We start from the raw sequence: 60,948 nt of genomic DNA, 5'->3' as shown, positions 1-60,948 counted from the left end.
ACAGTGTTGTTTATTATGATTTTTGGTATACAGGCATTTCAAGAATGTTTAACCAGTAGGTTAAACATTCCAGATTGGAAATAATAGCGGAAACATACAAACAAACAAAAAAAGAGACAAAACATAACCATCAAACAAAAAGGAAAAAACAATAAAATAATAGCTGAGCCAAATTAGTTTGCGATGGTTTTTGAAAACCTTATGCCCATACCTAACACCTTTTACATATGGAATTTGAATTCCAAGTTTGTATGCATTAGCTCATTTTAGCCACCACACAAACACAATGCGGAAAACAATGCCTTTCTGGTTATTTGTTTTTCCTAAAATGTTAGTATGTTAGCAACCCAATAACAGAATCCTTTGAAAAATCTCTGTTATCAATTATTTTGGTTTGCATATAGGCCTACGTATCTAATGCACAGCTTTTTGAAAACCTAATTAACATACCTAACACAAATTCCAAAACTTACCAAAATTCACGAGCTTACCATTTCGTCCCCAGCTATTGTTGACGTTTTCAAAAAACACAGCTGATACTAATTACAGTACTATTACGTCTGGATGGCCGAGCGGTCTAAGGCGCTGCGTTCAGGTCGCAGTCTCCCCTGGAGGCGTGGGTTCGAATCCCACTTCAGACAAGACCATTTTTGTATTGTATAATATATGACGATTTCCTTTTTTTCGTATAAGTATATATTCATTTGTACGAAATGTTCTGATGAATAGAAAATGGAGGACCCTGATGTAAACAAGTCTTAGTACTTTAGTTTACTGGTTTCTTCCTCGGAGCAGTTTTTGGACTTGTGCTTGTTTGAAGTGTACCCAACTACTACCCATTCTACATACTGTGAATAATTTTTTTTCAATCAATCAAACAAACAAACAAACAAACAAACAAACAAACAACAACATAAAGGGAAGTAAGTTACTTCTCTTTATTTTTCATAAAATAATTCAAGGAAGAGAAAATGAAGAAGAAAAAAGAAGATAACGAAAAGAGGAAAATAGAAGAAAGGAAGCGTGCTCTCTGTCCCGGGCCCCGGGGTGACTCAACCCCTCACAAGATTGCATCAGAGATTCTGAGAACTGAAGTCAGTGTGACGTGATTCACTCGAACTAATAAGATGTAGACCTACGTAGTTGCGCGCCGGTGTCGCGCAGCGAAAACGACGATCTACAAGCTCAAAACGCGTCGCAGTGCGACAGGTTGAGATCTTGTAGATCTGCTACTATTTTCGCGTGGCGTGCCGCCGTGCCTCCGTGCCAAGCAGCCAGTCATCATGATTATAAGCAAAGCGCACCCACACACACAGCCCACAACCATCACCACCAGCAAACAGGAGTGACGTGGGGCCGGGACGCCCCCGCAGAAACACCAATGGGTTCCGTCTTCTGGTCGTAGGGATCCGCTGATTGGTCTGGACTAGCCTCGGGTATCACACGTCTCCGTTAAATGACACTTTACTCTCCTATCAAGTTCATTCAACGGTAAAAACATACACATCCTGACCTGCACTCTCTCTCAGGGATCCCGGGACGGATTACACACAATACTACTATGGCTTCCTCCTCGACACATAAACAGAGCGAACAGGCCGACTTGTTCGCAGGCTTTAGTACGGCTTTCAAGTCATTTGCTACAGAGGCGATCCACGTTGGCCAAGAACCAGAGCAGTGGAAATCCATGGCTGTAGTGCCACCAATCTCCCTTTCTACCACGTTCAAACAGTTTGGACCAGGAAAACATGCTGTAAGTACCCTGATGATGGAGCCATCCTCTCAGCCTTGGGTTGTGTCAGTGGGGATGATGATGTGACATAGCCTATCGCCTTTAGTTTATCTCACACCGATAACGCACGATGAGCATGAGGACGAAAGGAAACCGGCTGGCGACTGTCAGATTTTACACCGATTTTGGTGACTAACTGAATCCTGTTACTGCGGACTTCATGCGTGTTGTTGTGATTTGGGTACATTCGCTCACGTGGACGAGGAGGATGCTGTTCAGTGAAGTAGTGAATGGATCGCATGATGGGACCATGGGAGGAAAAGTGCTGAGAGTTGTACATGTTCATTAATGATTTATGCTGAGTAACTTTTCAACATTTCAACAAGATTTTTTGATTGATTGAATACTTTATAATTGGTCAGAAATATAAATGTAAACAGCACGAGGTACAGACATTTAGGCTAAAATGACAGAAACAGGTCCATTGTGGTCCCATGATCTCCAAGTAGATCTCTACTTAAAAAAGGAAATTAAATTGTCAAGAAACATTAGAATACATGACCAATAGTTTTGCCATCTTCTCGCCTTGACAAACACGCGTGGGTTTGCCAAACAGCGACCCTCTGTCTGGAGTCACATATTTCGATAGGCCACCAATTCAGTTCTAACAGGCACGTGCCGGTGGATCCCCGGTATGTGAAGCTTGTACCCCGTTGTTAGCCTGCCCTACCGGCTATAATATAGACGGTGAGAGAGCAGTATTTCACCGTGACAGAGCAAACGAATATGAAGCATGACATTGTTTTAATCCTCTATTGGCGTCTGTGTTTGTAAACAACATATAGCAAAGATCAGCCAGAGACTTTTGACTAAGTCCCTTCCTTCCAGCATGGCCATATGGCACTGGCTCTCAAAGTGGTGTTATGTAATCATGTACTAATGCCTTCCTGTAATCAATAGGCCTACCATGTCTGTCTTTTCTTTAGGGATTTGAATACAGTCGGAGTGGAAATCCTACAAGAAATTGTCTTGAGACAGCTGTGGCAGCCCTGGATGGAGCAAAACACTGTGGGTAATGGGGTATATATAGCCCATATATACTAAGACTAGGGGACCATTAGTGAATAGGTGGTCTCACAGGAGACCATATGTTCATTGAATTAGCCTACACCATAGCATCATAGGACTGTGTGACATGGACAAAATCAAATATCACAATACTTTTGACTCAATATCAATATTGTAACTATTGGCCAGTAATGTACCACAGGAAGTAGTAGATTCAGTCTCCCAAGAAGTTGAACAATGAAAAGAATTTATGGTCATAGTGCTTGTCATAAACTGTGAATTTCCTGCAGGCCTTGCTCTTGCCTCTGGGCTGGCGGCTACAACGACCATCACTCACTTGCTAAAGTCTGGAGATGGTATTGTGTGCATGGATGACGTGTATGGAGGTAAGAAATATCCCTCTGTGGCTTAAAAATGTAGTCTATATAACAAGATAATATAACATAACATCATAATAAGAAGCAGATTCTCACCATGCTGGTGATAACAAAACCACAATCCCCATCTCTCCAATATACACTCAGATATACCTTCAAAGTATTCTTTTAAAACATTTATGGTAAGATGACATGCTGACTTGGATATCGCTTATCTCTTCAGGCACCAATCGTTACTTCCAAAAGATTGCAGCTCCACTTGGCTTGGATGTGAGTTTTGCCGATTGCACAAAACCCGAAAAGCTCAAGGCCGCTCTCAAACCCAACACTAAGGTTAGTTGAATAACGTGGGAAATTTTATTTTTTATTTTTCACACTGTTTAGGAACATAAGGTCTGTGTTCACCAACAGGATGAGCCACCAGGTACACCCCCAGTGTCTTGTTTTAAATCACTCTTTAAAACCCACTTTTATAGACTTGCCTTCACCTCCTGATTTGTTTGGTTTTAGTTTTACAACTATTTTATAGTATTTTATTGACTTGATTTACAGCGCTTTGAGTGTTTTGTCTTTGCTTCGATTAAAAATGGTCTGCAACTCTGCATTTCTATACCCCCTCTATCCAAAGCAATTTACAGCGATGTACATTACATCCATTCACATGAATCAGGGCTTCAGTGACACTTTGACACAAAGCCCTCCTGGCTTAGTGTGAAAGTGACATCCTAGTGACATCCTAGGTCCTGAGCAAGACCTAGGATCAAACCGTAAACCTTTTAGGTTCTCATTTCTATATCCTGAGTAACTGCTACACACGGTCACAAACTATTCTTGTTTTGTTCGTTTTACGGTCTGTCAAATAGCTACGAATAGCTTATAAATGAGTTATTTGCACATGAGTGACTATGTCATTTTTAATCAGCACATTTGTGGTTCTTTTGTTTTGTTTGTTAAATGCACCTTTGGCCTTTATAATACGCTCTGAATGGCCTCCCTTAGTTGGCACAATGGAGGAAACACGACTGGATTTGACTTGTTTAAACTGAACCTACTTTGGCTATAATTTGTTTCTTTGCCAGCAGGAGCCAGGTGTGCAAACCTTTGCTTTCTACTAAATATCACATGGTGTGTGTTTCCATTTTTCATAGCTGGTGTGGATTGAGACCCCCACTAATCCCACCATGAAAGTTGTTGACATCAAGACCTGTGCTGAATTGGTTCACGAATACAAGAAGGACATTGTGGTAGTAGTAGACAACACTTTCATGTCTGCATACTTCCAGGTATGTATGTGTGTGTGTGGGCGTGTGCGTGTCCGTGTGCGTGTGTGTGACGTGTGTGTCAGAGGAATGGCATGCACACATTAGTGCAGTGGTTCCCAAACTTTTTCATTTGATTTAAATTTAACCAGTAAAAACCACATTGAGACTGAAGTCTCTTTTACAAGTGTGAACTGGCCAAGACAAGAGGCAAAATAAGTGACGCAGCTCTGCCAGTAACAAAAAATACACAACAAAAAACAGGACAGACATACAATGCTCATAAATACAGTACCCACTACCGAAGAAGCTCAAAGGGAGAACAGGAACGCGACCAATAAGGACTAATAAATAAAAACGAATCAACGGAAATTGCTAGTAGACTAAAAAGCAAGCAGACATTTGCTATACGTCAAAGCAGGAGCAATGTATGTATGAATGTATTTTCATGTCAAGGACCCCCAAATTGTCACTCATTAGCATGCAGACCCCCATTTGAAGAGAGATGCCAAGGACCCCCATACGAGAAGCTATTTACGGCTCTAGCAGATTCTCAACCAGTTTAATTTCAAGGACCCCCAATTTGGCCTGAATTAGGCTACAGACCCCATTTAATGGCATTTCTATCTCTGGGACGCCCAATGTATATTGTAAAATCAAAGTTTAACTCTGGGAGTGTACAAATGTCAGTTACAGACCCATAAGGGTCCATTTGGTTCCAAACTATCATTTAGCTAGGGACCCCCTGGAACTCCCTCAGGGACCCCTGGGGTTCCCCGGACCCCACTTTGGGAACCACTGCATTCGAGGAGTGCACGCTCTCTTGACTCTGAAACACCAATATAACTGTTTACTGTGCTTAGATTCTCATTCATGTGGAAACAAGTCATTGATTAACCTCAAATACCCTCTTGTTTCTATCTTTAACTCTATAGCGCCCACTGGCTTTGGGAGCTGACATCTGCATGTATTCAGCCACCAAGTACATGAATGGTAGGTAAATAATACACATACAGACATCCTGGAACATATACTGTACCTCAGGCCTGATTTATGTGACATGTTGCAAACAGCTTAGTTTTAATAGTAATGTATTTTATCTGAAGTATGTCTCGTGGTTCTTTTTTGACCCGGCAGGTCACAGTGATGTGGTAATGGGCCTGGTTTCGGTTATACGGGAGGATCTATATGAGAGACTTAAATTTCTACAGAATGGTGAGTAACTACTAACTGGCACTGTACAAGTTCACCCACATCGTACAGTACATGTTTTAGAAATCCACACCCTTGTCAGACACTCCCTTGAACAGGATAAAAAAAACACCTCACATTTATGTGTTGCTAAGCACAGCTGTGATTAATGTCGTTTATTTCGTTGTGTATAACAATGTTGTGGCCCGGGCAAAATGGCACCTCTCATCAGTTCTGCCCCAAAACATTGTTTGGTATAATTACTCAAATGTAATTGCTGTTTACACTGTGTGTGCATAGTATGGGACTATGGGTATAGCCAGGACGTTTTCTGTCTTCGTCAGGTGTTTTGACCCGCAGAAACAATATAATGACACAAAATACAGTTACCACATTGTGTTAACTGTTAACTTAATACATTATGCCAGTTTTCAAAGGTCAACACAGCCTTTCTACAGACACAGCCTATGTTTTGAACACTACACACACACAGCAAAAGGTATCACTACCATATGGTAACGTCAGCATCAGCCAGGTTACTCCTGGGTTAAAACACCTCAGTATAATAATATATTAGTTCTTGTTACAACACATGTATACCAAAAGTGAAATCCTTACGCTTTTGTCTGACTTCAATTTGTGGTGTAGTTAAGCTGGCTTGATACTGTAGTAACTGTACTTTCTTGAAAAAAAACAACATCTAGCTTTCTTGTGATCTCGAGAACATTATCTCATGATCTCGATCACAGTGTTTTGTTTTCTTGAAATAACGACCAATAACTCAAGATCACGAGAAAGCAATTAAACAAGCAATTAAGTCTTCATCGTGAGAAAACGGAGTAAAAACATATGGCCTTTTAGGACTGCTGTGCCGTGCCGGTGGGTTAAATTCCCAGAAAGCAGTGCATCTGGCAAATGGCTGTGGACAACCTAGTAGTTTGTCAGGCCATTTGTTCAGTGGGGGAGATGGCCTAGGGGCAGACGGCCTCTTCCTCTGCATGTGTTACCCAGTGAAACTATACTTGCTGTCAGGTGAAAGGAAGCAGCTGGAAAGTCAGAAGACATATTGTTGTCTACACACCAGGCAAATGGAAGGGGGGTTACTAGTAATGACCAGGACCACAGTACAAAGGGGAACTGGCAATAACAACCTGTCTTTCTCCAAGTCCAATAAATGTCAACATCAAGAACACATGTTTCAAAGAAACAACAATAGATAACAATGTACAGCAGGTTTTGTACAACAAAAGGGGTGCTGCAGGTGCATAATCATTTGTCATTATAGGTGGGTTTCTGAAGGTACATTTAATTTATTAATTAAATTTCTTTCAAAGCAAATATTACATACTATAAATAAAATAAAATAAGAACCTCACATTGAAATAGAGTAACAATAAAGGCATCGACTGACTGCATTTCTTAGGGACAGTAGTAAGCCATTCCAGAGAGTGACCACTGCAAAAGCTCGATCACCTTTGGTTTAAACTAAAGCCTCAGGACAGTAAGAAGGCCTTTGTCTGAAGACCTAAGTAATCTCACATTGACCTCGGGCCGCAGTAGTTAGGTTAAGTAATTTGGAGCCAGCCCTCCTCCGAGACACTTCTGGGTATAGACAAAAATGGTACCATATTATGAGCATTAGTGAGGACCAATTATATGAAGATAGGTTGGAAATGAGTGAAGTTGAGCGATTCATTCATTGATATACATTTTGATTAAAACGGGATTAATCGAAAAATTACTATCTACAGAATAATGGCTATAGGGCTATAGTGGCCGTGTTTTCATTTAACATTTTTCACAGAATCAAAGGTTTTATGGTCATGATTCACCAGGATCCTGGATGGCTTGATTCTAGACGTGAAAAATGGCCGATTTTTCAGTGGAACCAGAAAACTACACCCACTGCCATGCCCTATAAAGCTATAATCAATAGTTGACGAGAAGAGAACTTGAACCATGAAAGATCTCTTGTTTGAAAAGGAACATAACCTTCTGTCACCAGATAAAATGTTCTTTTTTTAAAAACGTATTGATTGCCACATTCAAGGACGAGGCCTGCACAAAAATGATTACATAAGCATTTCTGTGCACCTGTAACATTTGATTCCACATTTCTATCAATTGTTATACCACACACATGTATTAACTTTTATAACAATATAGTTATTATTATTGTATATAAGGCTGTTTGTTGCAAGTTCCAGGTCCTCTTTGAAAGCTGTTTGGCCCGAGGCCAACCCCTGGTGTTGTGTACAACGTGGTGATGGTGTAACCATTGTGTGTTTCTCTACATGACTCAGCCCTGGGAGCGGTGCCGTCTCCGTTCGACTGCTACCTGGTCAACCGAGGACTGAAGACGCTCCACCTGAGGATGGAGCAGCACTTCAAGAACGCCATGGGCGCCGCTAAGTATCTGGAGGCGGACCCACGGGTGGACCGTGTCATCTTCCCAGGTGACTTATCTTTTGCGGCCATCATAGACTGATCTAACACACTGTTTCTCAAGCAGTGGGTTGGATTTTTATGGGTCACAAGTAATCAGCCCTTGGCTTCAAAACATAACAAAAGAATCCCCCAAAATGGGAAGAAAGTCGGGTTTAGCATGTTCCTCATGGGAAAGTGTTAAGAAGTAGTGAAATTAGCTGATCTACAAGCTCACAACATGGCGCAAAGCGGCACGTCGTGAGCTTATAGATCTGCTATTTTCATTAGTTTGAGACCCCGGGCAAACATCTAATTTCAATTTTGGAGAGCTAAATAGTTTGGGAACTGATCTAGTATACAAAGATTGTTGCTGCTGTTTGTCTTTCTAGGGCAGATTGTATGTGTTGGTTATTGTCAGTGAAAGAGATCCAAGTCATACTAGATGAGTGACATATTTAACCAAAGCAACAGAACTAGTATCCAACAATGTGGCATTTCACATCACAATGGCATGTGTCTCCAGTTAATACCATATCTTTTTAATTCTAGCCAGCAGTTATAGGACTTTCAACTTGACCGACCTGTTCTCTCTGCCCCACCACACCCACCCCGCCCTCTCTTTGTGTAGGGTTGCCTTCACACCCTCAGCATGAGCTGATGAAACGACAGTGCACAGGCTGCCCCGGGATGATCACATTTTACATCAAAGGAAAACTAGAGCACGCCACTCTCTTCCTCAACAACCTCAAGGTGAATAACACAGCGAGAGTCGTAAATCGTTCTGACGGTTGTTTAACTGAATGTTTTGGGGTTAGCCTAGAAAACCATTCCATGTCAGAAAGGTTACTGTTGTGATTCCTGGTGAGCACGACAATAGATGCGTTAGAAGTGGGCTTTAGCTGGGCCGTGACTCAGCGGTCCAGGCACCTTGGCTGGTAATCCAGTCTGGCAGTGTGCCGTGGGTTCGACTCTCGATCCCGACGGCATGTCACCTGTCAAGTGGGCTTTAGCCAGACACTGGGATATAGCTGAGCTCATCGGTACCAGCTGTAGTTTGAGCCAATCCTGGTCTAAACTCATACAGATGCCTGCCTAGTACTGATGACAGGTTTAAATTGAATGTTCAATAATGAACCTGTGTAAACGTTAGTACTGTATATGGCTTCCTACTACTTCCTGAAATGTTATTACCAGCATAATAATGGACAAAGTAAAATGAGTCAAATGAGGCCAATCAGAGGCAGGCGGGGCGTTACCATGTCTATGCTCGGAGGTAAAAATAAATCACACGTTGCTGCCAAGCCTCCCAGTCCTACCTCTGTTCTGCTCCAAAGTGTTAGCCGTGTCGGTTTGTCACCTACAGTGACACGCCCAAAATGGGGACAAAAGGGTTGAAAGTGATTAACAAACTACCTATCCATTGAGGAACATCCAGTGTTCATTTTTATTGGCGTTGTAGTACACTTTGTATTGTGATTGCTGCTATTCAAAATATAAAGTTAGGCAGTTAGTCATAAACACTTGGATGATGACATTTTTTACATCAAAGGAAGTTCTCAAGTTAACGTGAAGAAAACATTCTTCCCAATCACTCTTTCCATGATAATTCTCTCACGCAGGCACAGAACAGCGCCATCAGCTGACTATCAGCTGTAGTCTGTGCGTTGTGTTAAAGACCAACTTTAAACACGAGACCTGTCACCTCACCCAACACATCATTTTATTATATTTTTATAGCTGCTGTGAACAATGTGACAATCAACTGAAGTCAAAGTTCTTATGGTTAAAAGAACAGTCTTGTGACCAGTTGCAAGCTGGTTGGTTAGATTTTTCTTAATGGCTGGAAGAAGCTTCCAGAAATATGTAATATATAAAATGTAATAAGTAATGCAAAAGAGAGATCAACTAGGTGCTCAAGGGAGAGCGATCCGAGCACTCTAAAAATGATGGGGGAGAGGGCTCAACGTACTTTATGATAACATTCATTAACTACGCTGTTTGATCAAAGGAACTAACCTTACCCTGGGCTGTACACAACAACGTATAAATGGGATAGACTGTAGTCGTTCAGGGATGCTCCCAGGTTAAGCTGTAAGGGGTAATGCAGAAGCATGTCATAGGAAACGGGAACAAAGTGACCAGCCATCATCAAAGATGTCAAATGAATTTGCTGCAGATGTTCCAGAGGATTTGATAGTCTGGGCGTGGGTTAGCACGGTTGCACCCGGACAAAATGCCATATGTTTTTAATGCGATGACTATAAACGTCAATCTATATGCAGCAGTATTGTGCACAGTGCAGATCTTTAGTGACACTGCCTGTAGGCCAAAGGAAGTACATCCATGGATCTTTTTCACATGTTTTATACTTTTATACTACAGATCCATTTATAACCTTGACTCTGATGTCATAGACTGGACACATGCAGTCCGAGATTCACAAGGGCTTATTAGACCCCGTCTTAAGTCACTTCAGTGAAGTACATTTTACACTTTGTCTCAAAGCCTAAAATTGGTTTGAAAGTTAACGTAAAGGTCTGATGGGTCATATAATCAGAAAGTGCTGATGAAGCACGAGTATATAGGAGTCAGTGGAAGTCATTCTATTCGCCCTGTTATTTAAGTGATTTTTGGACCTACTCTGTGTGATGGATGGCTGGCTCAGCCATTCTCTTTGACTGCTGCAGGTTATAAGAGTTTGATCTTTCAAGACGAAAATGGTACTACTGCCATGTTCTACTCGAGCAGAACTGCTGTTTCAGCTAAATGTTTCAAGTTTATATATATATATATATAGTAAACGTATTTTCCGAAAGAGCTCAAGGAAGTACTAGCCGTTACTTTTCAGTAAAACGTAAAAAGTTTTGTGTTTGTAAATCATTTGATTGCGACGGGCACGTACAGGTCTAGTTTCTATAAATGCACCAAGTCTCTGTACGTACTGTAAGTCTCTGTGTAATCCACGTAACTCGAGAGCCTCACCGACTTCAAATTCGACACGTGCGTGCCACACCACTTGGCGTGGCGCCACTTGGCGTGCTATGAGCTTGTATATCTGCTATTTTTGAAAAATCGAAGAACGACTGACATCGAAACATAGCTTTTTCAGAAAACTTTAGTAAACTAGTAAAAATCCCTAGAAGTGAAAGCCCTACGCTGTAGTGTAGAGGCCCCACGGGCACATAAGTCACCGGAGACTGGGTTTTCTGTATCGTGTTTTTGGTAATATTATGTCCAAAATGTCCAAAACACTCCAATAGGGTAAGATTGGAGTCCTGTTGTATTGTAGTGTGTAAACTCATGTTCCCGTTTGCGTTTTGCTTCCAGTTGTTTGCCGTTGCGGAGAGCCTCGGTGGTTATGAAAGTTTAGCAGAACATCCGTAAGTATTTCTTCCCATTCATTGGTTCACTGACTGCTTTGTAACAGTACTTAGTGACTTTACTGAAAAGTCTGTCACATGGTCACATAATGCTATGTACATTGTTTAGGGAGCTTTAACACAGTTATTTATTGTGATTTATTTAGATAGTGTTATCCTAGTTACTTTGTAGCATTTACTTGTTTTCTTTGCACTCTATTTCCTGGACCCTGTTTGTTGACTGCTGTTTCTCTGATCTAACATAGTGGTTCTTATAGTTCTTTGGTTCTTTTTGTGGAGGTCCCCAGATGACAAATAATTTAATTAAAATGTAAGACTTAAAGAAAAGGACCATTACTGCGTCAAAAGTAATCAGCAAACTAATATAAAAACTGGCCAAACATTGGGCAGGACCACTAACGCTGTGTGAGTCACTCTGGATAAAAGAGTGTATGCCAATATTGTCATTTATTTATTTATTGGATACATTTTTGGAAAGTGATACCTATCAGTACTGTAACACCATTTTCAAGGTGTTCCAGTACTGTAGGTATCCGCTATCAGTGTTATTCTTACAATATGAAACGTGTTTGAGCATTTTGATTTAGAGCTAATGTTTTGAGCGAGATCTTTATGTTCGACAGAGACAGACGATGCTCTCTCTCTGTTGCATAACACAGCAAGCTTTAATTCAACAGAGACCAATGTAGAAAAACAAAGCAGGAAAATCAAATGGCAGCAAACACAGGTCCGCCAGATAAAGTATATTAGAATGAATAGATCTCTTACTGTAGCTGTACTGTGTCCATCTGGACAATACACAAGGAACACCACAAGGGGGCAGCAGCGCTCAAGATAACTACTTCCACTAAACTGAGACTGGATCAAGTGTTTTCAACAGCTGATCTTTATCAAGACCATTCATTCACATAATAGCCTTTAGAGACAACCTAGCTAGGTCCTATTTTCCAGGATTTCATTCTTTTTAAGACATTAAATTGGATATTTCTGGGCAAAATTAGATGTGTCACATTGATTGCTTTTTATTTGCTGTGCAACACTAATGTCTAAATGTCTCTCGTCTCTCCTAGGGCTATTATGACCCACGCATCGGTGCCAGAGAAGGAGCGGGTCGTCTTGGGGATCAGTGACACGCTGATCCGGCTGTCTGTGGGACTGGAGGATGAGGCGGACATCATAGAAGACTTAGAACAAGCTCTGACCGCTGCTGTAAGTATACTCGCACTGGCAAAAATCGACAATAGCCGATCTGCAAGCTCACAACCTGTCGCAATGCGAGGCGTTGAGGGGGGAGACAGGTAGATCAAGGTGAAAAATAAATCAAAAATAAATCAAATGGTAGAAGAGAAACATATCAAGGATAGGCAAAGACCCGTATACACATAGGAATAATAAACATATACACGTAGGGACAAAAAGGCATACCACTAGGGTTAATGTGGGTAACTGTGAGTTAAATTAACACCTGGGATTTAACTGTGTACCAGACTTAAATAAATAAATAATCTCCCAGGTGCACAGTTTAATTTTACACCCTCAGCTTTACAGCTCAAGTTGACTATGGGCTGGTTTAGTTGTATTCCAAGTGAATTTTTTGCAGCGGTGAACATGAGAGTGACCTCATTTGGCTGTGGCACACGCCTGCCTCGCCAATTATTAATCAGAGCTTAAATACAGCGATGGTCGTGACGTGTACACAGTACCTTTTTGTGTGTATACTTTACCAGTCCAAGGTCAGTTCTTATCTCAAAGCTGCATGGGGCGGGAGTCTACGGCAACCTCCCGCCCCGGTCACTTAATCTGTCAAACATTTACTTTTGTCATCAGGCCCTCTATTACAATAAATGATAAGTGATAAAAATTAGCAAACAAGTTTGAAGATTAACTCGATTATTCCCGTTTCCAGTTGAGGGCAATGTTTGTTAAGAAGCATTTCCCTGAAAGCAGACCCACTATGAGGACTAACGAGACATTTTCTTTCTTTTTGTTTTTTGCTGATGGTTTTGTTTTTGTCTGCACAGCTGCAGCACAAGGTACATCTGTCAAATCAATACAAACGGCAGACGGGTCAGGATTGGCAATTATCTCTGGGACATTTTGTGTGGAGTGAGTCTGGCCAGGAAGGGTTGCAGACAGGGATTGAGTTAGGGTTGGCTTCACGCTATGCAGTCCCAACAGGGACAGGGACTCCACCCTCTCCACCATGCCCCGGCCTTCACTCTAAACATGGCCCTTCACCCTCTCCATGCCCCGGCCTTCACTCTAAACATGGCCCTTCACCCTCTCCATGCCACTGCCTTCACTCTAAACATGGCCCTTCACCCTCTCCATGCGCTAGCTGTGTCCCAATCCATTATACATCTTAATCACTTAAAGAAGAAAGACAATCTAATTAATGGAATTCTCGGCTGCCGAATTTGTGGATTTGTTAGTCCATTTGTGATGCCAGCTGTGTCGATGCAATCGATCGATGCATAAACGTTTTGTTTAAATAAAGTAATTCACGGCGGAGGGGATTCCGGCTACGTGGCTTCTGTGTGCCGTTAGGAACAGAGGGGTTAGTAAATGCGGCGAGTCGGAATGGGGATGCGTCGGAATTGCGGGCTTCGGAATGCCGCTGTGTATGCATACATGCATAGCATGGATGCGTACTGCGTACCATAAAAGATGGCGCATGGCCAGCAACACACTGAGCCAACATTCTCCCGGCAATGTCAGGGATTCCCATATCGTTTTAGTTTCTAGTGGGTGTTCCCAATTGACTAATGTTGATCCAGCAAATAATTATCCAGCATGCATTGTTGTCATTGTATTATAACCTCGGGAAGGCACTCAGCCCTCATCATGGCAATTACATTTTCACTAGTAAGAGAATTTGAAGAATAGTGAAAATAGCCGATCTACAAGTGCAGTACTCACACAACCCATGTTTGATCTGTCGTGGAGCAGGACAAACAACTTGGTTGAGAGATCGCAGGTGTATTTATGCTGTGGTGATTGCACCGGGGATTGGCCGGGTGATAATGAAAGGCAGGTGTGAGTTTGATAAGGAGGGAGGAGTGGTTGATAAGGAGGGAGGAGTGGTTAAGATCAAGCGGAAGGAGGTCTCCTCTCCCGAAACTATGTTGTATAAATACAACTTCCCTTAAAATGTAGACATTTAGATAGTAAACAGCATGAAGCAGTCGAGTAAATGCAAAGTAATTGTGCCAAGAAGTAATTGAAGCAAATAGGATATCAGGTACGCATCAAAACCTAGCAGTGCAGTGCTCATCACCATGAGCCTTGGACAGAGCATCTGTATCAAATATGTAACGCATGTGATCTCAGTACACTAATGCATCAGACAGACATCGCCTACGGCGGGGACAGAGTTCACATCAATTTAAACAATAATCTGTCTTTCTGGAAATGTTTATTTATGATTTCGATGTTGTCTCTTTACCAGCAGAGATATTTTAGAGCAAAGCCTTATGCTTATTGCAAAAGGGAGGGGAGGGGGGGGGGATTAGTGCCGCAAATCACAGCACTTATTTGAGCCTAATTATTCCGAAAACCACAGACAATCCACTGAATGTTCAAAGTTCAGGTTTTCTTTAGGGGTGCAGATAAAATAAATTAAAAAACCTTTTAAATTTCAGCAATAGAGATTAGAGAATTGATGCATTGTACCACATACAGCTCAAAACTCATGTTGATCTGTAGTCTCTTGGCAGGTGTACAACCATTTTATAGAATCTCTTTAGACAAAAATACAAAAAAGTTGATTAATCTGGCATACAGTATGTGCTTGATTTATACTATACTATAATTTAAAAACAATTACCGGTACTCTATGGGAACAGCACCAGAAGCACCATAATGTTCCCAGATTAAAGGCCAATCAATGCTCAGTGTCAGCTTTGCACTGTACCATGTTTCATTCCAGCTTTAATTTAATCTATAGCTTGTAAATCAGTTATTTACAATGTCATTCAATCCCTGGCTCCTCTTGGCTTTGTATCCAATTGTCCTTGATCAAGACACTGAAACCCAACTGCTCCCTGGGTGCTGTTCAATAGTTGCCCATTGCTCCAGATGGGTTGAATGCAGGTGCCAAATACAGGTATTTGCAAATGTTCTTGGCCAACACCCGGGTCCCTAATAACAACTAAATGGGGCACATTTATTTATAATTATTTATGAACATTGTCACTGAATGGCGCAGATTGATCTCTATTATGCTGATTTGTATTCATCAACCATTGCTCCTCTGGCAGTGAAAGACTGACTTGGCCAGAAACCCCTGTTTTCTGGCCAGATGCAACAGTCTACGACCTGCGGCTCCTCTCCTCAGGATGCTCATAATGCTTCTGAAGCGCTTTGCTCTGGCCATCTGTGGCAAATGGAGATGAAATGGAGATAAATGCATTCGGTAATCGTCTGTGGTCCTATGGTAAAAGGCTCCTCTGATGGTTCAAGCCTTTAATTGGATCTGACGGCAGGTCAGATCAGCGGGATTCCATTAGATTTCCGGTCAGCTTTGGGGTTAGCTTGGTCTCTGAGACTCAGGATGAGGTTAATGATTCCAAATGCCCTAAAGGTTGAGCTTCTGCCTAGGGTTTTTACTGCGGAATATTCCAGAATGTTTTATTGAGCCATTTTTTCCCGCTGTGGTAGACCTCAGCTTTCGCCTTCCTTGCCAAGCTGCCTTTTTGGTCTGGAGTTGAGTCAAAAACATTTGGCATTGATCCTCCCGTGATGATGCAAGACGGTGTGCTCACGTTCCAGGAAAACGTGTGCTGTACAATAGTGATATGTGCATTTAATCTTTCAAAACATGTTCAGAGAAAAGGAGAAAGTAAAACAAATGTCAAATGTACTGTAGATAACTTATTTTTTGCAATTATAGGAAACACTGTGTGAATATTAATTTAATTAGTCTAATCTAACCCCCTTTCCTGTTGTTTCCTTCAAACAGCATCCAAAGAAGTGAAATGTCTTCAGGGCGTCTCGACATCAACTAGTGTCTTAACCGCTCCACAGCGCCATGCAAAAGGCATCAGGTATCAGAACCATGTACAGTACCAGGTGGATCGACTGTACCTCACTTCCAACGCACATAATGAAAGTATGGATCTATTCATCAGGGAACAGCCTGTTTGAAAAAAAAAAAAAAAAACTATATATAGTTATGCTTAGATTTTTACAATAGCTTCTTTTTAATACCGAATTTATCAGAGGCGACATGTTTAAGCTCTTATTTATCTTATGACTTTTATTTAGCTTTATTATAATGTTTGCATGTATTATGTTTTATTTTTATTTTTGTTGGGAGGGCATTGATGAGGCAGAGTGTCGAGCCTAATTCGTGCGCCGTCGCATGGCGATGTCGCAGACTCGCGTCATGTGACATTCTTGTGAGATCTACAAGCTCTCAATGCGTCGGTGTCGCGACGCGCTGAGAGCTTGAAGGTCGGCTGTTTTCGTGCGCCGCCGTCACGCGACGAAGTATGCGTTGGGCTTTAGAGGGTGTAATTCAATTAAAATTGACCTAAAAGGTTCTCAAACACACTTTACATAATTTGCCACACAGTGTTTGAATGTGGCTGCGTCTGGCTCTGACACGGGGCCATGGATGAGACCGGGGGTACCAAGGAACGATATATAGGAATCCATGTTATCATGGAAAATAGGAAATAAACCGGACAGCTACAATATCAATTATTAGTAATAGCTTATTAGCTTACGACAATAAATTAATGAATCAACTCAGTTGTTACTTTTTTTCAAATGGGTTCAGAGGTGTGAAACATTGGACCATGATGCGATGCATTTTAGGGAAACGGGTCATGTTTTACGCTGTTGTGATAACCCTCAGGCCTGTCAGTTTGTGTGGGATTGAATTAATTTAATTTAAGGAAGTGTTTCTTTTCATTCTAGAAATAACCAGTGTATTTGAGTTATCACTATTGTGCCTCATCAACTGTGTATGCCCAGTAAAGGGAAGAAGGTTAAACATAGGCCCTAATTCTGAGTCTGGTTTTGCCTTTTTTGGTTTCCCCCCGAAATTAATTGCATTGGGGGAAACTAATGACTGAAACTTGTGCTGGAACTGTTTGTTTGTTTGTATGTTTGTTTAGTTTCTCACTTTCCTCTCAGTGGAATGGTTGGAAAATGGAGCCATTTGTGTTCCACAACACAACCCAAAACACAGTTCATGACAGGAACCCGTAACTCTACCCCTCAAAGACAAACGGCAGTAACTGCTTCTTGCATATTTTAATGAATGTCAAAGCTCAGCTTGGCATTAGTTCTTTAATGTCAAAGGCCATAGCTGAGTGGATAGAGATGGCGACTCTGGGAATCAGAAGGTCACCTGTTTCACCCTCAGCTCACCCAGTCATGTGTTGAAGTATCCCTGAGCAAGACACTTCACAGCTCCCTCTGTGTGCTCTGAGCCACCTGAGCAGCCAGCTGCTGGGTAGAGGCATAAAACTAAGTTCCCATGGACCAGTAAATGCCATGAACATGAATAGAGCAATAAGCATTACTAGTGAGAGAGAGAATTGTCTGTCTCTGCTACACTGACCATATATACTGTGATACATGCCATATACTTGAAAATCGCAGATGCTACCGAGACAAAATTCACAAAATATCCGTGGAATCCCATGATTCAAGAGACACAATTATTTGTGTCGTGTCTGGTGTAAATGCAACCATTAGGCAGTTACTGCCGTTTGGCTTTGCTGGGCAAAAATATACATCTCAGTACAGAGCATGCATCCAGGTACTCTTGTGTTTTATTCTGTAGTGAGATGGCTCCCCGTCTGTCTGTTTAGTCACATGTCACATCACTGCTGGAGTACACGCTTTCTTGATCAATGTCATTTGTGCTAACGGCAAATCCATTAAAATCAGTTGGCAGTACAGGTCTCCATGTCTCTCACTTCCTCCGAACCGTCGCCTGTACAAACACAAGCACTATAATTGTGAGTTCAGCATCAGTGACCATGGTAAGTCAATATGCCACATGCAATTTAGTCCAGAGAGTGCTGTGCTGCGCAAAAGGGATCTTAGCTGATAGTTTAAGATTGGTCTAATGAGCCAGTCAAGAGTCCTAATGACCAAAGCGTCAATAACATTTCCATAAGGAGATTGAGAGGTTTTAGTTCTTTGTAGAAAACTAATTATCAGACCAAATATTTTGGTTCAGTATATCTTTTAATTTCCTGTCACCTTCAACCATGAAATAGATTTTACAAGATTTGTTTGCACCGCCAATCTGTTTGGAGTTTGCAAGTGTAACCTGAATGTTTATTAGGTAATTGCCTGAAATGTGCTGGTTGCTCGCAGGCACTCAAAGTAGAAAGAAAAATCGAGCTGCATTCAGTCACAGCCCATTCAAATACAGTTTGCCAGGTGCACAGCTAAAGAAGACATAACAATTTGAAAAGAATAGCCAGCACTCCAGTACCTTTTAATTAATAACATACTCAAATGCTTGTCGGTGTCAAGCCTATCTCAACGTGTATGATACACAGGCTTGATGAGTCTATGACCAAACGTCAGTGTGTGCCCGTGTTTTATTAATTAAAAAGTACAAGGACTCCAGAGTGCTGGCTATTCTTTTTATATTATTATAGCTTGTATGTACACACTGACAATAGCAGATCTACAAGCTCTTAAGGCAAGCGTGATTGGCTATTTAATTAGTATTTTTGGTATGCGAGTCGCGACACCCGCACACAACTAGTATAACTCGGGGTTCAGTGTTCTCATGGTCTGTCATATGTCAGGTCTGGCCAAGTATAAAGTGGAAAGAATAATAATTCTGGGACTGTAACAAGTAGCATGTGGTGGAAAGTAACTAAGTACATTTACTCAAGTGCTGTACTGTACTTAGTATTTAGGAGTAATTAACCCCCAAAAATACGTATTTTCTATCAATAAGGCCTCACTCACACCTTTCGATCTAGCATACAACATTGATGCATGCTAGATGTAAGCAAGATGTAAGTGTCATGGCCGCCCCAATGCATTTCCAATGGAAGTCAAATGGTTTGAAACAACATTTTGGACTACAAGCTGTTGTATGGCTTTCGGCTGTGTTTCGACTGCCCCCCTCCCCCTCATACAACACAAATGTTGTTTTCAAACCATGTGACTCCCATTGGAAATGCATTAGGGCGAGATGTATCACACACTTTGTATACAACAAGCATACATCAGTCTGTTGTAAAGGTGTGAGTGAGGCCTTATACACACCCCATGAAACTTGAGTTCATGGAGATGTTTTGTTTTTTTGTCGCATTGATGACAGAGTGGCTGGTCAGTATAGGAGACTGCTACTTCCACCACTGCAAGTAGCCAAGAAGAAGGAAGTGATTCTGTGAAAGTTCAGACTATAGCTATACTGTGATATGAGGGAAGGGTATTTGAGGTTCAGCTTGTCTCTCTGTTTCACAGACACATCAACCCCTGACATACTGTATATCCACTGATCAAAAGTAGGTTGTCACACTGACGGAGCTTGGCAGGACATTTCCTTGGAACCATCAAATGTTTAAATATGGATTCTGGCCACCTGTCAAATGCTCATTTCTGAGAAGCCTTTTGCAGCGAGTCTGGGCAGTGACTAAGGCTATCACGCTCTCCACTTTCACCTCGCCTGTGGCCGGTTACTCTCTCCCCGCTGTGTGTGTGTGTGTGTGTGTGTGTGTGTGTGTGTGTGTGTGTGTGTATGTGTGTTGTAGTGTGATGTGTGGCCGCTTTGCAGTGTTGTGTATACTCTTGAGTATTCCCGGTGATTTAATTGTCAGTTGTTAATAGCTTTCTCATGATGTTTCCGGTTTCTACTCTCCAGTTCATGTCTGCCTGCCCATCTGCCAGCCTGGCTATTTGTGCTGCCTGTACCGCTTGCCTATACCTGCCCTGCCATCTTTCCCTGCTGGCCTCCCCACGCTGCCTGCCTGCCCTGCCTTGTCCTCTTGCCCCCTCGTACTGCCCTGCCTTGTCCTCTTGCCCCCTCGTACGCTTTTCATTCCCCCGTTATTAAAAACCTGCTCCTATTTAATAAGATAAGATGAGATCATAATGAGATGAGGTAAGATAAGATAACCTTTATTGATCCCCCTGGGGAAATGCAGCAACAGCAGTAAGCCTGAGACACAGGGTAGATACTCCTATCTTTGTGTTCCTTCCTATAGGTATAAGATGAAATAAGATTTTAATAAATAGACTTAGGGCCCTATCTTTTATCTTTTAAGATCTCTTATCTTTCTGCCTTACCCCTCATGCCTTATTAGCCATATTTTACTATTTTGGAAAAAACAAAACATTTTTAAATAGTTCAACTAGCTCATTTACATCGACACGTTGTGAGCTTGTAGATCGGCCATTTGAGCTATTTTAAAATAGTAAAAACTGACAAAAACGTTTAGGGATAAGGCTTAAGGCGCAAGATAGGGCCCGGCCCCTAACGCTACAATACTTGCACTCGTTCTAACCTAGTTTAGTTAACATACATATCATTAAATATGAATGTACAATCTACCGTGAATAGTATACATGCTTATTGCTTATACATCTATCTCCAGTGAATATATAAATGGATTATACTGTTATACAGACTATCAACAGTAATTATGAGACTGATAGTACTCTGTCAGCAGGTATGTAATATGGATAATATGCATAATGCCAGCAGCTGCTACTGTAACTAACTATCTGGATAATATGCTATTAGCAGTAAATATAGTGATAAATAAGTGGAGTAAAAATACAGTCTGTCAAGAATTGAGACTTACAACACAGTAATAATGCATGTTCTGTCTCTGTGTTCTGCACTTCAGTTCACCAGTTCAGCCCAACAAGGGCAGCAGTTCTCAACTCTGATCCTGGGGTCCCACAGCATGCAGCATGCAATTAAATGGATTCATGACTACAATGAAAACCGATAACACTCTGGGATTGTAGGACCAGAGTTGAGAACCGCTGTTAAATTTAAAATTAAATGTTGTGCCCACACACATCATCCTGGCTTTATCGAGGCTGCAGAGAGTTTAAAACAACTACACTATATCTTGGAAAGTCTTCACGGCATCCAAGTTACAATATTGGCATCATCTGTTTTTGCGATTTGTTATGAGTGAAAGGATAACCCATTTCTAATGTTCTAATGATTACAAATAGCTAAAAGAAGATCTGCAAGCGAATGGGTCAACAATAACACGTCACGATTTGATGCATTGTGACTCGTGAGCTTGTATTTTTGCCATTTTTGAGTTAAGTGGTTAAAGTCCAAATAGAAAGTGGCTTTCATGATTTCCAGAGAAATGTCTGGTTCCAATCTTATGATTATTTGAAAAGTCACCATCCATAGGAGGCCGTCTACTCTACACTACATCCTGAATAAATAAACCTATAGATAAAAGCTTTGAGTAACATTTGGATTTACAACGTAAATATGAACCCATGAAATTATTTGCAACTAAACAGGGGCTGCCCGACAAATGTTAAGTTAGTATGAGCCTATGAGGTAGCAAAACGGCTCGTTATGGGTTTAAAATGCGGTCCTTTCTGTTTGATCTTGTTTGTTGTTTGACTCTGTTGTTGTTACCATTCAAGTGCCATTATTATTATTATTATGTATGTACGTACTGTATGTTATTGTTTTGTTTTGTTTGTTTTTCATTTTAAGTAATTGTATTGTCTGTATTATGTATTGTTTTGTTGTATTGTCTGTTTGTCAAAAAAAAAAAAAATGCAATAAATATATTGTTAAAAAGAAATGCTGTCCTTTATAACGTTGCACTGCCGAGCCAACTATCTGCTGGCATGGCTTTGTATGTGTTTATATATATATATCCCCTGCTGAGCCCAGTCCAGCATGCTACTGTACACACTGTTCCTACTACTACCACCGCAGTCTTCATTGAGCCAGAGAGCAACAACATCAATCCTGAGAACAAAATGTGCCAATATTTTTTACACATTTACACTTCATGTAAACACATGTCCAACACTGAGGAGAAAAATGGATGAGGACAGACCGAAGGACATCGGTGTCATTTTAGATTTTAAGCACTTTTAACGATTATCTTATATTCTTCAAAAATAGCATTTATACAAGATCATATCACGTCACTTTGTGATGTGCTATGAGCTTGTAGATCTGCTATTTCTGAAAACTCATAGTGGACAAATTGTGTAAAAAATGTTACTGAATCTTCTGTGGGTCCATGGAACAAAATATTTTGAGATGGAGGTCAACGGCCAAAAACATATACTTTTGGGGGTACTTGGAATTCAGATAGACCCTGACGAAGACCTTTTGGTAGAAACGCGTAGGTCCTGTTATTTATTTGCCTTGCTCATCATCAAATAAACTATTTAATTTGTCACCAAAGACGGAGTGCCTTGGACTCTTTTCTTTTCAAGTCTGCAATTTACACCTTGACAAGCAGTACAACTTTTACCTTTTGTCTATATAGAAACATACAGAATTGGCCTCAGGATTAATAATATAGGATAGTAGCATAGAATGATAATTGTAGCATAGTAATAGAATATACCATTCTACTATGCTATCCTATTATCCCATCTTACCATCCTAGGTAAGATAATAGGATAGGATAGTAGGATAGGATAGGATTTGGTATAATAGGAAAGGATAAGATGGCTCTGCAGTCCTGAATGTCAACAGTGGCAGTGCCTGTGCTGAGTCATTGTAAAAAACACAATTTTACACTTCAGCAGGGAGTGAAGATGGACTCTGCAACAGCTGTCATTTCTCTTATCACTCATCTGTGGATAAAGAGCCATTCTCTTCTCAGTTCATTTACTAGACAGCATTGGACACGGCTCTGTCTCTTTGTGCGCCCTATAGTGGCCCAGATCAGATGGCAGCCCAGAGATAACGGTGTATCGACAATGAGGGTCCATCACGTATACACTCGCCATGATGTTCATACATAATGTATGAGCATATGTACAGTAGTTTTATGGCTGTGAATTGCAAAAGGGCCAGAGACTGGATTGCTATTAACACTTTTATATGGTGCCAGTCATCATCTGTATGTATGTATGCAGGCTGGAGTGTTCAGACAACACATACTCAACCTCAGTACTTGAGTGAAAGTATTATTCATGGTCAAAATAATGTTTGTGTTATATATATTATGTATGCGTTTGAAAATATTTGCTGTAGTGTTGATTTTGTTTAACATTGTGTATTTCATTGCTTCTTTGGGAAAGGGTGATGAAATTACTTTACTGAAATTACTTGAAATGGAGGCTTCACGGTCCCTTTAAATATCCTCCCCGTAGCAAGAAGCTTAGAAAAAACACGTTCTAAAGTGCACTAATGCAGGTCCCTCCTGGAAAACAGTCTGTAATAAAGGTGAATATGATTTATATGAAACATGAGTCATAGGTCTACCTGCTATTGCGAGTTAATGTTACGTCCTTAATGTTAATTAGGATGAGCGTGGAATAGAAAGCCATTAACGATCCCTTTCAGAAACGACCATTTCAACATCTGACGCATGTGTTGACGCATGTCTTGTGTTCAGATTGTACAATGAGTCTAGGTGAACTCAGTGGTTGAGTGCATGGGTTTAAATGTATTGGACACTGGGTGTCAGGATAACTGAACCCAATATGCAAGCCACAAACAGGAAGGTTCAAAATCAACGTATTTATTTAAATCCAAGGCAGAAATGGGTAACAAACAAAATGAGTAGTAGCTGTAATCTCAGGATACCCAAAGGCCAAACTTCTTTCTTTTGAAAATCTTTTCATTTTCGTTTTATAACAGTATGGGTGTCAAGTCACAGATTCATAGAAAAATAAAATATCAGTTTTTAGTATCAGTGACTGGGGTAAACAAACGTACTGTATGAATCACAGAGATCGTGGGCAGCCAGACATAATGAAAAGACTGTTATTGTGCAAAACATGGCCCTTCAAGACAAAAGAAAAACGAAAAACATTTTCTCCCCTTCAAGTCCCAATTTAGTAAAGCCAATTCCCAATTCCCCAGCCTCTCTACAAGTACTCCATCTCTGCTAACCCCCACACAATCAGTCATTGGGAGGGTGAAGAAAGCCCCAGGTCTCCTCCGATACCCGGGCCGTCAAGCCAACATCTTCCTTCCACCCGACAGTGAAAGGTCTCACTAGGGGGGCGTAACGCATGTGGAGGTACACGCTATCCCCCCCACCTCCTCCCTCCCCTGAACAGGCGCCCTAACCACTTGTGGGGATCATCAAGCGCTCGGCCAAGCCGTATGCACCATGAAGACTATAAGCTCCATGGTGGTGGGCAAGAACTTTAACCTGTCAAAGGCCAAACTTTTCAAATGTACAAATAATACTAAGAAGTCCAAAGACTCTACTCTACAGAGTACAAGGCAGTAGTAAGAGTCCAAAAAGCAAACCTTACAAGATGATTAAAACTGAGAAGCAGGAACTTCAGGGTATCGCTCCCCCATGTAGCCTACCGCTCAGGGACAATGACGAATGTTCTGACAGTGAGTGTTTGTAAAGAGTCCAGTTATAAAGGGAGCAGGTCAATTGTCAAAGCGTTCACAGGTGGGCTGACGAGGGAGTTGGACAGGTGAGTGAATGGGACTGCAGAGTGGAATGGAAAGTGGGAGTGGCCAGGGCTGACATGGTCTGTGGGGAGACAGACCTTGACAGTGACACTGGGTTCGAAATTGCATCCCCAGCATCCTGGTGGCTCAAACACTGTAGTTAGTATGCACAGTATACCATGTAGGCATACATGCTCGGCTCATGGCCTCTGTTGCATGGCATCTTCCCCACCCCCCCCTTTCCTCATCTAATAAAGGAAGGATTACCTTAGAGACCCTGAAATGTACCCAAAAGGTCACAGGTGCGATTTCCATAACAACCAGTGTCTCTATCACGTTGACCTTGTGCAAAACCCTGAACAAGCAGTGTGTTAATCTCTATCACATTGCTCTAGTGCAAAACACTAAGGGGGTACTTTGTCCTTGAATTCCATTCCTCATGCATTCCTCTACAATACTGTAGTAGACTATATAGGCCTGTGTTGGAAGACTGTTGCAGAGTTATCTGAGAGAGACAAGCCACCCTGTGAACGAGTGTAGTACAGAATGACCGTGACAAAACAAAAGAGCATGCCACATTTCTGCGCTGTGGTATACGCTGTTCAAATATATGATATAATACATAACTATGATGAAATATCAGGGGAAAATAGATAATCTTTCCTTTAGTTGGTAACTTGGTAGCATATTCCTCCTAACAATTGGTTACCCACCCACACCTCTGTGCATTCCACGACAGCTTTTGTTATGCTGAAACTGAATATGCTTATTCAAACACTGAAATAAAATAAAATAAAAATCTTGCACATGCATCGTTCCGCTTGCCACGTGTTATCATGCTAGGTTCAATATACAAGTGTGGCGGTATGACGATCTAACTTATGACTGGTCTGGGAGCAGCTGTCAAGCTGTCACTTCTCATTATCATAAATGAGATAGTTATGTGTAATGGGATATGCTCCTGCTACTGCCCGGATGCAATGAGAGGGGAGTTTCTCCTGACACAAACACGCCTGAAAGCCAAGGGCAGCTGTATACAAAAAACTACACAGTGCTGCTGTGTTTCACCGCAGAACTGATCCATTCAGAGAATTTCCTGTCAGTGTTGAGTGTTCAGCGTTACTGGATTTCAACATGATGAGAGATATGAAGTCTTTGTGTGTGTGTGTGTGTGTGTGTGTGTGTGTGTGTGTGTGTGTGTGTGTGTGTGTGTGTGTGTGTGTGTGTGTGTGTGTGTGTGTGTGTGTGTGTTTTCTTCTCCGGTGCAGACTGAAGTGTATGACCAATAGTTGACTGTGAATAAGTCATGTGCATGTATAGTTTACATTCTGTATGTTCTCTGTTCTGTTCTTGTTCGGATTCAAGCACTGTGGGACCCAAGAGATGAATGTCAACATAAACAATGGAACAAAACCAACATTCAGCCAGATCGAGTCTTATTTCTGCAAGGAAACACACCAGCACAATAATATAGTGGCTGATGAGAGGTAAATGGTGCATTTATATAGCACTTTTATCCAAAGTGCTTTACATTCACCCAATTCATACACCGCGATGGCGGAGGAAACCATGCAAGGCATCAATGCAAGGCACCGAACCTCGCGGTTCCCATCCGGCTGCTCTACCGGCCCAGAGCCATAGAGTAAGACAGAGTTACGACATTGAGGGGGAAGAAAACTGCCTGGTCACGTGGTTCATGCACGAGCCCATAGACTCCAACGTCTCATATATGGAGATCACAACACTGAATAGCCATATATGGAGAAGACTGGATCATCACCAACATCTGCATATATTGAGCCGGCCAGCAACTCTACATCAAAGTCAAAGTCGCACGATTTGTAACACAAATTTGTTCTCTGCATTTGACCCATCTCTTGGAGCGGTGAGCCGCAGCCAAGGAGTGGTGAGCTGCAGCCGTGCTGCGCTCGGGAATCATTCGATTAGTTGATTTGACCCCCCAATCCAACCCTTTTTGATGCTGAGTGCCAAGCAGGGATAGCCTGATTGTCAGACTAGAGGTTTCTTATTGAGCTCATTGATGAATTATTTTATTTTAAATTTTATTTTAGTTGGTGAAAACCGATGAAATAATCTGGATAATTTTGAGACCAATCCAATACCGACATGGTGTTTTTATGGCCGATATGGCCCATTCTGATTATGCTACCGGTTATATCGTGCCTCCCTGGACCCAAAACCCAGAAATGGTTAATGCAGTGGTTGTCTTTACCCTGGGCTACAATCAGTGGCAAGTGTCACAACATGACACATTTTCATGCAAATTATATATACAGTACATCACGAAAATAAGTCGAGCAGAAAATTGCCTGTTGTTCCACATTATTACACTCCATCTGCTCCAAGTTAATATAAGAAGCCATATCCAATCCACTCACTTCGCTCAAACTTACCAATAGCTTTTTTTTTCATAATAGAAAACACAGTCAGGGTCAATGTGTAATATTCTATTGAACGTCATTCTTATTCCTCGTGCAATGTTCCTATTTACAGAGAAGCGCTCCAGGGGTTTTGGGTAGCATTTGTATGCAGAGCAAGTATTGAGCACAGGTTCACTGCTTTAGGGATTCAACCTGCATGTGACCGTTTCTTTTTCTTATAGGAAACTTTAGACAGACAGTACAGAGACAGGAGACCGGTGGGAGAGAGGTGGAAAGACACAACACAGGTCTCCTGACTGTGTCCTGGAACATTTTAATAATGTGGTTGACATACCACCCGGTCATCTAATAATACATTCAATATAATCTTTCAAAATTAATTGTGTACAGTAGAAATCTGCTATTATATGTATGCCTGAAAGAGACGTCAGGTTGAAAGTTGTTAAATGGCCGAGGTGATCACATCAACCACTGAGGAACCCTGAATACAACACTTACTGGTGTGATGCTACAAAGCAGTGATGCTGTTGGCATCCTAAGATGAACAGAAAGATGTCCTCTCTGTCCCCGTGTCTGCGAGGCTGATGTAGTGTATCAATTATTTACGCACTGGGGTGTGATGTTGTTTATATACAAACAAACAAACCCATCACTCTCTAATGCTCACTGCAGATCCATTTCAGACTGTTCTTTCATTTTGTCCCCCAAAGACCTTGAGGTGGATTTGGAACATCAGTCACCAAGAAAAACAAAACCTCTAATGCCGTTGATATACAGTACTCCTGTCTCCAGGAGATAATACTCCCCCGCTGTCCTTCCTTCCATACAGATGAGTCTGACCCTCTCAGTCACTCCCAAACCTGGCATGACTCACTGGTCCCGGAACAGTTGGGAGATATAGCAGCGCTGTCCTTCCCATACGCAGAGATTAACGTTTTGTTGAACAAAATGACAGTTCTGAGTGTTTTCAGAATGGAAAGTTTGCACATGTCGAGAGAGTGTTTAAAAAGTGGCCATTTTCAGTGTTCAAAGAATGGAGATATATATCGCCTGAGCCAAAGGAACAGAAGGCTTTGTTTGACAAGATGTTTGTTCTGAAATTATAATTTGACTACAAGCCTGCCTTGTCATGTACTGCATCAGCCCAGTGGCATCTTTTGTACATCATGTTCAATGCATTCACACGTAACACTAGAATAACCAATACTGCATGATTCATATATCAAGTGGAGGACCATCCTTTGTGCAAATGTTCTGTGGCACTTTGTCTGTCTATTATTTAATGGACTGAGCTTCACAGCTGGGATACAGGCAAAGGGCTGTACCGTTGCCCAAAAATAAAAACATTTTGGGCGATGGGGGGACGGACGGACATAAATGATGACGTTAATATCCATCTGAGGTTGTGGCCTGTTGACAGTCTGAGAGAAAAGAGCTTTTAATATTCAGCACTGTACTGTGTTCCTGTACCTGGACTGTGTGTGACTGTCTAGTACCCACCTGCTTATCAAAAGAATTCATGACATTTCAGTGCTCCCTCGGGCTCCTGCTAGTTATTACTGGGTCAGTTCATCGTGTCACGCTGTCGTGGGGAAGGTATAAGATCACTTGCTTGCTAATGGGGTATTAAAGCAGTATTCAACAACTTCTCTCTCCATGGCCCTGTCAGGGGCTCATGTACAAATACCCCTCAAGTAACACTCCCCAGATGATTTTTGAGGACAGCAATACGTCCACCACATGTGGTACAATTCTTCGCTCAGGGAGGCAATATGTTGCTTCTGAAAAGTGCCAGCTACCAACCAAGCAATGCTCATTGAAACACTGCTACAGCAACTACTGGTTATCAATCACGGAGTTGTCGGAGTGTGTTCTACATAAACAGCGAGAGTGCTGCCTGTGCTGCTGAGAACTCGGATGATCGAGGAGGGTGTGTGGGATGAAAACTGCTCAGCTGAAACGGAGACACATTGAGGCAGATATCCCAACGGAGGGAGCATCTGGATCTGCATGTCAGAATGCATGCGTGTGATGAATCTGTGCATGCTGGGATGTTTTGATGCACCTAGACTGCTTTGTAGCCATTTGTCAAGAGCAGCTCAGCTGTCACTCATCCCAATTTCAACATATTCTACTTCCCTGTAAACCATTGGGACATTGATAGGAAATAAAATGTTAATGATCATGGCAGTATAAAGCATGTACTGTACACTATTCTATCCTGACTTATTTGACTTATTTACAGTAAAATCACATCATACATTAAAAAAGGAAGAAACCTTCAGTGTGTAATTGACGTGCTGATATTTGCAAAATCAATTGAGAACCATACAGACAAGCTTCTATATATTTTTTGATAGCACAACTTGATAATAAATTAATATAGCCTATATTCCTACACATTTGCCATTTTTGTTTCCTCTGTTCGATAACGAAGGTGTGGTTACAGCTGAGCCAAACGAATGAAAGATACTTTTATAAGATAATTTGTGAGTCGTAAACAAAAGGTACTTCATGTATTTTGTTTCAACTGATGTTCAACTGAAAGTGAGCCAATTTCATCATTATCCTCGCTTGAAGAGCAACAGTAATAGACGCAGTGACAAAACGACTATTCTCCCTGAAGTACTTTTCACTTCCAGCCATCTCCAATTTCTGCCCGTCTTTCTTACATTGATTTGTGTGGTTTATACACTCTTAAACATTGTCTGGAAACACACAACATCATGATGGAGTAGTAAGAGTGGTCTGCAGTTTGGGATAATATTAAGTTTGTTCTTTGCTTACTGAACTGATACTGCTAAACCCTCCACAGTATGACATGGAGATGCTGCAAAGTGCTGCTCCGAGCACCAAGATAACAATAATGTATTCACTACATACATACAGTATATATTCTGTACACAGCATGCATGCACACAGAGATACACATAATTATAGTACATGCACACATACCTACGTACAGCCCACCCCACACACAGATTTGGACATGTGTGACGTGACACTAACATACATAATTAAACAGTATGCACACACACACACACACACACACACACACACACACACACACACACACACACACACACACACACACACACACACACACACACACACACACATGTGGTAGTGTGTGCGCATAGAGCACATAGTGACAGTGTACACCTGCACAACACAACATGAATCATCTATAATATTATATGCTCTAGTGAATAAACATGGGGTGAGTGGAACATGACAGCATGAAATCTAATCACAAGTTGAAGTGTACTCTGTCAACATGAACCCTGAAGGCCTGACGGCAAATCTCATGATAATGATCAGACTCATCAGTCAACATAGTCTGGATTCTGGAAGAACAATAGAACATTGACTTCAATTTCACAATGGACCTATGAACAATTATTGATCATGAACCACTGACCATGCCAGGTGGAGGATAGGCACAACCATACACAATAATGACACTATAGAGAATCTTATCGATTGTGTCAGCACAGCAGTCAGCTCTATTAATAATATGTTATAACTATAGATAAAGTGGCCCTCGGGCACAGGTCTCCACCAGGGCAGGTCAGGTTGTGGCCTCCTCCTGGTGGCGCTATAATAGGCCAATGTGAAAAGGGTGCCATTTCTTTTGATTTGAGGCATTTTGTTCCAAAAATGTGTTTAGCAAAAATCCACCTGTTGGTGGCACTATAACAGGCCAATATGAAATGGGTGGGATATATTCCTCCTTACTTATTGATATACATTTATTATATATATAAAAACTCTCTATGGGAACAATTAATGGGGTCTCGATCGATGGAACCAGAAAATGGTCGCCACTCGCCAGTGCCCGCCACGGCTATGCCCTGTTATTCCATGTTTTAAGGACTTATCTACGCATCCCTACTTATTATTTTTCCCCACTGTTCTTGCCTGCTTTAAAAAGGCTGAAATTGAATGGCTGGGTATCTATAGGCTACTGTTGTAGGCCTACCTTAAGTTGTGGGGATGGACGGTTTACAATACATCATGACGTGACTTTCTGCTGTCTGGGAATATGTCTGGGAAATTGATGTGTGGACTTTGATCTGTGATTTTGTTTGATCCGGCACGCAGCCCATTAAGGTATAGATGTGCGTGTCTTTTGGTTGTTTTTCAGCCTCCTCTGCCACTTCAGGGTGGGCTGACTGAATTAAATAACTAAATTAACTAAACAGAAAAGACCTTACTTTACCAAACCTGTCTGTTAAATGATTCAGGAACTCCAAACAATACAATGAACAGAACATGGCATGGTTGCTTGCAGTATGGCTGGGAGAGGGGAGAAAACACAAGCATTGGTCCTTTTGGACCAATGCTGTGCTTGACTGTACCCTGTACTGTTTGCATCTTTTTGTCTAATAAAATTATCAATCAATCAAAAACAACTGCAGGTATTTTATATATATATATAGTCCTCCACTGGGACGCTGGAACCAATCATCTCCTGCAGGGGCACCACCTGCACACTCATTCAACACCAAGGTAATAAAAAACAAAGTATATCACCTAAAAAAGAATGTCATTTTCGCTATCCAGCCATTCCAGCTAACAGATTCGTCGCACTGGGAGGCAAACTGCAGCCGTGGAATACATTGCAGTCATTAGGGCAATGCAAGCTTATATGAACAAACAGAAATTCTAAATTGTACTTAATACTTAAAACCAAACAGTATAACTTCAAGTTGGAGAACTGGGATAAGAGTAGATAATATGGGCCCACAGCACTTTTGAGTTATACAACCCTTTACTCATTCTGACAGAACTGCTTTGGTGAGCAAACAAGTGCACGATAATATTATTGTACTTTACAACTTGTAAAAACAGTTGTACTTACACGGTGTTGTTAAATTGTTAGTCTCACCCTTGAAAGAACATAATTTATTATTAGATATTGACAATAGAATAAAAAGTATTTCAGCGAGGGATGAAATGCGATTTCAAGGGTGGTTAAACTACCGGTAGGCTAAGTCAAACTTGGTTCCCAAACTTTTTCGTGTCAAGGACCCCCAAATCAACATGTATTAGGCCACGGACCCCCCCCATTTGAAAACATGTGCCAGTGACCTCGATAAGGGAAGATTTGTACGGCTCTAGCAGCGATTTTCACACGCATTAGGCTACGGACCCCCGATTTATTGGCATTTCTACCTCTGGTACCCCAATTTATATTGTAAAACCACTGTTAATTTAACTCTGAGAGTGTACAAATGGAACCAAAAGGACCCGTTAGGGTCCATTTCGTTCCATTTGTACACTCTCAGAGTTACAGACCCATAATGGCCCATTTGAGTTCCAAACTATCATTTAGCTGGGGACCCCCTGGAACTCCCTCAGGTACCCCTGGGGGTCCCCGGACCCCACTTTGGGAACCGCTGGGCTAAGTAACCATAATTGATTTAAATTTTAAACAAGTCATTTCATGGTGATGTGTTAACCCAAACTTCCTGTTTACTCATCATAAAGGGACATTTTGTATGCTATATTGCAACAGTGCACAATTGTCACAGAAACCAGATGACATTTAATTCACACTTTGAAACAAAGTTATGTCAAAGTTATTATCTTATTCCTGACCCAAAGGAATATCTATAATACAGTTGGCATGCAGACAGACCTCCTGTAGTCCCACATTCTATGCATAATGTATATGCAAGCATCACTGACTATCTTTCAAAAGCCCTGAATCCTTAGAACTAGGAGTGAAACAAGAATATATCTTGCATAACATCCAGTCCCTTGATAGTTTGTCAGTGTCAAGAGTGAGACGACTGTTCGATGATGGTACTTAAAATAACTTGAAGGAAATGCCAACAAATGTATGATTGAACGTATACTTGAAATGTGAAGGCATCACACTTTCTTCAGAGTTCAAATGCAACCTTGCACGAAGAATCAACATGTTATAATTGATTATGTTAATTTGATCAGTAATGTGGTTCCTTAATTTCTCCCAGATCTATGGGCCTGAAATCAATTTGAAACGACTCCCTGATTTGCATCGGGACAAGCTGTGTTCGTTTAAACTGTATAACTAATACATACTATACATACTGTAACTGTATAGCAAGAAATGGTATCAATGTCTCAAAAGCTAGAGAGATTCTGGCTTGCAGGAACTGATCTATCTGCCCTTGATCAACTATTTTCTTCAAATTGAAATGTCACAACTTTTTTAGTTTTTTAAAGTTTTACTTTATATCAAACCATATACATATCTGACATTCCCAACCTAATCTTGGAAGCTGAAGACGTATATACAGTAGGTATGTCAATTTCTGAATATTGTTCCCTAAATGATTCTGGCCCTTCCTTTCTCTTATGAACCAGAAAGACATATGCATCACTTGGACATGATCATAAAAAGCAGAGAGCAGTTTGCACGTATTCAATTCACACCTCATTAATTTGGAATTTGCATTCCTGATGGTATTTGACAGAGAACAACAATAATTTACTATGCCATTAACGTGGCTTTACTGCAGGGCATGGGTTGGAGATAATAGGAGTTTGTTATGGGCCACTGGTCCCACATTCATAGGTGATTTGTTTCCCCCAACTGCAGGGAAGTCTAGCTAATAAATCCTTAACTGAACTTTTTGAGTGGTGCAACCACTCCTATAGACAGTGTCCCTGGGTCTGAGCACGGAAATAGCATATTGTCACCACCAAGTGTCACTGTTGCACAGCCTAACACACCACCAAGACACAGACAGACACACACACACTTTGGGTGTGACAGTACAGTACAGTACAGTACAGTACAGTACAGTACAGTACAGTACAGTACAGTACAGTACAGTACAGTACAGTACAGTACAGTACAGTACAGTACAGTACAGTACAGTACAGTACAGTACAGTGACCCCCTGGGGGACCCCCCACACGGTAACTCTGTCATTTTGCAACTATTTTGGATGCGGGGTGGCTCGCCGGAAACCGGGCCAGCACCCTGGGCATGTTCCTGGGGGTCTGAATGTAACGGGGGCCCCCCGGGGACCCCCACACGGAGTTGCACCACTCACTTCACACGGGTGTGATTTTTACTTTTGCTTTTACTTCCGACATAGCTTGCTTGAACTATATGCCCTTCCCTTTGGAATGGATATAAAGCGGTGTCAAGTCTATTTATGAATGTTGTTAAGGACCTGCATGCTATTTGGCATGTGCTATAGGCCTACTCATGATAGGAGAGCATGAGACGCAATGCATTGTGAGCTTGTAGTTCGGCTATTTTGAAATGGACGAAATGTATATAGGGCTGAAGAGGGCTAATGTATGTTCTGCAATAATAGTTAAAGAATACAAAATAACTAGTAACTAAAACTGTCAAATAAATGTAGTGGAGTAAAAGTACAATATTTGGATCTGAGATAGTGGAGTAGAAGTATTGGAAATACTCCCAGTAAAGTACAAACACCTCAAAATTACTGAAGTAAGTACTGAAGTAAATTAACTTAGTTACTTTGCACAACTGCTATAGTATGGCTTCATGACTCTGGTTCGCACATTACCGCATAAAACAGATTCTGCACTCTGCAGTTCACTCAGTCCTATATTGAATGGCCTGTTCATACATATTTGATGCAAATCAATTGAACTAATGAAAACTCCAGGCAGACAGCTCAGGACAGATGGGACATTAGGCTAATTTCACCCCACAACAGTGTCCACTCAACATACTTGGAATGGGTCAACGCTCACCTGGCAATGGCACTATAGTTGTTTTAAGCACTAAGCCATACTGTAGTACACAGTACACCACTGCACACACAGCCATTGTGAACCACTCCACATAACAATACATCTTGGGAAATGTCAATGACAAGGCAGTGATTTATGAGAAACAAGTACTGTAATTATGGATTTCATTATGAAGTTAAAGTAGCTGTGGTCATGTTTGAAATTGGGTTTCTTGTATGTGTGCTCTGGCATAAAATCAATGAACTCCAACAATGCTGCCAAAGTTTAATCCACTGAAGTGAAGCTCAAATTAGAGAGTAATCTCACGTATTAATGATACAGTTCTCAAAAGAAGACTGTTCATTTAAAAGGACAACTGTGTGGTTTCTGTACACCTAAAAATAAATGGTGAAATCACCCCCTTCGCTATAGCACAGTGCTTCCCAAACGGCATGGGGTTCTCCAAATGATTGTGCTTGTGGGGTGCGCAAGAGAACATTCATTTCCCAAATCCCAACCAGTGTTGTTTTCGTCGACTAAAACTAAGACGAAAAATGTTCGTCGACTACCTATTTTCACTGACAAAAACAAATGGAAACTAAATGAAAACTAAACTACGATGACTAAAACTAAGACTAAATATACTGACAATTTCGTCTACAAATAAAAACTAGACTAAAATGTTAGGAAGGGACTGGTGTACAAGAGATCCAGTATAAGTCATTTTACACGTGGTTGCATGCTGAAAATAGCTGAGCTTGTAGATCGTGTGTAAAGTGTAAAAACACTCATTACGACGGCATCAAGACCCGCCAAAATACATTTTAGTCGACTAAATCAACTGTAGATTTAGTCTACTAAAATCTTATGACATTTAGTCGACTAAAACTAGACTAACACTAAGACAAGTTTCAGTCCAAAGACTATGACTAAACTAAAATAGAAATGTACTGCCAAAAACAACACTGCTCCAAATGATTGTGCTTGTCAGGGTGCACAAGAGAATATTCATTTCCCAAATCCCAACATGTATTGTATGAGCTTTATGTTTGCATCACGGTGATGATAATGGAACTTCATTAACACTCTGACATCATGATGAGGCCAAAATATACCTTCATTGGCTGTTGATTGTGTTTAAATTTAGGTAAAAAAGCAACAACAAAAAAAAGCATTTTGTGCGCCTGCGCTCTATGAGGTTCCCCTAAAAATACTGGCCAAATGGCATGCAGAAAGTGAAAGAAGACTGAACTAATGCCGTAAGGGCAGAAATTTAGAAGCAAAGGCAGTTGAAGGAGCGCTAAAACTGTGAAATGTGCTGGTGTATAGTGACAATTTTCCAAAAAACGGTCCTATGGGGGTCGTAGCACTGGGCACAACGAAGAGATAATCAGCCACTGATCAATGTCAATGTTCTCTATGATTTATGTTTCTACACTTTGAAAGCATTCCATTTACAGAGGAGGGCGATTGATATGATTTGTTTGGAAGCAGTTATACTTCAATTATTGATGGACCAAAGTGTTCCATTTACGGAGGGCGATCGACATCACGACATGATTTGTTTGGTGCACTTGAATTCTTGATGGATCCTGAGAAGTGTTCACACGTGGAATGGAATGAAAATGACAACATACAGTATTGTATATAGGCCCCTTTTCAGTGAGAGCTTTCTCTTTGAAATGAAATCTATGCTGTTCTATGACTAGCAATCACACCCATTACAGAGCATACTGTACACAGCGAGAACTGTCAGATGTTGCCCTTAACCCATTCTGAACGGGAACCCCTTTTGGTGTTTTAAGCACTGTTACACTTTAGCTATTGAAAAATAGCAGATCTACAAGCTCATAGCGCGGCACCGATTGCCGCACTCACTACGAGCTTGTAGATCTGCTATTTTCTTTTAATCGTAAAAATGTGGCGCAATTCTTTGAATATATATTCTTTCCGAGCGAACGTTTTTAACTCAAATCTTTGCTTCTGGGGGGTCCCTGGAACAACATATTTTGAGATGGGGGTCCGCAGCCAAATACAGATAATTCTGGGGGTCCTTGAAATGAAAAAGGCATTTGTAGAATCGTCCTCAGGTCTAAATGGGTTAAAGGAAAACCAATTTGGTGCGTCAGACTCCAAAGGGCCTATAACATATAGTATAGGCCTATGTTTGATATTCTCTAAGAAGGGCGGGGGGGGGGGGGGGGGGGGGGGGGGGGAGTATTTATCTTCTTTATTGTATTTATGTATTCACTATTCATATGTCATCCACCGAGTAAATGAGCTTTCTCTTGGTTCTTTATCATCTTTATGTCCTGATGAATGTTGTTGTTAAAATTATGAGAAATAGGTCCGTGGATAAATCCTTAATGTAGTCAAGGTGATTCTCATTTGTACTCTATTGTTCCCCATTATTTAATGATGTTTGGCATCTCTCTCTCTCTATCTCTCTCTCTCTCTCTCTGCCCTTGAGAGGGATTTATCATCCCCTCTACCCTTGCCGTTCGTGCCGTAAACTTGTGTGATGTTTCACTTTGACCAACTTTTCGGACTTCACAAAGGCATTAGTCAAAGTGTCGGTGCTTTAGACACTGCTTTCATCAATCTCTAGGGTTATGGAGCTCACTTTTTAATAACTCTTTGCTTCATGCCGTCAGGGTGTATTTTGCCAATATGTTTCCTCATATGGGTCTCAGAGATATCGATTAAATCCTTTTGAAACATACGTCTTTATTAGCAACAACAGTATTGGAACAATAATTAACTTTGGAGCAACTTGGCTGAGGAAACTCAATTAGCAAACTCAATATAATGTGTTTTCAAGTCTACCAAAATCTCCTTTATATACAGTAACGTGGTTATATATCCACTGATATACTTTCAGTAGAGGCACTCTGTGTTGTTTAGTCTTAAAGAGCAGCATGCTGTCAAAGCTATTGAACTTTAATTCAATTTTGGTGCAAGTCTCAAGAGTCTGTTGTCAGACACAGCCATCTCTGCTTTCCATGTATTTAGCAAGCAAATTGTTATTGCATTATACTGTAGTTGTCTAACTGACTAACTACTCAGCTAAAGTGATTTCTCACTTTTGCTGAGTAGGGCTTTATCTCCATATCTTGTTGATATGGAGCCCTTGTATTTCTTGTGTTATGCCTGATTGCTTTGCAATGCATCCAAGTTGTTCCTGGTATGTATATGTATATTTTAATATTGCTAAGAAAATACCAATTTTGTTAATGTAATTTAAATGGAACCATATCCAAACCATATTCATGCATAGTAGGGTATTGGTATAGTCTATATTTAAAAAAGGCAGATAGATCTAAGATCACATATTATGCTACTCTTTAGAAGTGGTCTTTAAGTTAGTCAATCACTGAATTCAGCAGCGTGTTATTTCTGAATAATGACAGATGAGATCTACAACAGACCTCTGTCTAATCAAAGACTCGCACAGTTTTACTTCATGCAGTATCCAACATGGCAGCCATGTAAACAAACACACAATGTAAGTGAGGTCCACAGATCAGGCAGTTTGATAGTCAAGTATTGTTCAGTGACATTGGTGGAATGAGGATGAATGATGGTTTAAGATGATTTTGACTGACAAGAGAAGGAAATGAGTAACAATCAGTAAGGGATAAGTCGGGCGTAATCAGACACAAGAAACATAGGCATAGGCAGTCTAACAAGTAGAATATTCGGAGGGGCATTCTGGTAATTAGGAAAGGGCAGACTTACAGTAATGCATCGGTATACAGGCACGAAGGAGTTGTGGTGCTGCAAGCACCTCTCAGTGAGGGACAAACAGTTTGTCTGCTGCTTAGTTAGGCCTATATATAGTCCCCAGGTGTGCTGATTGTTGGCCCCGCCCACACCACCAACAAGGCAACCTGCCACTACTCCACCCCACTCTCAGCTAGAGTGGTGGGGTTTTCTACACAGGTACAAGTCAAAAGGGAGACATCAAAGGAAGGATGGATAGGGAACGATCAACATATGGAATGTCAGGTTCTGACATACAATATATCCATATATGGAGATCTAAGGTTTTGAGGTTTGAGGTCAGATGTAGAGTTGCTGGCCAATTATGATGACATCAGGGATCTCCATATATGGGCTTAACTGTGACAGCAGGTCGCATTTACTATGACATCAGGGTCTCCACATCTCCATCCCTGATGATGTCACATGATGTCACGAGACCAACACACTGACGGGAAATGCACGATTCCATAACTGCGACCTTCGGTCACAATTAACGCTTCCAGAGAGACATAAGACGAGGTAGCGTGAGGTACTAAGGCGCAGCACACCTGGAGACAGAAGATGGAGACAGAGGACAGGGATACTGACATGATGCAGAATGACTGGGTGAGGACTGCCCAGCATAGGCTGTGTGACAGGCTCAACAGCAGCAAGTAGTAGCAATAGGACCACAAACGTTGCTTGCCATGCTGTGGTACACTAGATCTCAATATCCTGTAGCTATGCATATTAACACAAGTGAGAGCAGATGGTAACAGTGGCTCTCCCTGGATGCTTGTGGATTTATGATTTATCCTGCATTCTTTGATGCACAACAGCTGAGTCCAATTATAGATTGACTTAGGCCAGTGTGACTGCTTAAACCAGTCATCCTCCATCCCACAGGAGGAAATGGAGACAAGTTGTCAACACCTGCATGCCACTGCATGCTAAATGGAACTGTACTAGAACATAACCTTACACAGGTATGGCCCGTTTTTGAGTGGTGCAGCCACTCCATTGCGTATAGCTATGCGTGTCCATCCCTCCCTAGGTATGCGTGTCCCTGTGGTGTCCCTGTGTCTGCAGCACGGACAGCTGAAACACCTCACCACTGGATGGCACTGTTGCGCGCGCACGCACACACACACACACACACACACACACACACACACACACACACACACACACACACACACACACACACACACACACACACACACACACACAGAGGCCAGGGAGTAGGGCTTATACAGTAGGCCTACAGTACAGTACTACAGTACGAGTACAGTACAGTACAGCACTTAACGCTGCACTTCAGACTGGTCTGATTTCAGTGACATAGTAATGGGTGGGTGGCATTACGTTGTGCATGTACTACATAATTGTATTGTTTCTGTGATTGATTGATAAAATGCAACATTCCCATCACCACCAGAAGCTGTGTAATCTGTTTTAATTAATGTGTTTATGATGATGGTATGTACTGATGCAAGGATTCAAGTCCTCCATAGCGACCATCATAGCGACCAGTATCTTCTGTATCACTGCCTGTGTGTACACACATTTAACCTGTTTGAACAGCTGCCTGTAAACTAATCTAATGGACTCAAATCACTAAACCTTTAATAGACAGAAATCCTTGGGTTTGTGTGATCATGAAATAATAGTAGGGGAGCAAAAAACAAAAAAGAAAGTCAATGGAAAAAGTCAAGCTAATAAACTGCTGTTACGTTAATCTGGCCCTCGGCTGATTGTAGCCATATGGTAAGAGATCTCGGATCGACTCGGCCACGGGAACATTGATATGGATGAGTTTGTGAAGACTTGTGTGCAGTGAACAGTAAACGTCAAGGTCCCACCTCAGTGCTAATTTGTTTAAACAGGAGACTGTTTGCTTCCTGGGGCTACATTGGCAACATCTGTTGTGAGGCCATAGTCGACACACGTGATGGCAGAAGAACATGCTAATCACGGTGCCATTCGTAGCCATTATGGTCAGGATTGATTATGGACCGGTGTGAAGTCCTGCGTGACTTAAACTGAGCGCTTAGCAATTAGCAAACCCTATTTGGGGGTTAATCCTTAGTATGGAAGCATGTGATAGATACATACGGTATAGGTCACGTGCCATGCTGTTTTTCTTAAGAGGACAGATGGCAATGAATCAAAAATGATAAATGAAATCCTGTGCATCAGACTCGTAACATGGAGTGGTGGTGGTTGGTGGGGTGCAGCTTGCTGGTTTAGGATGATGACCTTGTGTTTAGACAGACAGATATGTAGGAAAACAGTTTAACAAAACACACAATCTAGTGTGTTAATCTGTCTCAAATCGTCCTTGAGAGCAGCACTTGGTTCTCAACCTTGACCATGACCCCCAGACCCCCACAGAATAATCATTTGAACTGGGGAGCCCCCACCCTGAAGCACATGAAGGAGTTGAGGCATTCAATTTTGTCTCACTCGGTCCGACAGATAAATATTATTCATTTTGCCTCTTTCTTATATTGACAATTTGGACAATGTTTGACCAGTTTTTATAAAAAAAACATTGGTTGATTATATCTACCCTTTAATAAAAAACCAATTGGTATTGTATTTTATATAATGTTTATCGTTGATTAGTCACCTTTACAACAAGGTATAGCTTGTAAGAATCGAGCATTCGTGGAATGAGCAACACAGCGAAACGTGCGCGTAGAGCCCCCAAAGAATTTGCCAAATTGCCAAATGGATGGTATTCACCCTGCTTTGTTGCTTAGTTTGTTAGTGGAATCTGGATTGGATGATTGTCTCCCATAGTATATAAAATACAATACCAATTGAGTTTTATTAAAGGGGAGATATAATCGACCAAATGTAAGTTTCCAAACTTTTTTGTGGGGAGTATAGTTTGTTGATTACTTTTGATGCAGTATTGATATTTTTGTTTTCTATTATTCTTTTTTTTAAGCATTAAAAATGGTCTTATAATAAAAAGTCCTTAGATTGTCACTTCACTGTCATCTGGGGACTACTTGATGGAACAGAGAATTGCTACCTGCTACAGGCTAGTGGCTTCCACTGCACACCGATCCTGCTGATGGAACACATGTAGTGTCTATTAAGTATGACACTGTAAAGAAACAGTATCTTAATATATAATGTGATGATAGAAGTGGTCTAGTTATTGCCAAATAAATGGACAAATTGGACATACAGGTGGGCGGTGGCTCACAGTCTGAGCAATTTGACACATAATTATTTCATTACTCCTTTATCACAGGGTAATGAAGACGACCCCAGCTGTATAATCCACCAATTAAAGAGCTCTATCATGCATTGCACTGCTATCCGATCAAGCTAGCATGTGTGAGTACACTAAGTGCAGTGAAATTAGCTTCCATTCGGTCCAGGAAGAAGACGAACTCATTGGCATTCAGTTCACTGAGCAGGACGGTGAATAAGACCTGTGCTGATTTACTGGTAAGCCATTATAGGGAGAAGAGAACGGGAATGCCAGGAAATCATGAAGCTACTGGACCCTATATGACAACATGATCAAATAATAAAACACTATAAACTATATATACCACCTTTTCAGGTCCCTGTGGGCATCCTCGGAGTCTTTCTGTGCCTATGTGGGGGCCCTTGGGACATAAACGCCTGCAGGATTATGCTTTTCTTTGGTCACGTTCTGGTTTTGGGACTGGATGTGTAACTGATCTACAAGCTCAAAGCGCTGTGATGCATTGTGAGCTTGTAGATCTGCTATAGGCCTATTCACTATTTGAAAAAAAATAAAAAAAGTTCATGATAAAATGTCAGCTTGAAAGTCTGTGGGTTTCATAAATATGTAGGCTAACTAATGAGAAGTATTAACAAGAGCTTGTGACAAAATAATAACTACATTGGATCCATTGGAACACACACTCTCATTTACATTGCCTGAAAGTAACAGTTTTGGACATAATAGGTTAACTTTACGCCCAACAGCATCAATCAATGTGTCATTTTGCTCAACTCTGTCTCAACAAAATAAACATGCCTGCAAAATGTCAGGAGTGGGGGTCGGGGGAAAGAGGAACATATACATCTATTCCAATCTTTCCATTTGCTTCAGTGTGTAGTCCATTTTCTTATCATGCCACATCATCACAAGTCACAGAACAGCCGCAGAGCTCAGACGCTTCGTGCTCTTATCCAAATATCAGATTGTATTCATGGAAATAATGAGGTCACACACGACGACGAGCGGAGCGTCTTTGTTGAATAATGTCAGGGACATGTCACCAGGCGTCTATCCCTGTAAACGATAGCACTCAAACTACACTGTCAAGGTGTTATTGAACTTTATGTTGACTGACAGTTGGTCTAGTCTATCCTCTACACACACGGTAAACATTCTAGCATTATTTGGTGTTCTGTCCTAAATCCCAATAGATCTGCTTTGTATTGATTGTATTGCTCATATAAGGCCATGCATTATGAAAACTCCTGGGTTTGGGGAGCAGTACGTGGTCAGCAGCTGCTGGTATAACAATATAACCAACCAAGCCCGCCATCCAGTTTAGTGTAATTGGTTTATGATTTACGGGAATGGTGTAATAGCCTCTGCTGCGAGCCTGCGACCTTCCAGTCGAAGGGCCGGTCTTCTGTTGAGCAGGCAGTTCAGCGCTGATGTACCAAAAGCCTTTTTAATAATTGTAATTTGGCTGTGTTTTCTACTATATTCCGCCCCAAATATTGATTTAACCATTTTATTATAAGTCAGCCACTAGTCTACTACATGAAAACTAAATTCTAACTGAACAGTAAGCCCAAATCACCATGTATGGGACATATTGCAGATCCACACACACACACACACACACACACACACACACACACACACACACACACACACACACACACACACACACACACACACACACACACACACACACACACACACACACACACACACACACACACACACACACACACACACACACACACACACACACACACAGCTCATAACATTAGTTGTCAGGCAAACACAGGTTGCTATGTATGACTAGTCTATTTAAAGGCTACCAAGTCCAAAAGAATATGTGAACCATGCTGTGGATGAAAAGTAGCTTTACATAAAACATATAAAAGTAAGCCTTGTCGAGCCCTCAGGCCCATAGGGCAGCTAGGCCATCTCCTGTTTCCTTAGCGTATGGCAGCTTGGTGTACAAGATGTACACCCCCTGGACATGACTTACTCCAAACCAACCCTTGATGCTGAGTGCAAAGCAGGGAGGCATTGGGTCCCATTTTTTATGTCTTTGGTATGACCCGGGCGGGGATTGAACCCCAACCCCCCTTCTAAGGGCGTACACTCTAACCACAAGGCCACTGAGGTTGTACATAAAACATTATTTAAATTGTATCAATGCCCATATCACATACAGAAAACAGTTGTGTCTGTCTGAGTAGCTATACTTCATGCTGAAGCAACCATGTGTGTTGAAGAGATAACACCAGTGTGTCTTCCATGGAAAGGAAAGGAAAGGTACTATGTTTACCCTGCAGGGTAACTGGACTAAGCTCAAGAACTTGTTTACAGCCATGAGGCCCTGCTCATAGAACATTTCATGGTAGGGGTTCAATGCCTTGTCCAAGGGAACTTCAGCGGTGGTAATTTTAGCGTGCCGGTCCGGGGATACGAACTAGCGACCTTCCGATATCAAGACCGCTCCGCAAACCGTTCGGCCACCGGCCGCTGCCTCAACCACAGGAGCCCAGGGGCCACTCATAATTCCGAGCATTGGGTTAGGGTGAGGTTAGGTTAGGAGTTACTAGTTAGTTATAATTGGGCCAGACGGACCAACAAGTCTGAATAATGCCACGGCAGCACCCAGAGCCCAAAGGCCTCCTTTACTAACTGTTGCTCAAAACCAGGGATGAACTTGCCATGCATTTGGGATGTATTAAAACAACCTTGACAGGATAATGTGTGAAGTGTGCACCTGCATGGAAGCTCTGTACCATGAGTATTAAATCTACGAACATTTTTGGAGACGTGGGGAATTGGCAACGAAGATTGCATCAATTAAATGCGAGATGAATCATTATACGTATAATGATGTCTCTCACAAGATTTAATTTCACTTCATTTCACATATTACTGTAATCCGCTTTATCATAAACATTCAAACTAGCAGTGTAATTTGTGCTTATGCTATAGTGAGCCAAAAACCGAGAACTGTCACTTGGTAATGTCTGTGCTAGTTGCAGCCTCCTCATTGGAAAGGCATAACGCACTTCCTTGGCAGGAACCACTTAAAAAAAAAAGACGTAGCTCACCATGTCACGGTGTGAATCACTAAGGTAGGACCCAAGTGCAGAACAGGGAGGCGCAGAAGCAGAGAAGTCTAAATGCTAGAGGGTTTATTCCAAAATCCAGAATACAAGGCAACAACAACACACTTAACATACACAAAGACAAAGGTGAACTCAACAGATAATCAACACAATGATTGGCTAAAAGACTAACAAGACAAGGTGGAAACACTGGGGTAATCAGGGCACTGGTGAGACAACACAGGTAACAAAAGCAACAGAGGCCTGAAACCAAGGAACCAAAATTACTACAAAACAAAAGCACAACAGAAAACGTCACGTATCGTGACACACCATGCTATTTCATGTCTCTTAGTTATTCGTTTACAAACTGCACAAGTGCACAGAAAAGATTACAGTATCCAGTTATTTACTGGGTTTGTCTGTGGTCTCAGCCATAATATATACGATTTATATAGCGCTTTTCTGGGTACCCAAAGTCGCTTTACAGAAAGAAGTAGGCCTACAGACATATTTTATTAGAAAACTATTTAATAATAATAATAATAATAAAACTTTATTTGTATAGCACCTTTCATGACATGAAATGCAGCTCAAAGTGCTTTACAGAGAAATGGAGATTTAAAAGGTTTAAAAGGTTAAAAACTATGTCCGTTTCTCCTCCAGGTTTAAAAGGTTAAAAACTATGTCCTCCAGATTCTCCTGATGGTGGGATGCAATTATTTTCTTTGCTTCCTTCCATTTTTGGATCTGACCGTACTGTCCTGTTTAATTTACACGCTGCTTAAACTGCAGCATTTTCCCACTCCCAGGCCTGCATTTCCTTTTTTGTGTTCCGCACGCACGCACGCACGCACGCTCACACACACTATCCCTCGTCCACCTGTTGACTGTCCATCGCCCGTTGATTTCCAGTAAGATATTAGCAGGAATCAAATCAAACTTGTTATTTCCAGATCATGACATACTGTATAGCCACCTGTAAAACAATCACCAAGACGCCAGGCCATTAGTGGAATGCAGGCATTAGCGCTCATGAGGAGATGTGGTGTCATAAAAATCTGATTCCAGGCTAGGAAATTATTTTATGACTTTCGTCCATCTGCATATAACGTTTTGTGAGACTTAAATTCCTCTGTGACACTGAGGTGCACACATTTTATATTACTTTACTATTTTATTTCTTTACTATTGCCAGGGATCTACAGTAGACTGAGGTCTGAGGGCCATCCCAGGTGACTGGATAAGATTGGTCTCAATCACTGACCCATACTGTTTCCACCAATACACGTGGCATCGCCAGCTGCTTCTCTTCACCCGACACTCCGACAGTGATACGTTTCACTGTGGAGGATTCAGACACCAATCTCAACATTGGTGGACTTGGAACATTTACACCTGTGCCACATGGTTGGCCCACGCTGATGCTCTTGAGCAAGGCACTTCAATTCTGTATAGTGTAGAATTGTAAGAAGATAAAGTCAACAGTAGTTAGAAAAAGAGCAGGTGCTCCCACTGGCCCACTCTGTGGTTGAGTTTAAATGCTGTCACTGGTTACGTGACTTACAACCAGTGCCGGTTCTAGGCCTTTTGAGGCCCTAGGCAACATATTATACAGAGCCCCCCCCCCCCCCCCTCTGCTTTGCCACGCCGGATAAAAATTGTAAATTTGCCATGAAAATGCTTCAATCTGGTGCACTTTGAGATCAAAATTAAGAAGCTAGGTGGGGGCCACATATGTTTATAAACAAATCCCAAATGTTTATAAACAAATCCCAAATGTTTATAAACAAATACCAAAATGTTTATAAACAAATCCCAAATCCCATGAGACTTGGTCCTACCCCCCCACCATGAGACTTACTACAGGTCAACTGGTAGTGGTCCTACCCCCCCCATGAGACTTACAAATCCCAAATGTTTATAAACAAATCCCAAATGTTTGTAAACAAATCCCAAATGTTTATAAACAAATCCAAAAATGTTTATAAACAAATCACAAATGTTTATAAACAAATCACAAATGTTTATAAACAAATCACAAATGTTTATAAACAAATCCCAAATCCCTTGGTCCTACCCCCCCGACCATGAGACTTACTACAGGTCAACTGGTAGTGGTCCTACCCCCCCCATGAGACTTACAAATCCCAAATGTTTATAAACAAATCCCAAATGTTTGTAAACAAATCCCAAATGTTTATAAACAAATCCCAAAATGTTTATAAACAAATCACAAATGTTTATAAACAAATCACAAATGTTTATAAACAAATACCAAAATGTTTATAAACAAATCCCAAATCCCTTGGTCCTACCCCCCCGACCAATGATGTCTCAGTTGGTCTGATACAGTGATGAATTTGTGTCTACTGGAAAAAGCTCCTCTGTTGAATATTCTTCACAGCATCACTTGATTTTTTTTCTCACAGCACTAAAAGGTTAGTTTAATGAAACACTACCCCATGGATTAAACACCAACTTAACACGCTTCCTGCCAATACCTCTACAGCAATTAATAAATACCACGCCAATAACGTAGATACGGCAATTGCTTTTTTATAGTGCTTTTGATCGATCAAGTCGTAATGCTACTCACATTGGGTTTGGGTTGCTAGCTGGTGTTGTCAACAACACTGGAGCCGGAGTGTGCCATGTTGAATTCTTATAAATACTTTTCTGTTTGGATGCATGGGTTGTCAAGGCCAGAAAGTAGTTTTTTGCCAGTCAGTAGGCATTCCTGCATAACTTCCGGGTTTGATGATGATGTCACATGCATACCCTCTATTCCAGATGTCCCTCTCCTCTCCCCAGCAAGCTTTTCAAGGTGCTGTATACTGTATAATCTCCTTGGGAAAATGTGTCCTCTGCATTTGACCCATCCTAACTACTTAGGAACAGCTAGTGTTCAGCAAAAGTGAAGTGCCTGGGGACAAACTACAATTGGAATGCGTGTGTGTAAGCTACCTTGGGATACCTTGGGCGTTTTTTGTTGTGATCTGTCCACATGGCATTTACAGTACACAGCAGTCACTTTCCCGCCATGTATTTCAGAACAACTCTCCATGACCCACAGTTCATTTTCTACTTGAATAATTACAGTGCATGTGTCACACAGAGGCACATCACTATAAAGTCTAAATATTTTCCTGAAGCAAACCAGATGCTTTAACTGGAAGTTCAATTGACTCATGAAAATAATAGTCTATACTTATATCTCATTCTTCTGTTTCAATTGTCAGTGTTTATTTAATATTGATGTCGGATAAGCTCTCTGGAAAGGAAAAGCATACGATTATGCAAGTCGTTTATAGTTTAAGAGAGGAAGGAGCTTCTGGATGTGACGGCAAAATTGCTGATGAAAAGTAATTGTAACGCCAGTGGTGGAAAAAAGGTACTCACATTCTTTACTCAAGTAAAAGTACCAATACTACAATAGGCTATATAGAAGTACTCCGTTACAAGTAAAAGACCAGAATTCAAAATGTACTCGAGTAAAAGTACAAAGTATTGACATCAAGTAGTAGTACGAAAGTACGAAAATTTCAAGTACTCATTATGCAGAATGTCCCGTTTCAAGTTTTCAAATGTATACATTTATTTTGAAAATAGCCGATCAACATTGTGAGCTTGTAGATCGGGTATTTTCAAATGGCCGGAATATACAGGGCAATCTATGTTTTGTATTAAAAATCTAAATCTAATAACATCTAGTAACTAAAGTTTTCAAATAAAAGTAAAAAAGTACAATATTTTGATCCGAGATGTAGTGGAGTAGAAGTGTATTGGAAATTGTAATACTCAAGTAAAGTAGGCATACTACAAACAAATACCTCAAATGTTTATACTTATAAGTACAGTACTTAAGTAAATGTACTTAATTTACACCACTGTGTAAAGCGGCATGCCTCATTGTCACAAAGCACAAGTCTTAATTGCTCAAGGACACTTCGACAATAACTCACTAACCATGGTTAGTGAGTTATTGTCGAAGTGTCCTTGAGCAAGTGCCTTGCATGGTTTCCTCTGCCATTGGTGTGTGAGTGAATGGGTGAATGTAATGCACAATGTAAAGCGCTTATTTGGATAAAAGTGTTATATAAATGCACCATTTAATTGAATGTACAGAGAGGCGTGATGTTTGAAGCATGTGTGGGTTTGTCATTGAGGGGCTTCGCTTTAATTGTTTTGTACAAAACATGTGAATTAATTTAGAGAAGAAAGGGTTGTCCCCTCTGCCTCATGTGTACTTAAAGTACAAAGCGTATTAATGCAACATAATAGGACATAATTGGTCAGCCAGTCCATAGTGGATAGGGTCAAGAGTAAGGTCATGCATGGTCACAGAATGCTAGATAAAGTATGGATAGGCTTTAGAAAAGCTGTATTTTATATGCGTGGGTGGGAGGGAAAGGGTTTTATGTATACTTTGTGTATTTGTACGTTGAATGAATAATATAGTGGAGATGGCCATGAAAGAGAATACGGCCTGGCTAAATGCCGTTTTTCTTTGTGGGATTTATGCAGTCCTCCCTGGCTGCACTTCTTTTCTTTTTTTTTTTTTCTAAATTTTTATCCCACGATTTTGTAACCCAATTTTCTTTTCACCCAGTGCCAATTATCTAATGTAATCCTGGGCGCTACACTTCCTCTGCCAACCTGGGGGGGCAGCGGACTGACTCATGCCTCCTTCTATGCATGAGGAGTCCAAGCTGCTTCTTTTCACCTGACAGAGGGGAATTTCCCCGGCCGGACGTAGCGCGTGGAAGGGACACGTTATTCCGACCAGTTCCTTTCCCCTCCATCAGGCGCCCCGGCTGGCCAGGGGGAGGTAGTTTTAGAGACCAGGATTACGGCATGTTTTTGTGAGGGTATCTACCCTAGGGGACACAGGGAGAACATGCAAACTCCACACAGAAAGGCCCTATCGCCAACCCCTGCCTCGGGTATGGGCACTGATGATGCGGAGGAGGGAACACGCCACCGGTGCCCACAGCGTCCCCAGCGGGAATCGAACCCAGGACCTTCTAGCTGTGAGGCGACAGCACTACCAACTGTGCCACCGTGCCCCTTGGCTGCACTTCTACTAGCAAGTTAGATCTGAGATCAATGCAACAAGACAGAGTAGGGGGAGGTAAACCATGAAAAATCGTATAAACTATAGGCACGTAGGCAGACAATTTTGAATACGGCAATGTTGAAAATGAGAGAAAGAAAGAGAGGGAAAAAAAGGAGGTAAAGCATTGGTATTGACTACCAGTGCTTTACCAAGGGCCTTGCATTGACCTGTCCACTCTATATCAATTAAAACATGGGAGACCACGTGGAATAGACAGTATGCCGCCAAAGGTTTGCCCTTAATTGCAAGAACAGACCTGCTGTGCTCCTTGTGCTGGCCACCTATTGATTAGAAAGCCCTGAATATAGAGAAGTGAAATGCCCAACTAACATTATAAATGTGATGACAAATATTTTTCTGACTTAATCGTATACCGAAAATGTTATTACAGCAGATCTCCAGATGGCTTTGAGTCAGGATAGTGACTCCACAGAGACGTTTAGGGTCTGTGGTGGCTCGGTTTCAGCTCCATCCAACGGGCAATTTCACCATTTATGCTGCCTTTTTAGAGCCCCTTAACGCAGGCCCATCATGGAGTGAATTGCAGACTGAAAATGCATTCCAATTTATTTCAATGCAATGTCACAGTAATGGCTTCCTAACTTTGTCCCGGTCATTAATAAATGCACTGTAGAGACACACACACACGCGCAAACACACACACACACACACACACACACACACACACACACACACACACACACACACACACACACACACACACACACACACACACACACACACACACACACACACACACACACAACATAATTAAAGTTGAAAGGTGCATTTACATATTGATAAGAGGTTATTTTACTCAGTTTTTGTTTCATGTGCCACACCGTGCTGAAAATGAATTCCTTCTTATGAATAGGCCTATCTAGAATTCCAACCAAGGTGTTCTCTACAGTGAGAGATACATTTTATTTCAAATGTAATTTATTTTATATTTAAAATATGGACAGTTTCAGAAAGAACTTTTCTTGATGTTGAATATTACTTTGTAAACATTATTTAGTCAGCATGTATAAGACTATGAAAGTAGCCTACTGTAAGAATAAATGCATGAACTACAATGTCTTCGAACAGAGGCACATGTTCCCCTAGGGTTTTTTGCAATACCGGTAATTACATTTACAAAAAAATTAAAACTAAAATTGTATGATTTATATTTATTTTTGTATTCATTTTAGTTGTATAATTTTACAAAGGACAAAGGATATGGAACACTAGTGGTTCTCAAAGTGGGGTCCAGGCACTCCCCAGAGACCCTTGAGGCGGTTCCAGGGTCCCATCAAATGAAAAACAGTTTGACCATTGAAATATAAGATCTACAAGCTTACAATATGCATCTAAGCTTGTAGATCTGCTATGTTTGAAAAGATTTTGAAAAACTTTAACAAAACAATCTTCTCTTATAGGGGTCCCTAGCACAATTTAAATGGGGTCTGTAAAGTTGCCCGAGGGCCAAGGCTCCAAAAACAGTCAGCGATGCCGTTTGTGGATTTTATTTCTCCCAACTCCAGCTCCAGTGCAGATATTCACAGTGAAAATATATCAAAGCAAAAATAATACTGGCCAAAAATCCAAAATAAAGAACTCAAAAATACTTAATGCAAAACATAGGACAAAGGAAAAATAACAAAACTGCAGTAGGGCCTGTCTATGCCCATGAAATGGGCCCTAGCAGCTCTCTCACTGGGCTGTCAGCATGTTGCCTGCCCAAACACAACTGACTAGCTCTGCCTAGTGCCTCACTGCCTGCAGTCTCCGTTTTATAGGAGAGGATCCTACCACTAACAGAGAAGCAATTAAACCTAAACAGCTTATCTACAAGCTCACAGATATCCGCTGAACATGAATAAGAAACCAAATAAATAGATGTTCTACTTTAGACTAAACATCATTTGGGTTTGCATTCATTTCCAAAGATAATAGAAATACTTTGCTCCTCAACAGTACTTGGCACCTTCCTCCCCTTCTTAAGCTGAATGGCTGAGCCCTGCTCTGGTTCCACAGTCTAGAGGAGAACCTGACAGAACTACGTATTGGGTTAGTAATGACATCAATGATGTAATTTACTGACTCAGATACCCTACACATAAATCTAAGATTGCATGCGTAGCACAGCAGAGCAGGTGGGGACCCCAACACTGACGAACATCTGGCTTGCACTGGAGCTTCTTGGAGCTCTCAGAAGCAGCCTCATACAGTCATTATAGGCCACTGTCAATCGTCTAATACTGGCTTGTTTGTAGACAGAAGAGTGCCAGCACTGGAAAGGCCATGCCACAATGAGCTAACCACAGGTTACAATAAACTAACCGTTTTCCCTGCAAGTCTGTGTGTATCATTTCATTTGTACATCATTATGAAACCTGACAACAATATGTTGTGAATAAATTGTGAGTGCATTCATCAACAGTATAGACATATCATGATAGGACCCGTCTGCCCCACTACCCACAGTCTGTGTGGTGTGTGTGTGTGTGCGTGCAATGTCCTTAATCAGAGAGTGTGTGTATATAGGGCACGTACGGGCTGCGGCCGTGACAGGGTCCGTGACCAAATAAATATAAATTTGGGGGGGTTCTTGACACGAAAAGGTTTGAGTGAGTGAGTATACCACGACCGTACACTATAGCTCCCTTAAGTGCAAATGTATTTGCACGTCCAAACCATGTGGCAATAAAGGTGCCAATAAATTGGCACTCAACCCATTTAGAACCTGGAAAGCATCTACAGTATGACATTTTAGATTATATCCATATTTTCTACTTTGGATATTCAAAAACAACAGATATACAAGCTCAGAGCGCGTCACTCCGTGCCATGCCATGAGCTTGAACATCTGCTATTTTATTTTTACATAGTGAAATCTTGTTTTTATAAGAATCCGCTTATAATTTACTTTACGAAAACCAAAGATAAATGCATGCATAAAATATATTGGTTGAGTCTGTACTACTGTAAATGTTAATTTTCCATGTATGCTCTAATCTACACAATTTTCCTTGGTGGGCTATTTTGTAATACAGTATGTTGCTTTGAAGTGAAATGAGTTCTCCCCATGCTCATCCTCTACAAACGGTTGGATTGAATATGTAATTGCCACACACCATAGGGAGCATAGAGAAATCACTGCATGCTTTACCAATCCAAGCACGAATCTATTGGCCAAACTCAGCAGTGACTGTATTTCCAGTCTTTACATAAACATAAACGTCTTTACATAAAATAACTGTTTGATTCTCTCATTACACTTTATATTTTATACATTTTATTTATTTATTCAGTTTTATATAAAGCACTTTGTAACATTATTTTCATAATGGTAAATGGTGCATTTATATAGCACCTTTGGTGCTTTACATACTGTAGATTGTGCATTATATATATATATATATATACACCAATGACAGAAGAAACCATGCAAGGCACCAACCTGCACATCGGGAGCAATTAGGGGTTCAGTGTCTTGCTCAAGGACACTTTGTCACCAACTCCGCCGCCCATGCTTTATAAATAGTTATAATAATTATATTATTATTATTATTATTATATACTGTAACCTTGATTTGAATGTAAAGAACACAATTTCCATGACCTGCAGTTACATAAATCAATGTGAAACAGATATGGTCTGTCAAAGTTATTTTGTTCAGAATAGAATTGATATGAAGAGAAATAAATACATCTCTTGGAAAAAGATGAGGAATGAAAGCACAATGCATTCGTACCAATCGATGTTGCATTAATGCTTTATATAATGGAAGTGGACCACCAAAGCAAATCGTATAGCACTCCACGCCAGCATGTCTAGCTACTGTACTTTACTTTATACATATAAAAGTGAACTGTCACTAACATTGATGCGGTAAAGGAACACATCTTGGGGGTGAGGTGACGGATACACTGGCTCAGGCTAAAGACAACCCTGTAGTGGAGGAATATTTTATTTCTGTCTTCCAGGTGATTAATTGTGTTTGGCCCACAGACGGCAGCACCTCTGAGCATCACAAAATGTTCCGTTCCATTCCTCTGCTGGAAACACTTCAGCGTGAAAGCTGCTCTGTTGGGCCAGCTGCCGTGCAAAGTGTCTGGATGCCTTTCTTATCAGTGCTGCATATACCGGCGTAACTTGTTTTACCTTTCATACTCTGATGTTCCAACTCTCTGTCAGATGATTGATGATTAGTAGCGGCATGCTTTTAACCCATTTTGACCCGAGATCAGATTCTAAATGTCGATTTTTCAAAAATAGCAGACCTACAAGCTCGCTATGAGCTTGTAGATCTGCTATTTTTCAATAGCTAAAGCATAACATAATGCTAACACCAAAAGGGGTTCCCGCCTAGAATGGGTTAACCTGACAATGACGTATCACTGTTGACTCCGGAGCAGGCAGGGCATAGAATACTACTGACCGACGAGGTTCGATCTTGGGTTAAATTAAAAACATATATTTTAAAACATGATTATAATCTCGCTAGTAATTCAATCAATTTCAAACCACATGATTGAATCTGTCTATCAGGAATTAAAGCAGGACCACCAAGCGCAGGAAAGAGCAGCATGAGCCATTTATGAAACCAAATACTTCCACAGACAGTTTGAAGAGGAATACACAGGCATGAGTACACCAGGTACTGTAGATGGAGACCAAGGGCTTGTGATCAACGCTCTTTGGCTATTCTGAGTGGCCAAAGAGCATTGACCACGCCTCCAGGTCTTTAGTTTACTCAAGTTAGGGAATAAGACCTGGTACTTAAGACACGCAAAATACAGCCCCTAGTGTTCATTTTCTTTAGTGCTTCCTGTCTCCCCTTGACAAAGCAATTTAACTGGCTACATTAGGGACCCCAACCTCCATGAAGTGTAATTCACATTAAGTGTTCTTGACATGTTTTCAAAGTTGCATTTACAGCATTTTGCAAAAAAATGTTGTAGCGAAAGTAAGTTGGGTCGATATCAAACAGATTCATTAACAGAGTGCAGACAGACGGGAGGGAGTGAGTCTTATATTTTACTGTATGTCAGACATGTTTAGCCTTATCCATTTATTCAGTCGACTAGTCCCAAGTCCACTCACATCTGTTCTCACTTTTGTGTAACATTAAGCTAGACAAATGTAGGCTACATTATAGATGAATCACCCACATTTCGATTTAGATGCTTTTAAACCCCCACACACCCTCTGATGAACTGTACTAGTGTACTATACTATTGATCTGCAGAAAAAAATGACTTTAACACACAAATTAGGTGTGGTGGAATAAGTGAGGTAAGTAAATTGAGGTAAATAAACCTGCACACATACTGTAGGGTAATTTAATACCACGTGACGTATGAGGCTCAAAGTGAAAATACATTTGCCAAGTACTTTGGGTCCTCACTAATGTTCATGATAAAATAGCAACATTTATTTCTACTTGGTCTGTCTCATAGTCCGTAGGCAGTTCAGAAACTCACATCCACCAGTGACATCAACGTTATGCAGATTTTTTTTAAACAAGATTTAAAATATTTATAGATTTGTATTATCATGAGAACGCTGGCTTCCATTATCGCATTGTAACTTCTCAGGAATCGAAAGCCTGCAGTTTCTATTAGCTTGGATTCCCCATCGATGATGTCACTTGTGGACGGGTTTCTGAACTGCCCATAGCCCTCCTATGAGACACACTGAGTAGATTTTTTTTTATTTTTATCATGAACATGATTGAGGACCAATTATATGATGAAAAAGTGGTGAAGTGGTCCTTTAAGGTAGGATACGTTTTTTTTAATTAAACTTGGCACTATACAGCCTTGTCCTCCATTACACTATAGTTTCTTTCACCTACTTTCTGAAACTTAAACTTTGAGTCAAACTAATTAAGACTTTGGCTGGGTGTGACTACAGTACTCACTAATCGACAGGAGAAATAATTGCCCCTTTGAAATAAATCTTCCACTGATATTAGTCTGGCTATATCAGGCTAAAATAATCCATCCCCAAGCACACTCATAAGAGAGCCTGTGCACTGCAGTAGCTGTGCTCCTCTGGCTTGAAGAAGAAAGCGACCAGAACAAGCACCCAGTTGAATAATTTCACGTAATGGTGTAACGGGTGCACGGTTCTGGAAGGGATACACTGAAGGAATAAATACCAGCACTCACGTTATCCGTTAGGATTCTTGTTTTATTTCGATTTCCCCCCAGCAGGTAACCAAGACCAATGGATGGAGCACATTGATGAGACTGCTTCAATGAAACTGAATGGAAGGCAGAGAAATACACAATAAAAGCACTTTTATATAGCACTTTTATATAGCACTTTTCACTGTAAATCCCTGGAACATGTGATGCGTTTAAAACCTAAACACCAGTGTGTAATAATAAAATGCCAAATGTTTATTAATGGTCATAAAATACAGTAGAACACGAGTTCACTCAAACACCTCACGAGAACACAGAGGGCTGTATTTTGCGTGTCTTAAGTATCAGGTCTTATTACTTAAGACCTGGAGGCGTGATCAATGCCATTTGGCTATTCTGAATGGCCAAAGAGGATTGACCATAACTCCAGGTCTTTTGAACCAGCAAATACAACATCCATAATACACCTTAAAGTACCTATGCATAAATACAACAAGTCACCTGTCCTACTTTTTAGTAGCAGGGCAAAATACACCATATACACACTCTGAACCGATATAATAAATATATAGGCATGAACATAGGCTAGTACATATCCAAACAGGATATGTGCAGGTGTTGGATTGTACATCAAAGATGATCCTTTTGAAACTTCTCAAGGAAACTTTCAAAGCCAATTTTAGCCTGGACTGTAGATCATTCCACGACCAAGGGCCAAAGAAGGCCAGACATTTTTTACCCCCCTCGGATTTGAATGCTGGTACTACACACCGCAGCCAAGCATTTGACCTGAGTTACGAGCTGAACAAGCAAAACAAGCCTTCAATCTGTAGAAGAAACCCAGAGTGAATTTAAGCTTTTTGAACAAGGAATCAATATGAAATTTGAAGTTTAGGTCCAACTAAAAGCCAAGGTATTTGTAGCGTCCACCCTGCACTCAATGGGAGTTCCATCGAGAGTGGAGATGCTCATTGGAGCTGAAATAGCTCGTGGAGTTTTGCCTCCACATTCAGGTAAAAAGATTGATGTCAAGAGTATTATTACCTGCAAGACAAAATGTGTGGTTTACCTGCTGAAGTGCCCTTGTGGACTGTGTTATGTAGGCTGTTACATTAGTTTAGAAGTTACTGCAGGTCTGAGGGGGAAGTTACTGCAGGTTCCTCCATGGTACTGTACCTCCGGCTTGGCTGGAGCTCATACAAATAACTGGTTGTTTGGGGCACATGCTCAACATGCTGGGGCATGAATAGTGTCTTCATCCACACACGTTACGCCTCACCGTCAGGTGTGTATTAGAGGACACGTGGTTGACTGACTCTACACCGACTGTGGCGTTTATGATATTGAATTACATTTCATAACATCTGTGTTTGGAGAATATTTATTTGGATAAATTAGTACTTCAATTAGTTAATGCTTCATATCCATGTGAGCAAAATGAAGACGCTTCTTTTCACCTAGCAGGTGGAGTTTCCCCGGAAGGAACACGTTATTCCAACCAGTTCCTTTCCCCTCTATCAGGCGCCCCGGCTGGCCAGGGGGAGGCAGCATAGAGACCAATCCTCATGGTCTCTATGCTGCCCCCCCCTGGCCAGCCAGTTTTTTGTGAGGTATACTCTAGGGGACATGATGGGTAGAACATGCAAACTCCACACAAAGGCCAACCCCTATCTGCACTGATCACACGGAGGAGAGAGCACGCCCCGAAGCCCACAGCATCCCCATCTGTAATTGAACCCAGGACCTTCTAGCTGTGAGGTTACCCTGTGATATTTTCAATAGAAAGAATATCTCTGTGACCCATGGGGATAGTGGCCGTTAGCGGCAGTGATGTCAGACTTCGGGTCTACATGGGCGGAATTGGCAATGACTACATTTTCTTTTATACCAACCTCTCCAGGAACAACCCTCCACCTTGTATTTGAAATGTATTAACACTCAAGCATGAGCAGTGTTGCCTAAACCTGCTGCAAGGGCCTGGTCTTTGTACACGTGCAAATATCAGCAGCCAAGCAAAAAAATAGATATTCCACTCCAGTGAATGTGACTTTGTGGAGGAGATACTTCAGTTCAGAGACTATCATCAACAGTGTAATAATTATCTTACCCGAGGTCAGCAGTGGAGAAGGACAGGCTGAATGATCATGTCTATGTCCTTTGAAAGCGACTTGATGCTGTAAACTTGACCTATGACATGGGCAAAATAGGGACGCCAAGGTTAAAGTGGTTACATGTTCTTACATTATTACTGTGCTTCAAAATGTGAGGGTCAGCTTTGTTACAGTTACAGGATAATAGACAATCAATATCAATCAATAACATTTTATTGTCACAGCTTACAGTAAATATGTTCAGGTGAATGTTTTATTTTTGCAGGCTTTCACTGTTGCAATTTAAAATAATTAGAACGTAAAATAAGTCATAATAAAAGGAGCATAAAAATCGCATCATGTTCAAATCTGTATCATGTTTGTAATGTAGATTGAAAGAAGTCCTAGATCATGTATTCAGTATAATGCAAATCGATAAAGCCACAGGCTTAGGTTTTGTTCAACAGTCTGACAGGTGCGAGATAAAAACTCAAGTCACTTGTGTCTCTCTGGTATAATTTGCTTCACCGTGAGTTCTGAGCAGTGGAGGGAACAGGCTGTGGCTGGGGTGATGACTGACTGTCCTTGATGTCAATGACATGTTGATTGATGTCAATCTCAATTTAATATAGGCTTCAGAGGGTCTAAAATATGGAACTCCCTACCTTTACATCTACGGCAATTGTCTTTTCATCAATTCAAGAAGGTTCTAAAATCACTTCTCCTAACCACCAAGTACTTCCCATACGGTCTGCTAAACTAACCTGGTGTACTCAATGTTCTCCTATAGCGGTTTTATTATCCGACTTCTGTCTATTGTGCTTTTTTTTCTTGTTATACAGTACATTTCAGTCCTCTCACCGTCCCTGTATGTTATCTGTATTCTAATGTTTAAGATCGGCATGTTCAATATGATTGTTTTTTCTTTAAACAAACAAAAACAACTATGAATGTATAAACATGCCTGGAGAAGCCACTTGCAAGCCCCTGGAGGGGTTTTAGGCTTTCTCCTTCACATTTTTATTGACCTTGTGTATCATTTCGGAAATATTTTTGTATGTGAAAATAAACAAACACTTAAGCTACACATTGTTTTTCATGCATTTGCTGGAGGGAGGGAAGCTCACCTCCTACGATGTGCTGCCGCTGACCTGACCGCACCACTCTCTAGAGCCTTGTGGTTGAGGGTGGCGTGATGAATAAGTTCCCATATACCAAGCGGTGATGCCACTCATCAGGATTCTCTCCATGGTATTGTTGCCGAACGGCCTGAGGATGCGATTTATTCAGGTTCCTGGAAGGCAGTAGAGCCGTCAGCTGAGCCTTTTTCCACCACATATGGGGTTTGTGCATGAACCATGTTACCAAGTGGGATTGTAGATCGGCTGTTTGTCAGTAATAAAACCTTTAAAATGACATACTGGACATGAGGCAGACTTGCAGGTGAAAAATAAGGGTTTAATGTGTTCCAGGCCTGGACAACATAAGTGAAATAACTGAAGAAAAGAAAATACTCAAACAGAACTTAAACAGAGAGAGGTAATGGTGTCAACCTCTCCCCATGGCAGCCCATTCTCTACTGAACCAATTCCACTTTATATAGACTCCTGACTCCACCCCTGGCTAAGCAGTCAGCAAATCACAAAGCATTTAGCAACACCCAAGACACTCCCCCTAAAGCTATCAATCAGAGCTCTCTTCAGGCAATCAAGGCAGCTTCCCAATTACAGCATCTGTAAACAGGGGAGAGACAGATAAACACACAAGTATATTAGATTCACATGTCACAGCAGAATGTGCACCTTCTGTGGGACTGAGCATCAACCTGTTATACAAATACAATACAGCAACAATAGAGAGATATGTATCAACAATCAGAGATATGTATTCCATGGAGTTTAAAGTCACTGACCTGTTCCACCTCGACGCCGTAGGTTATGCATTATTAAGGTATGCTCTTCTATCTCCTCGTGTTCTCCTGACACCTTCGTGTCAGTGAACTGACCTATAGTCTCTGTAGGCTGTTTCATCCTCACTGTCAATCAGGCCCACCAGTACCATTGTATCTTCAGCATGATGATGACGAACGGAGCTGTGTGTGGCCACACCACGGTATAGTGTAGCCTACACAGGGTAGGCAAGGCAAGGCAAGGCAAGGCAATTTTATTTATATAGCACCTGTCATACACACGGCAATTCAAAGTGCTTTAAAGAATAAAAACAAATACAGAGTGCAACAGTGCACTTTAAAATGAATACAGATTATAATAGATACAATTAAAATAAGATATAGGAGCATATAAATTACAACAAATACCACCTTTAATAGAAACAGAAAACACAGCTAATTTAAAGTACACAGGGTCCAATCCAAGTTCCACTGATGTGGATGAAAGACAGTTCTCATTTTGTGCAAT

At 41.1% G+C, this 60,948-nt stretch overlaps 1 protein-coding gene across 1 annotated transcript; it reads left to right on the top strand.

Moving 5' to 3' along the window:
• The first annotated feature begins 1,336 nt into the window (after positions 1-1,336).
• On the top strand, positions 1,337-18,351 carry cth (cystathionase (cystathionine gamma-lyase)). Its single transcript, XM_080769551.1, has 12 exons — positions 1,337-1,753; positions 2,719-2,800; positions 3,091-3,186; positions 3,401-3,510; positions 4,326-4,460; positions 5,372-5,429; positions 5,574-5,651; positions 7,931-8,083; positions 8,683-8,804; positions 11,382-11,434; positions 12,505-12,643; positions 16,395-18,351. Exons 1-12 carry the CDS (start codon positions 1,562-1,564, stop codon positions 16,407-16,409), a joined length of 1,233 nt encoding a protein of 410 aa, XP_080625677.1. The 5' UTR covers positions 1,337-1,561; the 3' UTR covers positions 16,410-18,351.
• Positions 18,352-60,948: the final 42,597 nt, after the last annotated feature.

Source organism: Protomyctophum bolini, assembly GCF_963924005.1.
Source record: "Protomyctophum bolini genome assembly, chromosome: 8".
NCBI lineage: Eukaryota > Metazoa > Chordata > Actinopteri > Myctophiformes > Myctophidae > Protomyctophum > Protomyctophum bolini.
The sequence above is the reverse complement of the archived record's forward strand: the minus strand, read 5'-3'. Positions and strand labels throughout refer to the sequence as shown.

Coding starts and splice junctions, on each gene's coding strand:
- cth (XM_080769551.1), top strand. CDS start 1,562: ATGGCTTCCTCCTCGACACATAAACAGAGCGAACAGGCCGACTTGTTC. Junction 3,511..4,325: donor CTCTCAAACCCAACACTAAG/GTTAGTTGAATA, acceptor CATTTTTCATAG/CTGGTGTGGATTGAGACCCC. Junction 8,805..11,381: donor TCTTCCTCAACAACCTCAAG/GTGAATAACACA, acceptor TTTTGCTTCCAG/TTGTTTGCCGTTGCGGAGAG.